Source organism: Erpetoichthys calabaricus, chromosome 10 (assembly GCF_900747795.2).
Source record: "Erpetoichthys calabaricus chromosome 10, fErpCal1.3, whole genome shotgun sequence".
Taxonomy (NCBI): Eukaryota; Metazoa; Chordata; class Cladistia; order Polypteriformes; family Polypteridae; genus Erpetoichthys; species Erpetoichthys calabaricus.
The window spans coordinates 33,572,803-33,644,891 of record NC_041403.2 but is presented as its reverse complement, the minus strand read 5'-3'; the positions used below and the strand labels follow the sequence as shown (position 1 = coordinate 33,644,891).

Here is a 72,089-nt window from a genome sequence, read left to right as displayed (position 1 = left end):
GATGGTTCTTTGGGTGTGGATAAATCGCAATGCATGCTAGGACTTTTGTTCATTTTACCAGTAATTGCTCAGCATGCCGCAAACTGTAATCCTGCCCTGTCCGTGAGGCATTACTGAGAGTTGCAGGTACCAGGGTTTTAGCCACTTCTCTGATTTTCACACGTGTTCTTAGAATGATAGGAATTGGAACAGTCGATTTTCTCCTTTGCACACATTTTAGTACAATGAAACTGTGGTCAAATACGGTGATACCGGTTCCCACGAGAAAATCTTGGGGGTGCCAACCCAGAGGTCTCAATTTATTAAAGTCACAAAAATGAAACAAAAAGGGGGCCACTATGACAAAAACAACAAGGCAAAATAAGCCACTTTCTTAGGATTCTTCATCAATTTTTGGGGCGCTGCACTCCACAGTGCAGTTGGTTCAGATCTGACCTCCTCCTTCTGGCTGTGGTGGGATTTAAAGGCAGGAGACAGGAAGGGGTGGAGTCAAGTGCCCTCACTGGGCTTCTTCTCAGTGCTATGGAGGGAAAAGAAGAGGAGAAGGTTAGCGCAGGTGCCCTCTCTCAACCCAGGGTGGTTATACCTGCATCAGATGAGCCTGGGGGGTGACTCACATATACACATTTGTGACAGAGATATACTTTAATCAGGGGCTAGGTAAAATATAATGGACAAATGATTAAGGGATTGCTGCAATAGATCATTTATATAATGGCCAAAAAGATCTGGGGCTAGGTACAATAAATTACCTCCTGGTGCCACTGCCCTGTCCCTGCTGTTAGCAGCCAGCATAGTCCTTCCAGTGGCTCTGACGTTCTGTTCACAGATCAAATTTCTAAAGTGGTCCAATGTTTATATCAGTTAGAGCAGTTGCACCTTTCCTGTGTACTTAATTAGTTTAAATACTGACTAACTGCAAGTTGATAATGTCAGTTCTTTATAATAATAAGAATTAATAGAATTAATTAGAGCAATTCAGTCTTAAAAGTACTAACATAATTCCTTTCCCTTTCATTTATTTATTTCAAGTATTTTTTAATTTTTTTGTACTGCCATGTTAACTTACCTGTAGCAGCAGGAGAAAGTGCTGCTGTGTGCACTGCTTGCATGCACGCAGTGTCCCTGGCATCTGACACACTTGCACTGGGCACCCTAGTGACTGTCAGACAAATAAATAAGGAAAGAACACAAAATATACAAGTTTACATAACCGCTCTCAAAGTAAAATTGAAACATCAAACTAATTCGTAGTTAAAGTCACACAAAATGTTTCCCTATTTTAAGACAGACAAGTTAGCAGATTCGCCAATGTTTTTCAAGGGGAGATTTCAAAATTTCAAATCTTCGTACAGTGTGATCTGTTTGAGATCTCTCAATGTAAAATGAACTATCTTGACAAACATTCTTGAAGAATAAGTATGTCACATTTCAACAAAAGCAGTCCATGGGGGGCCGAGTTGCATCCTTTGGAAAAACAGACAGATAGACAGTCATGGCTATCACAATGGGGCTTTCACACATTATATGCAAACAAACCTAAAAAAGAGACATGCCGTAATGGCTGCCCACAGTGTGCCAATGTGTATGTGTATTTGGCTACTGATATTATGATCTAGTGATCTGGTCTTATTAGTTCATTGTTTACAGTACATGCAGGAAACGTTGGATGCCCTGAGATAGTAGGGATTAAGAGAAGCAAAGAAAAAACAAAGCTTTTGGAATCAACATCCTCAGACATGGAACTATCAACACTAGAAGAGAGATGTTTGAAGATGTAAATGAATTAATTCACCTTGAAGTGTTATCGGTAAGTCACAGGTCAAAACTGAATGTGAATAGCCTAGTAGTCCTTTACTGCTCTTCGACCTGTTTGGAAACCGACCATCATATATTCACCAGAACTAAAATTAGACTGTTCAGCTCGGTAATAAAAATCTGTCCAATTATATGGCTCAGAGACATGGAGATCAAATCTTGTCAAGTTTCTCCAAAATTCAAACCTTTATTGAACACATATATTAGACAGATATTGCACCAGATGTGGTTTAATAAAGTTCCAAATGAAACCCTTTGCACATTAACAAAACAACAACCAATGAAGATCAAATAAGTACAGGAAATGGAGATGGATTGGACATACCTTAAGAAAAGACTATTCAAGCATTAAGAGGTAGGTACTTGACTGGAACTTCTCAGGACAAAGGAAGAGAGCACTCAGACCTGGAAATGCAGCAACATGCAGGAGCTGAAAGAGACACGACTAGATTTTGAGGTATCCAAACAAATTACTAAGGATCGAAGGAAGTGGGAGATGATGGTAGAAGCCTTGTGATTCAATAAGAGCTGAAAGGAGAGTGAGTAAGAGAGTGTTATGATTGGGCCCCTTTTGAAATTGTTTCTCAGTCTTTTTCTGAACCTTTTTCGAAACTTCTTTTTTTCCATAAAGGTTTTAACCAATGCTGAATATGATCCCTCAAAAAAAAATATTGTTCTTTATAAAATTTTCCATCTTTGTTCTTTATAAAATTTTCCATCTTATTTGATGCCATATTGTTTTACATCAAGCATCACAATGTAGTTCTTGTGTCTTTAGTATGGTTATTGATTGGGAGCACGCAGGTGTGCTTTGTCATGGCACGATAGTGTAAAACACCACCACCATGCCTTCCTGGGCCTTCTGAGATGGAATTGAGCTCACTTTAGTGCACTGTGTACTTTGTTTTATTTTTAACCTTTGATGTAAACACTTCTCATTTTGATTTTATTCCACACCAATGTTTGCTTTCTAATTTCGGTCATAGTAAAAGATAGGATTGACTCTTGTCTATGAATCTTAGCTCGGTCCCTGACTACTCTTCACCTCCAGATTCCAATTTAAACAAATTCTTCTGTCTTGCTTCTTTAAAGGTACAACGACAATCAGTAACAATGTGAGCCTTACACACATTTTTTATATGTTTAGTTACAGTATTTAAAGGTAGGGATAGCAAAATATTACCAATAAATGATAAGGTTAAATGCATAGTGGCAAAGTAAGAATGATTCTATAGTATTTACTCACCTCTAGAAACATGACAGTGAATATCCAGCATGCATTTAAGTTCCCCAATGCAATGGCTGCACAGGCATCTTCTTTAAAATCATGACTATCTTGTCTTTGATCACGTCTCTGCTCTGTCCTGCTGTTTTGCCTTTTTGTTACCATTAGAGAAATCTAAGAGGTACTTCGTTGAAAATGTCAGTGTTAGGACCTTTTGGCTGCTCTTACAACTGTGTCTTCTCCTGATGTTTTTATATCCTTTTGATTTCAGGTGTCTGCTTTCTTAGACAAAATAAGTAAGGAGTGCACAAGATAAGCTGATTTATATTTTCTATTATGGGAAATAAATGTATGTATTTTAATAATTTGTGTTTATCATGTAAAGTGGTGATGTGTTGCATGCTGGTGAAATAAGAATTTCACTTTACTCTGTACAGGTGATAGTATTGCTACCACTATTAGTGGTTTTTAACACTACAATCCCTGGAGCCTACGAAAAAAGTCGTAATGCTGGGCCACCTTAAATCCCTTTGCACCTTTTCATCAGCATCTTTGTTTTGCAAATGTGTCAATCAGCACAAGTAGCAAGCAGCCTGCTATGCCCCAGCCCCCAAACCCCCCCCCCCCCCCACCACCACCACCCTCCATAGACGCAGCTGAAGTAAGACAAAAACTTCTCCAGCTCAAGTCTGTTTATCTGGGTGTGAGGTAATTGCATCAGGTCAGGTTGGGGAGCATGCAGTGGTGTAGGATAAATAATATCTCATTATTTGGAATACATAAATTTCATGTGTATTCCACATCTACAACAATCTGGGTAAATATAGGATGGCAGGAAATGCAAGCCAAGAAATGTTGAACGCATAACTAAAACAGACACTTTTTATAACAAGTGTGCTTTTATTCAAGAATGTAATCAAAGAAAAGAAAATCATTCAATTTACATGTTGCTGTCAATGAATAAAAAGGCAAGCCCAAATATCAACCGACAGAGAGCCAACATGTCTGCTTAGCTGGTGTAGAGGTAAGAACTGCTGCCTTGTAATCAAGAGCTTGTGGATTCGAGCCCTGGTTCTCCCCGTTTTGAGTAGTGAGTTGCTATTATTATTGCTAGTGCACTTGTTTTGTTATACCTTTTGCGAAAGTGTTTATTTTACTTCAGCATTTTGTCACTATAACATGAAAAAAGTTTCTGTTTTAGTTATGTGTTCAACATTTCTTGCCTCGCATTTCCTGTCATCCTACACTTACATGGATTGTTGTAGACATGGAACACACATGAAATGAATGTATTCCAATTAACAATATATTATTCACCCCATACAATTCCAGGAACCTCACACCCAGATAAACAGACTTGAGCTGGAAGAACTTAAGCTGCATTGGTGGGAGATCAGATAGCAGGCTGCCTGCTGCTTGTGCTGATTGACATATTTGGAAAATGAAGGTGCTGATGAAGAGATGTGAGGGAATTTAAGGTGGCCCGGAATTACAACTATTTTTGTAGGCTTCAGGGATTCTAGTGTTAAGCATGTTGTGTTTTTGGACCACACATGATTTCCACATTTTGCTTGATTTTGAACATACATAATAGTAACAGAAGCATCATCCTAGAAACAACAAGTAGACACTTTAGTGAATTTCATGCAGACTACAACAGAAAATTCTCAAGTCAATGCCAAATGTGACCAAAGCTGAGTCATGAAACCAAGCAATTTTCTAGTTAAGACCTTGTATAGTTCATAAATTGCTACATCAACACTAAAACATTTGTTGAGAAAAGAAAATGTTAATGGCATCCTCACAAAAGTTACCTTGATGCCCATGTAAGTAAACAAATCATTAAAAGTTCGGCACACATCTTTTGAACTCTTCCATTAGTTTGACTGTTTGGCATACATTTATTTGTTTTCTGTAGTTTGCTATTTAAAACTGCCTGGACAAAGAATCTAAAATTAGTGAGCTTCTCTTCATTCAAGCCAAGGAGGAAATTACTGGTTAGCACTAAACATGGCCATGTAATGTCTACTTCAGAGTTGGCATTTTTCACCAGTAAAGCAATTGTGACAAGAGCAAACTGGTGCAATTCAAAAATGATCAAAAAGGAGATAAAAAAAACCCCAAAAAACTGCCCCTTTCAGTCAAGTGGCACCAAATGTGACAGATGGAAATGCAGTATGTATATAATTTGCACATAGAACCTGCTGAAGGTGACATACGCTTGAGAAGCCCCAATCTGCTGACTGGAGATGAATGTTTATGTAAGATTATTTTCTGACTGATGAGAAGAATTAATAATTAATAAATGTATCCAAGTATAAAACGTTAACATACAAGTTTTACCTCCTGGTTTGCTGAGTGCCCCCCAACAGCTTTAATACATTATCTTCATCTCATCATTTTCTCATGTTTTATTTTATTGTGTTTCTTCAGCTTCTAATCTTATTCTTGTCAGTTGTTTTCCAACATGATGGTCTCCAGTTAGTGTCTCAATTTTATTCTTCGTATGATTCCCCTGTGTTGTTGACTTTTTATTATTTACAGAACAAGTCACAATTACTTGGGTATAGCTCAGATAAGTCAAAAACACAATCAATACTGTGATATACGTATTGTGATGCAAAAACAAAAAAATCCATCAAATCGAGCCCTGAAATCCTTCTCTACCCAGCTAAAGGCCATGTCACATTGCCTGACTTTTCCTGTGATTTTCAGTCTTAGGCGAGTCGACAGCAGTTGCAGCAGTCCTAAGACTACTAGATGTGTAGTGTGACGTACCCAATGACTCAGTGCAACTAGTCTGTGACTTGACCCAACAAAATCAAATGGATTTCACTTTATCTTAAGTCGTAAGGGTGGGTTCTGTGTTTATGAGAGCTGACAACCAATGAATTCTCATCTGGAAGTGCAGGAGGTTTCCTCATTTAATGAGGTTACACCTGACCTGGAAGTGCTTCATGGATGCAATGTGGTAGAGCCGGAAGTACTTCCAGGTCCAGTATAAAGGTTTGCCACTCCTCCTCACACTGGGAGTCAGAGTCAAGGGGAAGAGGACAGAGCACACTGGGGAGGAATGGAGAAATAGAAAGAAAGAAAGAAAGAAAGAAAGAAAGAAAGAAAGAAAGAAAGAAAGAAAGAAAGAAAGAAAGAAAGAAAGATTTATTGTATGGTAGTGGACAGAGAAACCTCTATTAGAAAGGTATTCATGCAATACATAATTTGTTTGTACCCAGTACTTGTGTTTATATTGTTGTGACTGGGGTTTGGAGTGCTGGTAGGCCCCTACTGGTCACAACAGTCACACATAAAGAGTGACCAGGCACTGGATTTAAGGTGCACTAAGCCATGCACTGACATGCTGCCTAATAGAAACTAAATGAAATTAAGTTAGGACTTTTTATGCGTTATTCCACAGGTTCTAAATTTATGTTGATATTGCTGATGTAACCAACAGAAGTTAAAATCATTGATAAATGATTTATTCCGATTCCATGGGACACTCTATATTTACAGCTAGGGCCTTTACTGCTATTATATCCTGGAGGCAGGAAAACCTCAAAGAAGAAGTTATTTTTTACACGATTGTCTTCTCTCCAGTGCTTAATAAATAAATAAATAGATTTATTGTGCCTACATACAGAAGGCTTTAGACACAGGACTGGAGAAAATAAAGAAACAAAATAGGAAGCACACTGCTGTCTGTTGTGTGACCTCTGCTCTTATTGCATGGGGTTAGGCAGGGTGGTAGGCATTATTTGACAAGGCTGAACAAACCAGGACACAGAGGGCAGCTTGCTGTATTAAATGCTCTCTGATTTCACAGCTTTTTCATGCATTTTCTTTTCCTTCAATTTTTCAGAAGGAGCTTAGAAAATTGGTGCCTATCCTGGCATCTGGTGGCACAAAACAGAAGGCAACTGTACACATTGTGCCAATTCACTGCAGAGTACCTGTACACAAACACTCGATAACACGCACTCATACCAGGCCAATTTTGTTCAAATTCAGGTTTACTGCCAGATGTAAAGAATATAACGGTAGGAATTCTCAAAATCTGCATGTCTGACAAACATGCAACACATTCACAATCTTTAGGGTCCTGATCAGAAAGTACTACTAGTCAAATGTCAGCTTTATTTTGAAACCTCTGGTGTGTCCGAGGTACCAATTATTGTAAACTACATGTTTTTGGACAAGTGAAAATTAAACTGGAATACCTGGAGAAAAAAACTGGAGTCCCAGACAGTGACTAAGCCAGGAGACACACCCAGTCTCTTGAAGCTATGAAGCACAAATGCTAGTAACTCTGCCGATATTATTCAATAAGAGCAACAACAATAATCATAATGATAATAGGACAGCACAGTGCTTTGCGCTGCTGCCTCACAGATCAAGTTTCCTGGTTCTGAATCTTTGTTCATGTGGACTTTGCTGTTCTCTTCATGTCTTGCATAGGGGTTTTCTCCCAGACCTCCAAAAACTTTCAGGTTATGGTAACAGGTGTCAGTGTGAATGTACAGTATGCATGAGTGGACCCTCTGATGGACTGGGTCAGGATTGTTTCCTGCCATGATTACAATATATGATGCTCTTGACCTTGTATAATAGCATATACAGTGGGTTAAGGAAGTGTTTAGACCCTTTAACTTTCTACACACATTATTGTGTTGCAGATTTAATTTTAAATGAATACATTTGCCATTTATGTCCATTAATCTACACTCAGTAATCAATAATATTGATGAAGTGATGAACTGGCACCCTGTCCTGGGCTGGTTCCTGCCCCGATTACAATATATGATGCTGTTGACTTTGTATATTAGTGGGCTATTAAGTGTGTCCAATGTGTTAAGCCACTTTAGTAGAATAGTTATATGTATCATTCATAAACTAGTTTCACATTCCCAGCTCTGTTACTGTTTAAAATACACAACTATTACACATCATCGTCTATTACCAATCTCCGAAAGGGTAGGCAGTGAGCAGGACATGCCTCCATTTGTTGTGTTGTCACCTCCAAGTTCTTCCCAGGTATGTGATACCACCCCGTGCCAAGATGGGGCGCTGCAGCTAACTGTCTTGTCTTTTTCTTCCTCCACAGTACTGAGAAACTGCCCAGTGAGGGCAACCGACTCCACCCTTTCTAGCTCCTGGGCTATAAAAATGCGACCATCCAGAAGGAGGCGTCACTTCTACCCAAAACGTCAAGGGCTAAAGTACAGTATATTCCAAGACAAACCAAAGAGCCAGAGCCACTTTATTTGTGTGGCGATTATTTTGTTTCCTTTTTATACCATCATGCATTTGTTTTGTTTTCAGTTAGAAGTAAAAAGGGACGGATAGGTTGTCACTGCAAAAATTCTCTTTTTTCTACCACAGTGTCCAATCTCTGATATCATCTATCCACCTCTGCCTCTGTCTTCCCCTACTTCTCCCCCTCTGTATAGCCCTGAATAATGTCTGGCTCTAAACATAATACTCTACTTTTAAATTCTATACCTTAAGCAGCAGCTGTCTTCCCTGTTATACTTGGTGTAAAACCCACTTACTGGTTTTATGTTCCATCAACCCTAAACAATCTCCAACAGCACCAAATCTCAAAAGCTTCTAACTGCCATTGGTCATCCTTTCTTAACGTTCTCCCTTCACATCCATATGTTGCGATCAGCCATATTAAAGTTTATGATAGTCTAACCTTCAAAGCCACTGTGATGTCCCTGCTTATCCAAATGTTTCTAAACTTCTGAACTGCATTTCTAGTCATAGACAATCTCATTCTATATCTGCAGCACACTTACCAATTTCTGTATTATCAAGCCCAATTAAACAAAAGACTCCAACAGCTCCAGTACTTGCTATTTTCATTGAACTATGCTCCTTCGCTGACACCATTATATTTGAGACACTGATCTTTACTCCTGCTTCTTCACTACCTTGATTCAGTCTGTCTACTAGTTCTTATAAATCAGATTCTGAGGCAGCTATCAACACAATGTCATCCACATTTCTCCAAGTTGTTAATGAGGCGTTCTCTGATTTTAAAGCCTTTCTCATGTCCCTCTGTGGCCTCTCTCATTTTCATTTCTGCATATAGATTAAAAAGGTAAGCGGAGATGATTGACCCCTGTCTCACACCTCTAAACCAGCTGGTTTCTCCCACTAACAACCTGATCGTTGCCTGTCATCTTTGGAATAACTGAGAAATCAGTTTAATTATCTGTGCAGAAAATCCCATCAGAGTTGACTGTGTGGAGTATTGAATTCTCTTGCTTTCTCTGCTATTATTCATATATTTACTATTTGGTTTCTCATTCCCTGTTTGGATTGAAAACCTCTGAAATCTCAACCTCCGTTATAGTCTTTATCCTGCCCATAACCACCTGAGAGAGGCATGTGAAACCAGTGAAATCATTCTATGATTGTGGTAGTATGACAATTATTAAATCCTTTTGCAGCATTAGCACAGTGCTGCCAGGAGAGGCTCCAACCCTCAATCAGATATAAGAAAGTTATCTTATTTTGCCCAATCACGTGTCATATGGAAGCCAGGCACTAATATAATATCTTCTTCCTGTGTATTTTTCAGGCGGTGCTATTAAGGTGCTTAATCATTAATGAACTTGGGGTGGATTTTTCCCTTCACTGCAGTAAAGTCCAAATATTGTGTCCATTAAGGACAACTTAGGAATGAATGCACACCAATCTTACGTTACTTTCAACACATTACCCTTCAACAAGAAAACCCAGTACCTGATTTAATTAATTTTAAATAGAGTAATGGCAAAATATTACAAATTAACATTACAGTAATCCCTCCTCCATCGTGGGGGTTGCGTTCCAGAGCCACCCGCGAAATAACAAAATCCGTGAAGTAGAAACTATATGTTTATATGGTTATTTTTATATTGTCATGCTTGGGTCACAGATTTGCGCAGAAACACAGGTTGTAGAGAGACAGGAATGTTATTCAAACACTGCAAACAAACATTTGTCTCTTTTTCAAAAGTTTAAACTGTGCTCCATGACAAGACAGAGATGACAGTTCCGTCTCACAATTAAAAGAATGCAAACATATCTTCCTCTTCAAAGGAGTGTGCGTCAGGAGCAGATCATGTTACAGAGATAGAGAAAAGCAAACAAATCAATTGGGCTGTTTGGCTTTATGTATGTGAAGCACCGCGGCACAAAGCTGTTGAAGGCGGCAGCTCACACCCCCTCCGTCAGGAGCAGGGAGAGAGAGAGAGATAGAGAGAGACAGAGTTTGTTTTTCAAACAAAAATCAATACGTGCCCTTCGAACTTTTAAGTATGCGAAGCACCGTGCAGCATGTCGTTTCAGGAAGCAGCTGCACAAAAGATAGCCAAGTGAAGATAATCTTTCAGCATTTTTAGACGAGCATCCATATCGTCTAGGTGTGTGAAAAGCCCCCCTGCTCAATCCCCCTACGTCAGGATCAGAGAAAGTCAGCGCAAGACAGAGAGAAAAGTAAGCTGGGTAGCCTCTCAGCCATCTGCCAATAGCGTCCCTTGTATGAAATCAACTGGGCAAACCAACTGAGGAAGCATGTACCAGAAATTAAAAGACCCATTGTCCGCAGAAATCCGCGAACCAGCAAAAAATCCGCGATATATATTTAAATATGCTTACATATAAAATCCGCGATATATATTTAAAAATGCTTACATATAAAATCCGCGATGGAGTGAAGCCGCGAAAGGCGAAGCGCGATATAGCGAGGGATTACTGTATTATTAATCAAACTTCTGTCAGCTATGTTGTTTGCAAACCATGACAATCATCCGACATGTGCAATGATTTCAATAAATTCATATTTTGCGTTGATAGTGCAACATGGTGGCTCACTGGTTAGTACTGTTACCTCATTTTTCCAGAATTCTGGGTTCAAATCTTGTAATTAGTCACTGTTTAGGCAGTTTGTATAATCTCCTTTTATCAATGTGGGGTTTCTTCCAGATATCCTCCTAATATCTCAAAAACTTGAATGGTAAATTAATTGTTGTTTTTCCAACAAAATGCCCCAGTGTGAGTCTGTGTGTGTGCATGAGTGTGCCCTGTAAAGGGTTGGCACTCTGTCCGAGGCTGGATTCTGTCTTGTACTCAGACCCTGCTGGGATTAACACTTCCCCTTTATGACATTGAAAGGGAACAGTTGCTTAAATAATGGATGGATATACTGTATAGTATAAGTACATACTTCAAATTTCACAATAGGAAAGCTGACAAGCTTCCTCAAGGGATGAATTTTGTTTATCGTCTGCTTTCACTGTACTGAAACAATGGTCACTTCCCTTTATGTATATTTTGACATCTGCAGGACTGTTATGTTATATTTATGCTGCAGGACTAAATTAGGAGGCTGCCTGACAGCTCAAAAGGCCTCATTTTCAAACTGACCTGGTGACTACCTGCTCCCATGTCTGTGTGAGTTTTTCTGTGGTTGGTCTATCCAAATACATTAGCTTAAACGGCAACTGCTAATAATATCCATCCATCCATCCATTATCCAACCCGCTATATCCTAACTACAGGGTCACGGGGGTCTTCTGGAGCCAATCCCAGCCAACACAGGCCATAAGGCAGGAAACAAACCCCAGGCAGGGCGGCAGCCCAACGCAGCTGCTAATAATAATAATCATAATAATAAAGTTCTACATAGAACTTTTTATGCATTTAAAATAAGTCACAAAGTGCTTCACAAACATATAAAATCAAAAACAAGAATAAAAACAAATAGTAAAAGCAAATAAATATAAGAATAAATACAGTAATTAGGGCGGCACGGTGGCACAGTGGGTAGCGCTGCTGCCTCGCAATCGGGAGATTTGGGGACCTGGATTGGCGATTCTAAATTGGCCCAAGTGTGTGCTTGGTGTGTGGGGGTGTGTGTGTGTGTCCTGCGGTGGGTTGGCACCCTGCCCGGGATTGGTTCCTGCCTTGTGCCCTGTGTTGGCTGGGATTGGCTCCAGCAGACCCCTGTGACCCTGTGTTCGGATTCAGCGGGTTGGAAAATGGATGGATGGATACAGTAATTACATATATCAGAAAGAAAAAAAGTAAAATTAATAACATACTAAATTAAAAAGTTTGTTTTAAGCTTGTTTTTACAAGCAGATGATGCCTGCCTTATGTCAAGCAGTAATGTTTTCCTGATCTTTGGAGCAGAAAAATTAAAGGCTGCTTCACTACTTCTCTTGAATTTAACTCTGGGAACAACCAGAACACTGGGCCTTGATCGTATATCTCTATATGTGACATATTCAGTTAAGGATTCCGAGATGCATGACGGTTCTAAACCATTAAGTGCCTTAAAAACAGTAAAGCAATTTTAAAATCAACTCTGAATGAATCGGGCAACCAGTGTAAAGATGCTAGAACAGGGGTTAATATGTCCCCTCTTTCTAGTATATGTCAGTACTATTGTTGCTGTATTCAGAAGCAGCTGTTGCCTTTCTATGACTTATTTAGGTACTTCAGTAAACAAGGCATTACAGTAGTCTGGCCATGAAAAAACAAATGCATTAGTAAGCTTTTTAAGATCTTGAAATGCAATTTAAATTCTAACTCGTGTAATGTTCCTTAGATGAAAAAAGATCTTTTTTCTATATTGTCAATGTGGGGTCTGAATGTTAATTCGGCATCTAGAATCACTCCAAGATTTTTAACTTTGTCTTAAGACTGTTTTGCCAGATTTCATAGTCAGCTTACTACCTTGTATCTATTTTGTTCACTATCAATAATGAGGATTTTTTGCTTATTCTTCGTTTACCTTTTAAAAATTCATATTCATCCAGTTTAACTGACTATTAATAAAGTGTTGAGGTGCGTTTAAGACTTCCATGTTTTAGCTGGCACTGTTGGTATAATGCATAAAAAGTGTCTCTTCTCAGCCATGCCAGCAGATATTTCATAACATACAGTTTTGTCAATGTAACATCCATCTAGCTATGATGTCCCTTCAGTCCCACAATAGAATTAAACATGCTGTCTCCTAGTAGCTTAATCAATCTTTATTTATTCATCATATTTTTCTTTAGACAAATGCTGTCCAGGCTTTACTTGCAGGTTGTAAGGAAGTGTTGTAGAAAAAAATGTGGTCTGTGTGTTCTCATACAAAGTCACATTTTAAGAACTAAAATTACAATAAAATTTACATTAACAACAATGTGGATCTCAATTTCAGTTCAAGGATTGTTTTTTTTTAACTGTCTACACAACAGGGGGAAAGAAACACTCCTTAGGAGATACCAAAGGGAATTAGACTGGAAAACTTCTCTAAAACAACTCAGTGTATTTACTGCAAATTTGTGTCAGTTTCATCATTCCAACCTTGGTTTATTGCACTCCATTACCCTATCCATCAATCATTTTCTTTACATTATTTAATCCAGACTCAAAGTTGCAGTGGCCGTATCCCAGTGTACTTAAAGTCCTTAGTCTACATATAGTCATACTGTACATACAAAATAAATAAATAAATAATAATAATCCTTTAGCTCCCCATGTCTGCGTGGGTTTCCTCCGGGCTCTCCGGTTTCCTCCCACAGTCCAAAGACATGCAGGTTAGGTGGATTGGCGATTCTAAATTGGCCCTAGTGTGTGCTTGGTGTGTGGGTGTGTTTGTGTGTGTCCTGCGGTGGGTTGGCACCCTGCCCGGGATTGGTTCCTGCCTTGTGCCCTGTGTTGGCAGGGATTGGCTCCAGCAGACCCCCGTGACCCTGTGTTCGGATTCAGCGGGTTGGAAAATGGATGGATGGATGGAATCCTTCGGCTTTGGGATCAAGGTTACCCAAATTTGCTCAATCCCCCTACAAACCTGAAAAGGATTAATCAGGTTTGATAAAATTATGATAAAATGTTATAATAATAAAAATAATATACAGTATCTGTAATGACAATCTCTGAATGCACCAGATAAGCCAGCAGCCAATCATTTCAATCCTTATTAAGCCAGCAGTTAAAAATGTTATGCTGTGTCACAACCGGCTAAAACATTTGAAGTGACAGCTAAAGAACACGGTAGAAACCTCCCAAATTTGGCAAAAAATAAGTCTATATTACATGAGACACAAATGAATGTACTCAGCAATACACACACAATCATGAATCCTTAGGCTGCCCCCAATTTGCCTTTAATAAGGTAATTTTCATCCATTTTCAGGTTGATTTCAGTGTTGTATAAGAGGAAAGATGAACGTGATTCTTTCAGGGAATGTATCTGCCACAATTTTTACCATAATTTTTCCTGCAGTATTTAATTGCTAAAAGTAAAATGAGCAACATTATGGATGACAGCTGGCAGCTTATACACTCCAAGACATGTCTGTTCTCTAGTATACTTTAATCATTTGGTTGCTTTTTTCTCAGTTTTATTATTATAAACCTTATATTGCTGTGGTCCATGAAAAAAAAAACTCTTTCTCCTCATTTACTCACAGGGTGCAAACATTAATTTCATACACTTTCCCAAAAGCCTCAGGTACCATAAGAAACCAGCTAGTTTACTTCTTTCTCTTTTTAGTAGCTGAATTGTTTTCATATGGAGGGCAACACTTCCTACAAGCAAGTGTCCATCCATTCATCCATTTTCTGATACCATTGCTTCCAGTTCACACTTCCAGGAACCACGGCTCTATCTAGGCAAAATATGGACTGTGAGAAGACACTGTTATACACATTTATTGCAGGCTTGCTTAGAGATGCCATTCAATCTGACAGAATACCTAATGAGGTAATTCATGTGAAGACAGACAGAACACACAAACTACATATAGAAGGCCCAAACTTTGGGTCAGGAAGTTTGAGTCAGCAGCTCTACTACCTGTGCTAAATACCAACATACAGCAAACATTTAGAAACAAATATACTAACTCAATAACAAAATAAGTAATTGGATATCTGCAGCCATGATGACTCAGTTACCAGTCCAGTAGAATACTACACGTTGTGTGCTTGTCTATGAATGTTGTTCTCTTCTCTGTTCTTTGTTAACATTCTGTTTTGTAATTATTCACATGTACTGTATGATTTGCTTTTGTAAGGGGACTTGGACGATGATGTCTGATAAAAATATACAATAATAATAATAATAATAATTCTTCTTTCAGCTGCTCCCGTTAGGGGTTGCCACAGCGGATCATCTTCTTCCATATCTTTCTGTCCTCTGCATCTTGTTCTGTTACACCCATCACCTGCCTGTCCTCTCTCACTACATCCATAAACCTTCGCTTAGGCCTTCCTCTTTTTCTCTTGCCTGGCAGCTCTATCCTTAGCATCCTTCTCCCAATATACTTAGCATCTCTCCTCTGCACATGTCCAAACCAACGCAATCTCGCCTCTCTGACTTTGTCTCCCAACCGTCCAATCTGAGCTGACCCTCTAATGTACTCATTTCTAATCCTGTCCATCCTCATCACACCCAGTGCAAATCTTAGCATTTTTAACTCTGCCACCTCCAGCTCTGTCTCCTGCTTTCTGGTCAGTGCCACCGTCTCCAACCCATATAACATAGCTGGTCTCACTACCGTCCTGTAAACCTTCCCTTTCACTCTTGTTGATATCCGTCTGTCACAAATCACTGCTGTCACTATTCTCCTCCCATTCCACCCTGCAGGCACTTTCATTTTCACCTCTCTTCCACAATCCCCAATACTCTGTACTGTTGATCCCAAGTATTTAAACTCATCCACCTTCGTCAACTCTACTCCTTGCATCCTCACCATTCCACTGACCTCCCTCTCATTTACACACATGTATTCTGTCTTGTTCCTACTGACCTTCATTCCTCTCCTCTCCAGAGCATATCTCCACCTCTCCAGGGTCTCCTCAACCTGCTCCCTACTATCGCTACAGATCACAATGTCATCAGCAAACATCATAGTCCATGGGGACTCCTGTCTAATCTCATCTGTCAACCTGTTCATCACCATTGCAAATAAGAAAGGGCTCAGAGCTGATCCCTGATGTAATCCCACCTCCACGTTGAATGCATCTGTCACTCCTACCACAGACGTCACCACAGTCACACTTCCCTCATACATATCCTGTACAACTCTTACGTACTTCTCTGCCACTCCTGACTTCCTCATACAATACCACAGCTCCTCTCGAGGCACCCTGTCATATGCTTTCTCCAGGTCCACAAAGACATAATGTAACTCCTTCTGGCCTTCTCTATACTTCTCCATCAACATCCTCAGAGCAAACATTGCATCTGTGGTGCTCTTTCTTGGCATGAAACCATACTGCTGCTTACTAATCATCACCTCACTTCTTTTCCTAGCTTCCACTACTCTTTCCCATAACTTCATGCTGTGGCTCATCAATTTTATCCCACTGTAATTACTATAGTCCTGCACATCCCCCTTATTCTTAAATATCGGCACCAGTACACTTCTTCTCCACTCCTCAGGCATCCTCTCACTTTCCAAAATTCCATTAAACAATCTGGTTGAAAACTCCACTGCCATCTCTACTAAACACCTCCATGCTTCCACAGGTATGTCATCTGGACCAACGCCTTTTCCATTCTTCATCCTCTTCATAGCTGTCCTTACTTCCTCCTTGCTAATTCGTTGCACTTCCTGATTCATTATCTCCACATCATCCAACCTCTTCTCTCACTTGTTCTCTTCATTCATCAGCCTCTCAAAGTGCTCTTTCCATCTGCTCAACACGCTCTCCTTGCTTGTGAGTACTTTTCCATCTTTATCCTTTATTACACTAACCTGCTGCACATCTTTCCCAGCTCGGTCCCTCTGTCTAGCCAATCGGTACAGGTCCCTTTCTCCCTCCTTAGTGTCCAACCTCTCATACAACTCATCATATGCTTTTTAGCCTTCACCACCTCTCTCTTCACCTTGCGCCTTATCTCCATGTACTCTTGTCTACTTTCTGTATCTCTCTGACTATCCCACTTCTTCTTTGCTATCCTCTTCCTCTGTGTACTCTCCTGTACTTCCCCATTCTTCCACCAGGTTTCCTTTTCCTCCTTCCTCTGTCCAGATGTCACGCCAAGCACCCTTCTTGCTGTCACCCTTACTACATCTGCTGTAGTTTTCCAACTGTCTGCTAATTCTTCACTACCATCCAGTGCCTGTCTCACCTTCTCCCTAAACTCAACCTTGCAGTCTTTCTTTTTCAATTTCCACCATTTGATCCTTGGCTCTGCCCTCACTCTCTTCCTCTTCTTGATCTCCAACGTCATCCTACAGACCACCATCCTATGCTGCTTAACTACACTTTCCCCTGCCACCACTTTGCAGTCTTCAATCTCCTTCAGATTGACTCTTCTGCATAAGATGTAATCTACCTGTGTGCATCTTCCTCCACTCTTATGTGTTCCTTCCTCTTCTTAAAATATGTATTCACCACAGCCATGTCCATCCTTTTGGCAAAATCCACTATCCTCTGACCTTGTATACTAACCCTCACTTATTCTGTTTTTCTTCTCGGTACTCAAATGTGGCACTTGGTGCCATGGCCCACCTGCCAAGTTGTTTTGCCTGCCTAAGGAAAAGTCATCCCAGATGGAGGATCGCGGGAATCGTGGGAAAGAGGGGTCCTTTCATCGGATTGGCTGGCCCAGCACTGTTTCAGCCGTGGAATGGCCAAATGGGGGAGGCAGCTTGAAGGATGAGGTCTCCAGGACTCTATACAAATCCAAATCTTATTATGGGATATATCATCTACTGTTAAATTCTGCTCTGTACTTCTAAAATTTATATTTTTTATTTCTTACTATATTGAGAAATTGTTCTGTTCTGTGTACTGCATTGTATTGTATTGACCCCCTTCTTTTGACACCCACTGCACGCCCAACCTACCTGGAAAGGGGTCTCTCTTTGAACTGCCTTTCCCAAGGTTTCTTCCATTTTTCCCTACTAGGTTTTTTTGGGAGTTTTTCCTTGTCTTCTTAGAGAGTCAAGGCTGGGGGTCTGTCAAGAGGCAGGGCCTGTTAAAGCCCATTGCGGCACTTCCTGTGTGATTTTGGGCTATACAAAAATAAACTGTATTGTATTGTATTCTTCATTCCTCTCCTTGACACCATACCTACCCATCACCTCCTCGTCTCCTCCGTTCCCTTCACCAACATGTCCATTGAAATCCGCTCCAATTACCACTTTCTGTCCAACTCACTCCAAAAATCTTCTTTCTCATCCATTGCACACCTAACTTGCGGGGCATATGCACTAACAACATTCATCATCACACCTCCAATTTTCAACTTCATAATCATTACTCTGTCTGACACTCTTTTCACCTCCAAAACACTCTTGACATACTGTTCCTTCAGAATAACCCCTACTCCATTTCTCCTCCCATCCACACCATGATAGAACAATTTGAATCCACCTCCAATCCACCTGGCCTTACTCCCCTTCCATTTAGTCTCTTGCATGCACAATATATCAACCTTCCCTCTCTCCATCATATTGGCTAACTCTCTCCCCTTACCAGTCATACTGCCAACATTCAAAGTTCCTACCCTAAAGTTCCACTCTCTTTACCTTCCTCCTCTCCCCCTGCCTCTGGACACATCTCTCCCCTCTTCTTCTCCTTATTCTTCGGACAACAGTAGCCCAATTTCTGCCAGGACCCTGTTGACTAACAGTACTGTTGGCGGTCGTTGTTAACCCGAAGCTCGACTGATCTGATATGGAAATTTGTATTGTTGTCTGCATATTGATTTGGCAAAATTTTACACTGGATGCCATTCCTGACGTAACCCTCCCCATTTATCCGGGCTTGGGACCGGCATGAAGAAACACGCTGGTTTGTGCATCCCCTGTGACTGGGTTAATAATAATAATAATAACAATAATAGTAATAATGATGATAATGTTATATCTACCAACCAGTAACGGCGCACTGCACGAATACACTTGACTTGAACATTCCTAGTTTTCATACTCTCTCACGTGGCTGCCCTGCTGGCGGCTGCTGAGAGCTGATTCTACAATAAAATAAAATAAAAATAAAAAGAGGAATAACCTTCTATCATCAACCCGAAAGCAGATAGTAGATGTCACGTAGTATATGTATACCAAATTTCAGGTCAATAGTTCAAACGGTTTGTGAGCTACAGGTGATTTAAAATCCTGGACAGACAAACGGACAGCCACAGTACCGCATTATATAAGAAGAATAGAGAAGGGCAAGACAGGATATCAAGTCACTATACCATGAACCATACCCTGTATATCCAAACAAGACAGGATGAGGTTGTCTGCATGATCAGAATTCATGACTTTAAAAACTCTGACTGAGTAAACAGCAGGTAAACATATAAAGAAATCACAAAATCAACAATATGACCACAACTGGAAGAGGAAACCAGTGCACAAATATTTCTGAAATATGTTGAGAAGGCCCATGTTTAAGCCAGTGGTCATTTAGCTGGACGAAATAGCAGTCCATCACGGCACCATTTGAATCCAGTATTTTTCCTATCCAAGATCATGCAGTGACAACCAAGTATTACATAAAGCACCTCCTCCAAGAACCAGGAGAAGACATTTTGTGTTTGCCCATGTAAAAAATGTGATGAGACTTTCCATTACTTTGTCAGTGTTTGTGAAATACTGGCTAATGCTTCCTATGTGCGGTGTCACCATAATTTGGAAAAATATATTCACTGAATCCTAGCCAAGGACAAGAATTTCTAAATTCTAAAGTAATGATGGAGATGGAGCTTGGAAGAGCACAACACTCTGGAATATGCTTTATCCAAAATAACTTGAGAGCTCCTTGTGCAAACCAATGTGACAGTTAATGCCAATCAACCAGACATCACCTATATGTAACAATCCACTAATGAATCTTATGTAATAGATATCCCTGTGTTGTTAATCTATAATTTTGGTTCAAAAGAAAGGGACATATCTGTCTGGTGCTGCCCACCTTAAAAGGCCAACAAGGTCACACGACATTCCTTTTCATTGGTGACCATGTGCTGCCATCCAACAGTCTGGAGAATTATTACTGGCCTCTGGCCATACCTTGCTATAAAAGAACAACATAGTTCTGATTCTCCTGACCAAGGACCAGGTGCCCCGCCCACTGTCAAGTAATCATCCTGACCTCCAGCTAACCTTCCATGACCTCTGACCTCTTTCTCTCTTTAAGTATAGAGACAGTTGTCCCAAGCACCTGCTAGTTCACCTGCTCTCCTGCATCCCATGGCACTATTATATGGATTTTTTGAGGTTCCACATTATCTCCTCAGCTCAGGTACTCCTGTCTATCACCATCCCCGTGCATGTCATACATTTACAAGGCATACTGCAGGCAATGCTCTTCTTCCCACCCTGGCATACTGACTTCCATTCCTACTACCATTGTGTCTATGTCCTTCTCTTAGGGTTCGCTCAGCCGTGTCCATATACTATGCTGCCCTTATCTACCATCTTGATATAATTTATATACACACAGAAGTATGAGCGCATATTTGGGTTCACATCAACTAAGTCTTACAGCCTGCAAGTAAACTAAAAGTCAAAAATTGCAGTCCAACACAGATTGTGTATCTGGATACTTTTAATGTTCTGTAGCACAATACCTAACTATTAATCAGGAATGGATTGTGGTTTAAATTTTAATTAATTTTTAATGTTGCTTTAGGTACTATACAAAATCCAACAGTTAAAGGAGAAACAACTTGCCAAATACATAATATTGTCAATTTGCAGTACTTATTTAAACAACAAGCATTTATCTGCTAAAGTCATAAATGTGAATATAATTTTCATTTTTAATGTGCACGTATGACTTGTTAAAATTCTAATTTCTTAGATACCGATACATGACTGGTGATTTACTGTTACTTGTTATCTGTTTATAATTCTGTGAAATAAAATGCAGCCACAATTCTTTAAGACAGTTGATTTAATTTAATATAAATTATAATAAGAATCATCTTAAAATCGCTGGCATAATAACAGCCATAGAGGAAATGCACGATGTACATATGGAGTGCAAACTTAAATGCACACCACAGGATGAAATAAAGTGTGAAGTTCTTACTCAGAAATGCATCTTTATGCATATTTCTTTTGTTTGTAACATGAATTTCAAAAGTGTTATTTTCTTTTTATACAACTTTTTTTTTTAATAAGGGCCAAGTTATTCAAAGATGCAGTGAGTGGCAATCTGTTATAATGCATTAATGTAGTAGCCATTGTTGAGTCATTCCGATTTGTAGGTTAATGTGCATGTGCTAATTTTAATACTGTCATCTGCAAAGAGAGGACATGGCATAGGAAGTCTAAATAATTGCTTAGGGCCCTAAGTAGCATAACGGGGAAGACCCCAGTTCCCTTGTGGGTTATTTAATTTGTCTAAGAGGGGCATCCTCAAAAATATTGCATCTTGAAGTTCCCAGTACGATATAAGCAGTTGTGAAATTAGTTCTGTATGTTGAGCAGTGCAGTGAAGTACAGGGCTATACTGGATTGTTTAGAATATATTGCTGGCATCACATCATCTATTGATGAAGCATATGGAAAATGTACTATGGAGTATACAAGAAGCAGATTACTCAAAATGCACATTTTTTATATAAATATAAGAAACAAAAACAAGTCTGATAGTAGGTCAACTGTTTTAAATGTATAATATACAGTATACATAACTACTATGAAAAGAAACATAAAATACAATTTTAAAAACAATCCAAAATAATAAAAGTATCAAATAATAGAAGAATAAAAACCTACAAAACCTATTTATTGCCTTAATACACCTAATTCAAAACAGGATGGCAAGATGTCAGGGCCCATCCCAACAGCACTGGATACAAGGCAGAAATGAATCCTAAATGGGACCACTGGGTAACACTCATGCCCACACGTCCTGCCAGTTTAGGTACAGCAGTTAACCTAATCTGCATGTCTGCAATGACGCACAATAACATAGGGAGAGCCTACAAAATTCCAAAACTAGCACTCATGTAAATTACTATTGATAATAGCAATGAAATTACAATAATAATAATAATAATAATAATAATAATAATAATAATAATAAATACCTGCATAAGTAGATGAACACACACTACAATAACTGGCATTCAGAATAAGATTTTATGAAATAAGCAATTAAATGTATGGTAACCATGGTAATACTAAAGGGAACCACATAATTAAGAAATAACTAATACTCATTTTAGCAGCTCTTGGCCCAAATAATTAAAAGGAGATTACAAACATGGATTAATAATCTGATAAACTGCATCTAAAAAAATGTGTAAATGTCTTTTAGAATTAGTTAAAAGAATGCATACAATTTCAAATCAATCCAATTGTAATATCTGTGTACTAATTTTAGCAGCATGTGTAAATATTTTACTAGTATGTATAATAATAATGATGAACCATACATGATTAGACAGTGTATACTGGATTGAGGAACATTACTAACAATTGAAACTGACTGATGTTAAATATAAAATGTAAGACTTAGATAGTATAACATGTTGTAATAATAGTAAATTATTGTAAATCTGATGAACATTGTGGAATCAAATTAATATTAAAACATAACAGTTTATAGTATAGAAATAATAAACTATAACATTACAAATCACAAATATTGTATTGGTTATGATGGTAATAAAGTATATTATTATTATTATTAATAATAATAATAATAAACAGTAGTAGCAGTGGTAAAAAGGAATGACAATAAAATATTGTACCTGTGACAGTAAATAAAATATAAGCTGAAATAGTAATAGAAATTATCATAAAACGGCAAAATGCAGCCAGTAGCACAATAAAGATATTAACCGATTATTGTCAATATTTGCTATAATTAAAACGATATGCATGTTATATGTGGTAGACGTTTAAGTTTGATTATTAATAATAATGGATAAAAGTGTGTTATTGTGTTCTTTTTGTTACTGATATTATTATTATTATTAATAATAATAATAAGGCAGTTCCAATAAGCGAAAAGTATTGCAGTGTTAAATGTTTTGGAATTGAAAGTTACAGCAGTAAACTATAAAATTTTTCTGCATATTCAGTAATTTTGAAATACAGTTATTATGATTTTAGCTAAAAGAACTCTTTTTATTTTCTAACCTTTCCAGGATTATTTCAGCACTATAGTATTATTGCTTCATTTCATTTTAAATATGATACGGGCACGCTGGCTCCTTGCTGTAACACGGAACAGCTTTTTCCGAAGCTTTGTCGCAGTTCTCATGATTCTCCGCAGTGCTCAGGGTGGGAAATAAACCTTAAAAGATAATCGATATGTATGCCAGACAGTCGTTACATGTGTCGATATCCTGTTCTGCTATCCGTCTCCAACAATGCTCTTTGCCTTTTTTGTTCTTAAAAGCTTACATTCCGTACACAGGGAATAGAGAATAAAATATTAGTGCTCGCCTAGTAGCATCTTCTAAAAATAAGGTGTAAAGTTATGCAGCTCGCAGGAAGGATCCTATTCTTTAGTCCCCTCGCACTCTCCATCCTTTGGGATTAAAACGCTATTTTCGTCTCGGGAGCAAAGGTTATCCCCGCACTGAAGAGTAACAAAGCTGGAGAGGGCACCATCATTTTCGGAGCGGCTAAGCTTCTCACCCCTCCCTCTGACCCTAACCCCAGGATGACTTCAGTTCTTTTTTTTCGAGAGAGGGAGAAAAGAAATCCCCTATCATTCAGTCATTCTTACACACAAAGTCGCAGGGCTCTGCTAGGAGGAACCGCATCGACCCAATGGAGAGAAGACCAGCCTTACCAAAGGATGCCTCTTTAGCCAATAGACGCTCTCTCCGCATATCACGTGACTCACACCCCCCCTCCCTCCTGTCTTTTACTTAGACTGCCTAGACTTCAATTCGGAGCCACAGACCGAAGCTTTAAGTGTAGCAATGGGTTGTCAGGCGCCGAAAGAGGCGAGTTTCAAAACAAAACAAGACCAAAAATATGTAGACGCATCGAATTTAGATTCCTCAGCTCTTGTGCTTTTCTGAGTTCAGCATTGCTTCTCAGTGGACTTCACTGTGTCTTTGAACGCGTTTTGTGACAGAAGATGGTTTATTCCAGAAAAAAAAGCAGAAAAGTGCCGATGACAGCACAAACTGTAAGCATTATTTTCTAAGTGTATATTTATGTTTAAATATTTCATTTATGGCATTTTTTTTATTGGAGAATGTTTTCGACTGCTCGCCGCATGCACTGTTCTGACCGGCACGTGCAATTTATTAAAGTGGTGCAAAGTACAGAGCATGTCATAAATAAAACAGAAGGAAGAAAGCAAGAAGGGGTGAAAAGAGAGACTGAGTCGGCGATCCCTCCAGTAACGGCTGCTCTATGACGAATCGCGCGCCCCCACAACCTCCCGATCGACCGCGACTGCATCTAGAGATCTTTGTTCACGCGCACGAGCAGAGAGCAGAGGAGTGTGTGTGTGCGCGCGCGCCCTCTCTCTCTGTCTCGGCGTTTTATTGCGGTCACTGTCTGGTCAAGCTGGTCACGCTGCTGTAGTCTGGCAAGTGAATAAAATTGAGTGTGTTAGGCTGGAGGGAGAAAAAGGAGAAATGAGGGGGAGGGCGGGTGAGGTGTACCGTAGAAGTCCGCCAGCCGTAACAGTCCAGCCGGAAGAGCCGCCTAAAATTATTCTAAAGTCTGGTGACAAGAAGGCACGCACGACGAAAGAAGACAGGAGCCGAGGCCGTCGCGCTCGCCGTTCTGTCGGTTGTAATTTGGTGAGTTCGGGGCGAGCGGGATGCGGCCGGTCGGCTGGCTGTGTGAAGCGCAAAGGGGTAAGCGTTACACCTGACTTGTCATCTCGGAACTTTGGTATTAATTGATGGCAGTTTCTTTTTTGGCGCTGACAATTACTCAACTTTGAACCTAACTTTAAGGTTTTTTTTTTCTGAGCGAGAATGGGGCACGACGGTTGCTTGACAGAAACTGCGAGATGTGTGGTTATGTTACATATATGGATGTTATCCTTTTAAAATTAAATTTAACCAGCGTGATGCTTAATACAAAGGAAGCAGTTATCTAGACGTGTTTAAAGTGTGTATGACTTACTATTTTGTGTTAGGACCAAGTATTTGTGCGTACTATTAAATCTCTTTCTCTCCGTGTATGTATTTCTACGTGATGTTAATATGGAATATATTATATATATTTCCATGTTAATACTGGGTCTGTTTCTTTGTCTGGCCCCTGTGCTATCTACACCTCCCCCAACCGCCGCCCACTGTGAGCTGAGACACCTGAAGGCTAGACATAATGATCAACAGAGCTCAAGCCTGTCTGGAGTGCAGCCAGATTTTTTTCCCACTCTACAATCAAGAAGCCTGCACGCAATGCACGCCAAGCCTGTTCCGCTGCTATGTAGGGATCAGGGATGGAAGTCTTACATACTGCGGAAAGATTAAAGACAGCAGTATCCCATTTTCCCCCCTCTGGCCAGATGTGGTTCTATTTTAAGCCTCTTGTGCATGTCTGGCATACATTTATTAATAAAAAATGTATATATGCATACAGTATAATCTGCACTTCCATAAATGCACATGCTTGCAATATATTCCACAAAATTGCCATTGGAACAGTGCTTTGAAATTGATTTTACTGCGAGGCTAAGATTTTATTTTCCCTGGGATTCTAGAGGCGTCGGGCGGAGTTTTAATATGCTTTATGAGTATGTGACTAGAAATTTGTAAATTATTCTATTTCATGTCTTTGTTTAAAATGTTTTCCAAAGCTACCGTAAATCAATCACATTTATTATTAGTTATTCAAATTATAATATGATTTATTTTTATATGGTGATCTGTGTGAGCTTTGTTCTATACTGAAAATTAGCCCTAGGTGCTTTACAGATGTAGAGCTGTAGTTTTTTTTTTAATTTAATTTGGAGTACAGGTAGGTTATGTGACATTCACAAAGTCACACACTGTGTGATACCGAACTAGCGACCTTGTGCTTTTATTATGTCCATTGCTTTAACTAAGAGGGCACATAGCTAGATACCATCATGGATATAACTGCTAAAAATGTGATAGAGAGATAGATGTAAAAGGTACTGTATAAGATAAATGCAGTGAATGATTTATTGCAATGTAAAAACTGCAGTGTTAACAGTAGCCATCCTGTATTAAACAGTACAGAACAATTACATGAATAAATACATACCTACATTTATACATTAATACCCCCACATTCTATTTAAAATGAATACATTAAAATTGTAGATAAACTTTGTCCAGCCAAAAGGTATACTATGAATGTAAAAGACACAGCAATGACTGAATTTTGGAAAAAATAGTAGCATAAAGGAGTAATGCCTATTTATGCATTTTGAATCTTCAGTTGTAATGCTACAACAGAGCTTACCATAAGAAGCTGATGACACAAAGCTAAATACACCCTGGGCAAAAAAGTGGTCGGCCACAGGCCCACAGACGTGCAATTCCGTCTTTGCACAAAACTGCATTGTTAAGACACCTGCACCATTGCAACTGAATGCAGACACTGCAGTATTGAATAGGTTACGTCGGATATCGATATTTTGTGCCAAACTTCATTATGCAGAATCTCTGGCTTGATAATTAAAATCAAGGTAGCTATTTCTAAATAATCATTTTAGTATCTGTTGTACCCCTTAGACAGTGTACATTATTACTTTTCGATTACCAAGATAGGTGTTACACAGCAATAAAAATATGTAGTGATAGTTACATATTTCAATATGTAATATACATTAATAGCCTTAGAAGCCCCTATAGTCAATTCCGCATATGTGTTTATGCTTTCCTCTTTTTTTTATGACACAGAGGTGTAACCGTCATGAGCCTTCCAATTTAAGGTAGAAATTTTATTGGTTAATGATATTATACAATACATTCACGGCACTGTACTACTGATCCAGTCTGGGTTAAGTTCTGTATGGTAGTGTAGAACCAGGTGGCCACGTGCCCTTTTCTTATTTAGATGAGAGTTTTCCCTTCAATAACATCTTTCTTCTTGGCCTGCTTAAAAATTCCAGCAAATGAAATCAGCCGAGGATTTTCAATTCTAATTTGCCATGTGTGCAGAATGGCTAGTACAGAAATCAGTAGAGCCATTGTAAGCCCCAATAAGCATCAATCTCGCCTTTGTCTTCTCCTGCAACAGTGAGAACTGAAATAAGGGATATTTAAATATTTATAATTTTTGTAAATATTTTTGTGTATACAGTATTTTAAGAAGGAAACTTTCTTCTATTATTGACAAAATTGGGACTAACCATCAAGATGTTTAAGAAATATCTGAAAAAAAAAGTGCAGTGTTTGCTCTTCTGAGAAGGTGCAGGCTGAAGTTCATATTGCATGCAAATTTGTTGGCTAAACCATAAATGAATTTTCATTGGTTTTACTGACTTCATAAATTTGCACAGATGAGTTTATTTGACATGATTGTTATTTATTTTCATTATTACATTTGACAAGTGTAAAATGGCAACAATGATTTACTTGTTTATACATGATACTGTGAAGTAAGTGTGTAATAGTAAATCTGTCAGATTTGTAGGGCTCTCTAAAAGTCTAGCACTATAAACTAAATGGCACACATTGACTTTATAACTTAAAGTCAAAGAAAATACATCACTAGCACGTGTGCCGTAAATTCTCTGTCATTGTATGTAAAAACAAAACTGACAATTAGGAATGTAGTGGAACTTGGAATATTTTATTTTTTAAAATTATATATCATGATAGAAATAACTCAAGTTTCTTATTTTCTTATTAAATTTTAGGGTATGGCTTTATCCTTGAAGTAGGAAGTATAGACCTGTTGTTTAGCTGTGACTGGGTTTGGACATTAAGGAAACCGGAAGTTGAAGAAATGTGAAAGACGCACAGAGAAAAGGTACTCAAAGCACAGATAAGCCTCAGACTGGTTAATACTGGCAGATATGGGAGATTTTCAAAGTTTTTAACAGCATTTTTATTTAACAAAAGTCTTATAATGGATTTTTTTTTATTTTATGTTCATTTTGATTAATTTAAATATATTTCTGAAAGGAAAGAATTCAGTTTGAAAAAAGAAGAATGTAGTAACAATATTACAATCCTTTTAATTTAATATATGCATCTAGAAAGTTTTGTGGAATATGTAATATGAAACAATGTACATATATATTAACTAGAACCTCGTCCAGGGTTAGTCCCCATCTTGCACCCACTGCTTCTGTGAGAGGCGCCAGCTCTGTGATTCAAAGGTTAGAAAATGGATGATGAGTGAATGCATACATTATTTTTTCAGAAATATTAAACAGCTGCTTGACATACTGAAAAATCTCTTTATAGTGATTTGCTTTTTTGTATTTAGGTTTTATAGAGATTTTTCAATAATGTATTAGCAGAAGATAAAAAATATCTGGTTTCAGTGATTTAAAATAATCTGGTATGATGACTTATTTTATGTCGAGCTGGGTAGGGCTAAGTGTGACATTTTCAATCATAAAAAAACTCAACAGTGCCAGCAGTGTGCTGCTGAATTTCTCCTCATTAGATAATGTTGGTTTAATACCCGATTGAAAGGGTTTAAGTATTAGCCTCTTTATTTGTAAAGCAGAACCCCAGGTTAAGTTAAAGGAATACATTCATTTGAAACAATGCCAGATAGCATTAACCTGCTGTAATGTGTCATGGGTGGAAGATAAAGAGATTTAAATTGATGTGAGCAGATACAACATTTAAAAAGCAGTTTTTTTTTTAAGTACATGTGATGTATTTGACAAACACTTTTTCCATTTCATAAAGGAAATGTGCAGGGAGTATATCAAGACATACATAATTTTGAAATCCTCTACAAACATGACATACATGTCATGTAATGGAATTCAAATAACATTAAACATATTCAATTTGTAATGTATTACTTGCAACTTTTCATCATCTGGATTATTTCTACCTGTTCATTAATTTTGAATGCATTCAATTTCAGTTTATAGATGATATATCACAGGTGACTACTTTAATTTATCAATACGCCTATAGTAAGTAGCATCTTCTTAATCTGAAAATAACACAATATCCCTTTTTCCCAAAAATCAAGAAGATATTAGTTGATCATTCTCCTTAATCTTTTATAAGATAATGCAAGGCCCCGAAATGGTTAATTGTTTCCAAATCTTTATGTGAGTAGAGAAAATGGAAAACTGTAGGATAATTGTATGGCTGGTGATTTCAGTATATTTATGGATTACTGTGTCTAGAAAAGAAGAAAGCACATGTTCTGAGAGGACGCCGTAGGGGTTGTCTGGACTTTTCAGAGAGTGTAAAGTCTTGTTTAGTCAATGCCTCAGTGAGGGATGACCTTTGCTCCGTTGCTGCTCCTCCCTGCTCCAGGTGCAGACCCTCTTCAAATGAATAGAATGAATTTTCGGCTTTCTCACCTAAACCCTAGCTATTATGATAAAGCCAGTACCATGGAAGCAGATCAGAATTCACATGCTGGTAATAGCTATTTTTAATGATAATGTTGGTCATTCTGAAAAGTTTGATGCTTTTTTTTTAAATTAAAGGTTGCTAAGTTAAATAAGTAAACTCCATGATACAAAAAGAAAAGTTTGGCATAGAGATATGCATCATTTTACTTTGAGGTTGACTTATTCTGTTTTTTTGCCTTTGGAATGCTTGTAGTGTATTTTATGTTTGATGAGTTAAGATCATTTGCATAAATTCACATATTATCTGGGAAGGCATATTTTAAAGCATTTGAGTAAGGGTTTTGCAAACATATGCAGTTAAAAAATTATTGTTGGTGCAAATATAGAGGTTGCTTTAGAGTAAACTTATTTTTTAGGTATTGTACCTCAATGAAGGTAATTTTCTTTCTATTTAGCTTCAGTAGTCTCAGTGCTTATAATAACAACTAAACCATTAATGAAATACCATTAATGGTATTTTACATTTTTAACATTTTTAGTTAAATTCAGTTTTATTTTTGGAACTGATTTCAGGATTAAAATGAGATTTATTTTCAGCTTAGATTCACTTTTTTAATCATTGCATTCACTACAGCATTGCTTCCACTGCACTTGGGTAATTTTACCCCTGCCATTTATAAATCAGCAGGTTTAAGTCAATGAAATTTACCACAGACTAGATTACCAGCAGGTCCACTAATGTCTTTTCTCATCTCAGCTCTGTTACAAACAATTAATTTTAGCACTCAGTGTCCAGGAAAGACAAAGTGAGGCCTCCTGACAATCAATAATGGAGCACAGGGCTATTGAATTCTGGAAAGAAATGCATTTAAAAATCAAAAGGCCAGACATGCTCTGGGTCTCTTAAGCCTACTGGGAGTGCCACAGATAAACCAGTTCATGCTTTGCTGAAAAGCAGTCATTTTTATCTCCTTTTCTGCTGTTATAGAATACCACTATCTGAAGTATATCCTTCCGACTGACTTCTAGTAATAACATAGATTTAATCACTATATGAGAAAGGCCATTTATATTGTATGTGTTCTCACCCATGGATCAAATACAGTGCAATATGTGAACCTAACATGTCTGGAAGTGTAATGATTTAGGAGGGAGTGACTAGTCTAGACTGGATTTATTGACAGGGCTGCAGCAGATTAATGCAGTTTGTGTTTCAGTTGAAGATTTGAATTTCAATCTCGGTTCAAGTTTAACTCTGAAAGGAGACACCCATACAGTGAAACCTGAACATATTTCATAGATACTACTAGTCTCTATTTTCTATACATTCAGTGACAGAATATGAGTGTATACAAGTAAAACTTTTGAACTTTATTTTCCTATTTAGAGATTAAATAACTGATTAGCCCAAAACTGTACTTCATGTAGATACATTGGACAAAAGGCATTAACCAAGAGCATTAATCTGTGATTTTTAATGATAAAAGCATTATGTCAGAAGTTACGTCTAAGATACAAGAATAGTAAATCTGTGGTTTAGTCAGTTCATGACATGGTTATCTGTAAAATATATCTTGTGTGAATTTAGACATCACACACTTCTTTTTATTGTATAACCTGGATTTGAATACAGAAGTCCTTTATGATTTGTAGTCGTGACTTGAATATTTTGAAATGAATTGCTGTCTTAAGGGTCAAGAGGGTAGGAAAGATGACCTCTTTAGAGAGAGGCCACAAAAAATAAGGAGACACCTGTTTTGTTTCACAGTGAAGTTCACATTCTTAAGTATGACAAGTCCTTTTCTTGTGTGCTTATTTTTACCAGTACATAGGATACAGGAAAAGAAAAAAGCTGATGAGCTTTTTAAAAGAACTGGAAGCTGAATCATGGAAAATCATTTTCCTTTTGTTACTGTTGAAAAGAGGTCTAGTGTAAGATGTGCATTCATTCCCCATTTTCATTACTGATAGTTTCAGAAAAGCATATGATTATTTGTAGAATGTGATCTATATGAGATGTATGCATATCTAACAACAGCATTTTAAAGGCAGCATCTTTGCTTGAATATAGTTAATTAGGAATCATTTCTTTTGGTGCCTGCTCACACACTTTTTAGCGAAAGCGACATTTTCTTCTTTTCATATTCAACATAGGGCATAGTTGTTTTTTCTTTTTATATGCATTGACAGAAGTTTTTACCAGCTGTATTTATTCCAGTATTTTATAATGCAACAATCTTTCATATTTGTTCTTAAATGCCTACTATACATTCCAATGACAATTATTTTTTCGCAGTGTTTTAGAAGCCGTTTACACAGTTGTTTGGTATGTGTTTGGTATTATTGCATCCATTATCAAATCAGCTTGCTGCAGTTCATGGTCATATGGCGTTGGAGCCCATTCTGGGTGCAAGATAGGCCTATACTCAGGAATGGGTGTCAGTGAAACGTGAAAAGAGATTAATTTCAGAAGATACCTTGGTTGACGCAATTTGACAGTTTTCCAAAGGGTCATAATTTTTAAATTCTAACCTAAAGCTCAACTAAAGTCTTTGAACATGTGTAACATTCTTGATACCTATGGTTAGAGAAAACAGAAGGGGAAGACCTTTGCAGAATCTTACAAAGTTAATTGTGCTGAAAATTCTAATTGGTAAAGTTAATGAAATGGTGACATATGTGGTTTTAACACTATACAATAATATCTGAATTCTGAACATAGTAATTTTACACTATTTAAATTATGTGTAATAAGCATAGCTTAAATTTCAGCTGATGCCATTTGTTTCTAAATTTGTATTTCTTGGTGACTCTACCCTACATAGCGCATTGTACTTGACCCTCAGACATGGTGGAAACCTGTTCTGCAGTTTCAATTCCATGTTAGTTGATCTTTGTTGGTATTCCTGAAAGTGGAAATTGGCCCAATTTGGTATGGTTACATACACAAAACAAGTTATATTTTTATTGGATGGGGAAAATGTCTGTTTTTTGTGTCTTTTTTTGGGGGGGAAGTCTGTAGTTTCATTTTGTTTGGAGCTAAATGTCAGAACATTTAGAGGTGTTTTTTTATCTATGGATCTCTCCATCGTGCAGCCTGTGTGCATCATAATAATTACATATCATACTTTTGAAAAACGTTTTTGAAGTATAAAAAAATATATATCTCAAACCACATTATCCAGTGGGTAGGTCCATTCTTCTATATAGCCTAAGATTTCTGTGTTCAAAAGGAATAAATTTCTGGTTTAGACTTTTGCTAAGCCTTTGTTAAACGTTTTAGTTGATCAAAAATTTATATCTGAAAAAAGTAGCATTGTTCATTTAGGCAACGTGTAAACTGGGTTTATAATGTTTGACTGCATTATAGTACTTTTATTTTTGCTTTCAGTACTTTTTAACAGCTCCTTTAAATATCTCAGTTTTATCAACAATTTAATTGTCATATTATAATCTTAAATATTCCAAGTAAAACCATTTTATTTATTTAATTTGAGGAAATCAGTGTTCTATTTTTCCCATGTTATTTTTTTTTAATTTGTGGAGAGTATTTCAGAATAATGTTCTTGCATATGGTCTGTTTGGGCTCTTTGATCAATAAAAGTAGAAATAGTAATTGTAATTGATGTCTATTTCTAAGTGAAGGTTATCAGACAGACTTTTTTTTTTTTTTTTTTTTTTTTTTTTGAGAAGAAGAACGTTTGGTAGGCAGTGGGGTGGGTTTTAGTCCATTTTCTGATTTCTTACAAACACTCCATCAGTTTACTTTCCTTTGCATTGGGTTTGTTTTTAAACTTTGGATTATTGGTAGAATTTGTTTTACTGTACGATTTGCATTGGTAAAATTCAGTAGCACGACCATTTATGTTGTTAAAAGTCGTCTGATTTGATTAATTTGTACCATTTCTCTATTTTTATTAGAAGGTCACAGCAGAAATTGTTTTGAATTTTAGGGTCAGAGAAAATAACCAAAACTTTCACAGATTGTGAACATAGTGCTATGGTGGTCACAAACATAGTTAACTTTTAAAATGAATATTGAGTGTTAGTACTATGTCCACAAGAAAATGTGAGGGAATAAGATTTGCCTTTAAGTTCATGACAAGGTGGGAATTACTAGATAATTAGTATTTTTAATTTGCTTGAAAATTATTCCCTGTAATTTATGTATTAAAACATTCTGTCTCAGTTCAAGATTTTAAAAATAGCACTGCTATTCAGTTTACGTTTATGATTTAGCACTGATTTGATCTGTGGAGGTTTCATAAGGTAAAAGTAAAATGTACCAATAGCATTTCTGTTACATACTATGGTCTGCAGCTATTATAAACAGTAAGAATCTTTCTTTCACTTTAACTTTGATAATGTTTCCTAGCTTTACAATACTAGAAGAAAATATTTGTTTCCTTTATTCCATTTCTGAAATGCCCATGTAAACAAATCATTCTCAATCAATTAATAGTATGTAAGAAATGCTATTTGTAAAGCAAATTTAATGCTCATGTTTTCTTAGTTGTTCAGATATGTTTTTGTTTCATTTGGTCATTACATTTTTTCCTATAACTTTTGAGGAAACATGTATACAGTTATAGGTTCTGTCCATTAAAACACAAACTGTTTTATAAGAAATGATTGAGGGACACATTTCACACATAATTGAAAAGTTTAAATTATGCATATGGTGCAGCACTTCATATTGGCAGTTATAGAAGAAACCCAAGAAGTAATATAGTACATAAGGTGACTTTGCGTTTCAAACTCACTGAGGCTAATTAATTAGCTTTCTCTAGTCAGGTTGTATTGCAGCTTTAAGTGAGATGTAGTCAAATTATGTTCTTTTCTGTGTATTTAATTATGCTAATTATGATAAAAAAATGACTTTTCAGTCCTTCTTGCATTTTTGCTTAGCTAATAGGTAAGTTGTCCTAATATTTCATCCACTTTTCATCTCCCTTTCAAAATTATGGCTAGATTGTTCAGAATTGCTAAGACTCTTTACATGAATACAGTCTTCCTGTTATTTTATTTTAAATTCACTTTCTGTTAATTAGTGACATAGTCCTCAAGTACTTGCTTCATCATTTAACTGAATGAACTGTTCTGGAGTAAATTTATAGATGAGTTTTTTTTAATCTGTGGATTAGGTCTCACAGTAAACTTCATTTGCTAAAAACTGAAGTGGTTCATTTCACTTAGCTTTTCAAAGCAGAACATGCCCATTGGACCAATGGTGCACTGGGCTTTTTTTCTTTACACAGCTTTTTGTAGTTGTTTGTGTCTTGTATTGTAGTGACCTAAAATGCACAGCGTTATCCAGTTGGGATCCCATTAGCACTGTGTTGAGTTTGAGCACATCATCATTTGATTTATGTTCATCTGTTTTTATTACATGAACTAATATTTTATTAACCTTTTTAAAAAAATTGGTTCAAGAATGAAAACATATTATCTGTGCTGTGGGCTAACCCTGGTTTGTTATTTCCCAACGAAAGTGCAAGTCACAGTGGGTGCTTTTGGCCTTTCAAATCCTAATACAAACGTGGAGGAAAGATCTTGTCAGACGTCTATGACCAGAACTGGTATGGAAGGTAGTCAGGTTGGCAAGAATATGTGTTATTTCCAAAGAGTAACCAATTATAGTAAATCAGTATAGTCATAACAATAACATTCCATGGCAAAACAAAACTGTATAATTTCACTAATATACAGTATTATATGAAAGCAACATAATTATTGGTGTCACATTTACAGTTTAACACCCTGTCCAAGCTGTCCAAGTTACTGCCTTCCGCCCAGTGCTAGCTGAGATAGGCTCTAGCCCACCCCACGGCCCTGGTCTGGTATTAAGCAGGTTAGAATATGACTTTCACAGTTGGTTGTCAGATGTAAAAGCATTCACAGTCATTGACCATATTCGATCCTTTACTCTGCGTTAGGTGATCACTGCCAGGTCATAATGATAAACATTTCAGTTTACAAATTTAGGTATCCAGATGTCATGGAACATTTATTTCACATAGGTTTTACTGTACAGCAGCTTCAGCTATAACTTTTCAGAGTGGTTGCATGTACAGATTTTGTGAGGTCATTGCTTACAATTTTACAGGCTTACTTGCTGTATCTGTATGAGGTTTTTTTTTTTTTTACAAACTTCAATGAAGCTAAATTTTCTTTGTGGAAAAGATTAGCAAATTTTAAAATGTTTGGCTGTTGAGCACTGTCACCCAGTCATCTTCACAATCATTCCAAGTTCACCAATACTGCAGCTGGTTAGAACAGTGTGGCTGAGTGTTTGAGGTGGGACATTGGTCAAACACAATGACAGTCTAAGTGATTGTCCTAGCTGATGCTGCGCTCAGAGATAGTCTTTGCAACAGCACAGTCTATGGGGGGGCATGGGGGCTAGATCCGCAAGTTGGAGAGAGGTGTAACATGGTGTGGTTCAGTCAGAATTCATGCTCCAAAATGGACTGCAAAACGCTAATGAAAGGTCCAAAACCCGTTGCATTGAAGGGAAAACTTGAAGTGATAAAATTCTGGTAAACTGCTTTTTTAATCTTATTATGGTTTATTTTTTGATAACTAATATTATTTAAACTAATTCTGTACATTTCCTTCTGCTTTTGTTTTTATTTGAGCAGCCATTTTGGGCTGGGAATGCCTAAAATATTTTCCACTTAAATTAATGGCAATGACGTGTTTGTGTCCCAAAAATTCAAGAGCTTCAGAAAAGGATTAGCTTTGTAAAGAGAATGAAGCCTGTGGTGCTTGTGAGTAGATAAACCATGTAGGTTGTAGCCCTTCACATGCTAGCAAAAGTAGTATTTGGTTAATTGTGGCACTTGTATACAGTGTTTATTACAGGTGACACAAATCTTTTTCTGATCCAACACTGCAAAAATGTGTAGACCTCTTTTTATTAAAAATTTCATTTAATAATATTAATATTTCATTTTTTCTTTTTCTTTGGTACTTTGATTTCACAATTTAGAATTCAAATCGTATGGTGCTGTTTAATTTATTAATAATTTGAAGTCATTGCTAGTGTTTTTAATGTATTCTTGTGTCATTATTGTACTTTGCCTGTTGTTGCTGGAAAGGGCATTAGTTCATCTCACTCTTGCTGAAAAAAATAGGCTCAGAAAAAAATGGATTGTTGTCTATGATTAATTAATGTAATCTAAGATCATAAACTCAAACCTGTGTAATTCAGCTCAGGGTGACAATGTACCAGAGTTTATCTCTGAAGCTCATGCAAGAGATAGGAAATAGACAAACCCAGTCCATCACATAATTCACTTACAGTTTACTTAACAGTCATGTTTTAGGCATATGGGAGGAAAACCAGCATACATGGAGATAATAGTTGTGAGATTCATGATGAACCACTGTGTTGCCTAACTTAGATTTACTTTATTTAAATATATGTAGAGGTATGTGACAGATTGTGAATCATAATTATTAACTCCCAGTTGTCCTCAAGCAGTTTCAAGTGACAGCATTTCTTACAGCATCCTGATGTTTGTTTTTGACTTCAGTAATGTGAATTATCTACTGGTTACTAACTAGATTTGGTGATTTGGAAATAGTGTGATTACAACTGACTGGGTTGCCAATTATAGAAATCAACATAATTTGTTCCCACTTGTTTTTAATGGAGTTAAGAGAGAAATTAAAGGTTGTCCCAAGATGGCCCTTTAGTTCATACACTTGCTCAATAAAATGCAGAGGATCTTTGACAGAGGGGTTCTTGAATGGTCTCAAGAGGCCTGTAAACTGATTACTGAGTTAGCAGCCTTCCTCCGGACTAGGACTGTCACCTTTTGAAATTCCTGCTGCATAGCTTTGTTTAACAAAAGTGTCTCCTAGAGATAGATGATCTTTTTTATGTCAATGAGGAATAAGGCATGGAGTTGGAATGGAGCTCTGGCATGGTAAAATTACCTTGTGATAGGTGTTTATTGTTTTTTTTCTTTTAGTTAAACATTGTGCAGTAACATTTAATTAACCCAGATGTACCACTTATTATCAATTTCAAACATTTATTACGTAGAATATCTACATAACAAATGTGTCAAATCTAGATATTCAATTAATGCTGTTGATTAGCACTTAGAAAATGTGTTTAATGTACAGAGTGTAACTCATTAATTATTGAATTATTTACTGATTTTGGCTTCTATACACCCTGGGCATGATAACACGTATGTGTGCGTGTGTGTGTGTGTGTGTGTGTGTGTGTGTATACATATAATGGGAGTTATAAATGAATATAGGTGATAAAATGAAAAAAGACAGATGAGGATCCATTGCGTAACAAATCTCCAGTAATTCTGCAAGCAGGTCCTCCAGCTTCCTGGAGGTTGGTGGTAGGATTGGCACTCCAGCCACTGTAAAAAAAAATTCACCCTGTTCCAGTGTGGTGCTGAGGTGTCACCCACTGCACTTGGGACCCAATCCAGGTGGTTTGTTGGGTGTGGTAATGTGCTATCACATTATGCTCCTAACCTCCTCCTCTTCCATATTGTAAATGCATGTTTTAAACTATCAAGTCATGCATATTATATGCTTTTGTTACCTTTAATAGTAAATAAGTATTAAACCTTGTTTTTCTTTTATATACACTATATACTGCTTTTCTGTTATAAACTAGAGGATATTGCTTTTTAAAATCTAAAAAAATGTTCCATTAAAAGTAACAGGGGGGAAGCACCAATAGAATACATATTTATATGTGTAGCAAACTGCTAGATTCTGATCAGGGTGCATAGTTTTAACATTTTTATTTAGCAATACATATTTTTTTCTTTACAAACCTCTGGATTGGTAACTTAATATTACAGATTTTTTATGAAGTTATGGAACCAACAAGTGAAGTTATAGTTCTTGGCTTGGTGAGGAGATCAGCATATCTAGCAGAAGACACACTTGACACACAAACAAAAAGGATGATCATTACCACGTATCATAATGACTGCACAAACCCGTCAGAATTACACAAATGTTTATGTATTGGTACATTGTATAATTTATTTTCAATTCACAGTATATATTGTTCATAGTGTAATATTCTGTGAGTGGTTCATCCAGCAGATACAGCAGATTTTTATATGTGTCATTATATTATATTCTGTGTCATTTCAGTTTCTCTAATAAAATTATTACTGATAGTACATACTAATTTAGAACTGATAGCAGACTGAAACCCTGAAATGGCAATAGTTGCAAATTGATTTAAACATAAGTCCTTTGTTCTAAAATGAAAGTTTCTTGTGCACGTGGGAAAACCAGGAAATTGCACACATTCTTTTCTTGAAAATTCAAAAATAAACCTAAATCCATATTTCCTGCTTGTGAAAAAAAGATTTCTAAGCAACATGGAAGACTTGCTTGCAGATTACTTACTTTTTTGCCAGAATTAATAATCAAAACCACCTGTTCCTTTTATGGTAAAGCGAATCATCAACTAAAAATGTACTAAAAGGTACTGTTAATTAAATCAAAAGGTTATATTGGCGTGAGAAAGCACAGCTCAGTAGTTTGACACACTTGGTAATCTTTTGTCAAAAATGACCTAAATTTGTTTTTGTGCAATATATTTTTTATGGTTTATTCTTTTAAAATTATAAAATATATTTTTAACCCTTGTATGAAAAGATCTCTGATGATAGATGCTGAACACAGTTTGAAATACTGTCGGATTGGCAAGGCAGTTTTGTGTTTCTCCTTATATTGTTGTAGAAAGATTAACCAAACCTTGTCTAGATAAAGGAGGTACAGCATAGAAAGCATACAGCATTCTGAGGAGCTTTAGAAAAAGAAAATTCAAGAGGAGTTTACAAATTCTTTGCAGTGTCTGCAGGCACTTCTGTTCAGGCATTTTTTAAGGATTCCAGACACTTTTTAAGGATCCCAAAACTTCACTTTAAGGAAAGTAATCCATATAATCCCAAGCATGAAAATATATGTGACCAAGGTATTTGTTCTTTGAAAAGTGTTATATCTTACTTGTTGCCTGTGAAAACATAACAGCTCTGCCTCATTGCGTCCAGGAAAGGCACAGTAGCTTATGCTCAATATGACATTGTCCTCCCTGGGAAAAAGCTGCTGCATATGTTAAGCAGAAATAAAATCTTTGTACCCAGTCCATGCTGTACCACTGCAGCTTGTCAAGCTAACATTTTCCTTCATAGCGGGACACTTTCTTCATCTGTCATATTGATTAATTAACAGATCCCAGTTTGATCACCATATGACTACATGCCTCGAACGGTGCCAGCACAGTGTGATCAAGGCTGTAAGGCTCTTATTAGCATTAGACTTTAGAGAAAACAGTAATGAGGTTTGAGGCTTACACCAAAATTATAATTTGGAAATTTAATGTTTATTAATTAGTTTTATCTTCTCATATATTTGAGGAAGTATGAAAAAAACCTGTGGGATGGTGTAGGGTTCAAGTGAGACTTTGAATTATGAATATGTTTACTTTATTAACCAATGTTAAAGTCCTGATAGACACAAAGGGCTCTTTTAATTAAGTTACTTGAAAGTGTAGATAAGCAGGCATTATGTAATTTTTTTAAGTTTTCATATGTAATTAAAATATCTCCCTATGGCACCATTTTAGTTATTGGTCATATTTGAAAAAAACATTTAAAGATTACAGATTTGTTTGATCAAATGTTGGTTCTTCATCATTTAAATTGTTTTAGATTTAAGCAAAACCTCTACCTCATACAAGTTCAAAATTGCTTGGTTTACTAGGGTGGAGATGAATGAGTGCATTTGTGGCCACAGTAGTCAAAAAAATGTGTGGAGGCAGCGACAGTTGGTGATCTGCTGTGCACCCCCATCCCCCCCAACCCCCCCCCCACCCCATCCCCTTCCCCTTTTCGAGGCCTCTCTGGTACTGCTGAGTTGACAGAAAACTGCAGACATGGGAGAACCAGAAAAATGAAGGCAAGGCTCCTCCCCCTCATGCTTTCCCAGTCAGCTTTGGCTGTCGAGACATGCCTCATACCTAACAGAGAGAGACGGGGAGGGGGTTAGAGACAAAGGCTCCCTGTCACCGTTTATTTACTGAGAATTAAATATGTAAAAGGCTATTGAGAGTGATAAAAAGGATAACCTGTGAGCAGTTACACACAGCCTTATTCATGACTCGTAAACTGAATAGCAGGAAGTTTTCAGATTACTATTTATTGTGCAATATTTGCTTAACCCTTTTCTTTCTTCAGGCGGCAGAAGCTAATAGGCACCATCGAGCACCCCCTCCCAGTACAGCTGTTTACAGTTGCATAAGTGAATCCAGTGGTGCCAGGAGAAACATTCCACAAAGGTTATATCTGTCAAGTTGCCAGCAGATGTTCCTGCATACATTATACAGTATGAAACGTGGGGAATGGCACCCTTTTTGTGAAAGATGCACTTACACTTGGCTCTGTTAAAATGATGCTGCTTGATTGTTTGAACAATTGCATAATATTTGTAGCAATAAAGGAATTTGCCCCAGTTTGTCAAACGTCATGGTTCAAACTGGAAATCTGTGATTTCTGAACAACATGCTGTTCAGTTACACCTGACAGAATATTATTTATATTTTATCAAAACATAGTTCAGTAGGTTTGTTATCCCAAATAGGTGAAAAATAACAAAACTCAGCAGTTTAATACTTAAAGCTCCTTTTTGTATTATTAAATTTAAGATGAGGTTCCTGCTGAATATAAAACAAAATTCTTAAAGTTTTACAGTGTTCAATTAAAAGACACACATTTTGTTAATATGGTTGGAACTTGATGTCTTCTTTTATAGCTTTTGGTCAGTATTATATGAGCACTGGATTACATTTTATATTCTGGTTGATTGTCAGATCTTTATTATTTAGTGGCTTTAATAACATTCTTATTTAAACCATGCTATCTGATGTACCTAGAGGAGTTTAAACTCGGCAGATTCATTATGGAATAAGTGTAAATTGGCCCTATTATGTTATGGTTGACTACCTTTTCCATCCGTTTTCTGTAACCAGTGTTTTAGCATCATAATACATTACGTGGAGAAAGACCCCTTGACTGCCCTGAGAACATTATAGGTTCCACACTGGAGGCATCTCAACACAGAATCAAAATAGGGAAAAATCCGATAACATTTGAGGAGTTACTTTTGGGACAACCATCATGTTTTGAGTTTATTTAAAAACAGGCTGTTTATATTTAGAGACAGTGAAGTCAGGCTTAGAATTCAATTACTATATTTAATGGTTAAATAATTTTTTCAAATTATTTCTTCCATCTTTTTATCTTTTCTTTTCAGGAAAGTCTAAAATCTTTAGGTGTGAATTTGTTTCAGAATAGGAAAATAATTGTGATCCACTGAAAATGACAGATTAATACACACATCACATCTTTACTGTTGTTTTGAGTTTTAAATTGTTTTTAATTGTGCAAAGCCAAATGTAATCCTTAATCTACTGTACACTTCTGTCTTACAGATATCTAAAGGAAAATGGCAGACAATGATTTGGAATCTTCAAGCAGAGAATGATTGATAAATGATGCAATGTAAAGGAGAACACATAGCAGGAAAGAAGAAACAGCAGATCTTACTTAGGTAAGCAGTTTCTCATGACCTCTTCAAACATCTTTTCTATACACTAGAGTATTTTAAGGAAGGGCACCACATCATTAGCACGCACCTGTATGTAAATGTTTATTAATATTTTGTATGGAAGAAACACATGCCACACATCTGCAGACACACTTGCTCACTCCTACAGTCATATTTACAGGCTGCAAGGTATATTATGATTTCTGTTTAGTATAATATTTTCTTAAGCCTTTTTTAGACACCTTTGTGCATTACAAATAAAAGAAAGGATATCTCCTGTCATTAGTATTCACTTGGAATAGATAGATGAGATGCAGTTATTCTGCAGTCAACATTTTGCACATTTCAGTAATATTACTATTATAATATATATGAACTATATTAATTATATACTGTTTGCCTTGCAACTTTTTAAGGTCTGATAAGATCAAAGTCAAATATCTGACAAAAGTCACATTACATGTATACTCTGTGTTTATGGGTACAAAGCCATCATGTCTTCCATTTTCTTTATCCTTGATCCTGTTTTATAATGGGAGGGAGGTCTCTGGTCCCTAGTGTATATCTACATAACATACTGTAACATCCTTGAACTGGCTTAGTCCAATTCATGGCCTTAGGCCTATATACAGTATGCATGAACACACAGAAGATTCTTTTCACCGTAATTGATCTAAAATGCTTTAGCAGATTTTTTGTAATATGTATATGTACTTATGTTATAATATTTGTGTTTGCAGCCTGTTTATTAAAACTTATTGTGTGATACAATAAGAGTTCAGACAATGGAATATAGCATTTATACCAGTTGGTTTGTGGGTTATGAGCCTAAACGCTTAGGATGTGATTAGGAAAATATTTAAAAAATACAAGAAAAACATGCTGCAGCAAACAGCTTATCTTTCACTCCCATTATCATTTATGGTATGCCTTCTTCCATTTCATCCACACTGTATAGTTTTCTTAGAAGTCATTTCTTAGCTAGGGGTCACTGAACCATTGTTATTTAGAAGTTAGGTTAGTACCTTCCTGGGACTATGTTGTTACTGTGTAAATGATTGGAGCTTACTGTGTTATCTTTATAAAAATACTTCCATTATTGACCAAAATGTCACGTTACCAGTTCTACAGAATTAAAAAAAAAAGAAGAGGAAGGGTTTGTACTTACTGAGTTTGGTATGAGTGGAACTTGTGATGGATTGGTGCTCCTTCCAGGGTTGATTCCTGCATGCCAGGATAGGCTCTAACCTCTCCTACCCTGAATTGGATTAAGCAGGATTGATAGTGTTACATAACAATTTTCAGAAGCTAGTATCTCCTCATAACCCGTACCTCAAAACATCTGCCCCTACCTCTGTGTATCTATGAGCATGTGCATGTTTGATTGTTATCGTTAAACGAAAATGTGCCTCTAGTTTGCATTACTTTAAACACAATAAATATAACTTTACTTTTTCTTTATACAAGAATGTGTTTTTGCCAGTTTTTCCCCCACAATATGATGCATTAAAGGAGTGGTTTTGGCAATTTTGATCAAACAGCCTAGAAATGAGGGTAATTTAAAGGGCACACATCACAAAAACATGGAAATTAGTGCTCAGTGCATTCTACTGCCATTTTGTATTCCCAAGATGACTCTAGAATCACTTAGTCTTTTTGCATACTTTATCCCTGGTAAAAGCAGCAGTAAATAATTTGCAGTCTGTCAAGTGGTCAGACAGGCTGGGGCTACAGGATTATAGGTAGCATGGATAAAAGTGGAGACCTAAAAGCTATAATTTCTCCTCTCCCTATCTGTCTCCCTACTCTTTATTTTCTTTCTTCTCTGCGGTAGCAACTGAAAGCAGCTGTCAGAGGGGCATATTAAAAGACACTGCAGTTTAAAGACTCCCTGTTTCAGCTATAGGCCTTTACAATAGTCTCAGAAACAAATGTCTTTTTTATTTAATAACTGCCCAGAAGCTACTTCATTTTACAAGCTTGAAACCTTCCAGCTGTTTTTGCTTCCTGTCTCTGCCCCTTCACTCAGGGATTCGATTCCCTCTCTTCCCTTCTTTTTTGTCCCACTGTGTTAACAGTAATTCTGCAGCCTTTGACTAGTCTTCCGAGATGGGTGTTTCCAATCTGAGGCAGACAAAGAAGTCCGTTTTAAGAAAAGGAACATGAAAGAGGGTTAGGGTGTATGAGTACCACTATTACAATGGGAGACCTCCTTAGCGAGTATGTTGAACAAATAGCATTTGAGTTTAAAAAAAAAAAGTTATCTTTTTTTTGTTTAGCAAGCCTTTAAAACAGGCTTCTATCCAAAGGTCTAGTGCTCTCTATTCTTCATCTCAGCTCAGCCTTCTGCATTGCAGCATGTTCAACCACTGTTTAAATTAATCCTCCACTATGGGTCACAGAATACCAACTAAAATGGGAGACCTTTCCTCACACTCGGCTGCAGCTAATTTAAATTGAACTCTTCATGCTGAGCAATTAAAAAAAGTGTTTACTGGTCACTGGATCAACCCAATGAGGTTTAGTGGACGTAATAATTTGTAATCTGTAGTGGCACACATAAATGACATATGTTTTTGGTCAAAGTGGTGTTTTTCATTAAACTTGAGTTTTTAGTCCAATATTCATTTAAGGAAAAAGTATTACAGCAGTTCACAATAAAGTTGGTAATGTAATATATTCATATATAATATTAGACATTTAAATATAGCACAGTGCAGTAAGACCTTCATTTAGCAGGCTTTCAACTTTATTTAATTACTGTGACTTCTTGTCTGCAATTACTGACACCTCTGTTTTTGTCAAGCCTGAACCACAAAATCTTACAGCTCACATAAAAAAGAGGAATTACATCATCTAAAATAATTACATAAAAATGAATATCAGTGTTTGGCCTGCAAATGAATTTAAAACTCTTACTGCTTAGGTTACCAAATAAAAAAAAAAAAATCTTTGTGATAAGCCAAAAGATTAATTTGTTTTTCAAAACGATCTGTTCCAACACAGGGTTACAGGGAACATCTGACAAAGGATAGGGTCTAAGCCTTGAACAGAGCACTCATCTGTCATGCACTGCATTCACTCTTACTCATGCAGAGCCAGTCTAGTGACAGCCTAAACCTCTCACCTTTGGGATGTGCAATTAAAAAAGAGTAGCAAGATGAAAACACATAAAGATCAGGAGAAACATGCAGACTCCACACATACAGTATGTTAGATGGGGTTTGAACCCAGGACTGTTAAGCTATATGTTATCAGTTCTACTTGCTATGTCAGAATGCTGACCACAAAATCAAAATAAAATACTTAACTGTGGGAATCATGTTGTCTCAAACATTGTAGGAAAACAGCAAATAGCTGTATTACTATTTTAGAGTTTGATATATTCACATGTACTGTTTATATACTTTTAACTTGTGTTTCTGTCAACATGTATTTATAAAAGGAATGCTTCTGTGTGAGGTAACTTCCCAACTGCAGGGTACAGTGCTATTATATTTGCAGGTTAAATGACTTCTTGTTGTCATAAAGTGAACAGAAAGTTAATAGACACAGATTGAATAAACAGCCTCATTTGCAATGTTAAAGTCTATAGAAGCTAGGCTACCATGCTGTCACCATACACCATGCCAAAAGTGCATAGTTACTAACATAATGTGTAGGTTTTGTTTGCTGCACTAGTCATGAACATGCTTAAAACTATAGGGATCTTTTGTGTTGATTTGGTAAAGGATAAGGCACTCAACGTTCACTAATATCTTTTTCTAAAGGTATTGTGATAATGAAGCAGACCAGAACACTATTGCTTTATTTTTTAATAAAAGAGCTTGGTAGAACAAATCTAACTTGATTGGTTACTTATAGATTTACAATTTCTTTGTCAATTATATTTTTTCCTTCATATACTTGTCATGTTCAAATGGCTATCATATACCACTTTTATTACTTAAAAGTTATCAATATAGTGCCAGAACTTCATTTGTTTTAAGAAATTTACTTTTCTACACTAGTATTTCTTGGAAAATCTCTAATGAATGAAGAGACAGTTAAAAAAAATTTTTTTAAATAAAATGAAAAATGTGCTTTTTTTTTTTTTTTTTTTTTTTTTTTTTTTTTTTACTAATGGACTAAGTGGAATGTATAGTCTACTTGCTTCTTACATATCAACTTGATATCACAAATGTGTACCTGCCTTGGGCAGTGTTTTAGATTTGAGTGCAATCAGCAGGTGTTGTGCTTTAAAGGGGATTATCATAAAGATTTTCATTCTGTCAGTCAAGCAGGCTATAATTTATTTGAAAAGATCGCCATTAACTCTCCATTTTCTTTTAATCAGTTAGGCTTTGTATTAAATAAGTTTGTGGCAAAAAAAGCTGGTGTTTAGGCTTGTGTATATATATATATATATATATATATATATATATATATATATATATATATATATATTATATATATTATATATATATATATATATATATATATATAAATATATATAATTATGCTTTGATAAACAACTTTTTTCATGTAAATAATTCTGTGTCCTTTATGTTCTTTCAGATTGAAATTAAATACCTTAACAAACATGGAGGCAAGGCATGCTTGAGTTTCCATTTTAAAATAGTTGTGTCTATTTTTCTTACCATGGCGAAAAAGAATTCTAAATTTTAGCTTACTATGAAAAGCCACTTTTTTGTATTTTACACTGCTAAAGAAAGTATATATCTTTCAGAAAAGGCAGAACATAGTACTATTCCTAAACTGTTATTTATATCTACAGTATATTGGGGCATTCTGTCAGTTATCATACTATTTGTTAATCAAAAGCTGAATTATGAAAAGCAATGATTTATGGAATTCAGTGGTTAAATACCATATCAAAAAGGATTTTTTGGGGGAATAAATATTAGTTTTAGCAGTTCATTGTTAACATGGGTATGGCAGTCTTACTGTATCTTCCTAAAGCAGTTGGCATTTGATAAAAAAAAAAATGCACGTCAAATTGAACAGGATTTTATTGTGTCAGAAACTAGGCCATGTTGGTTACATTAAGGCCAGATTAATCCAAAATCCACCCTGTCACATAAGCTTTATTTTCTGCTATATACATAGTAACTTTGTATAACTATGTACCCAGCTGTCATGTTTTTAAAGATTTCTTTGATTCTCCTGAAATGATGCTTTGGATGGATGCATATACCATTTAAAGAAGGGTGAATTACTTCTTAACATGACCATATAATGCACTATTTTACTGCTTATTTGTGCTCATCAGCACTGTACACATTGGATATATTAGATTACTGACATCTTCTTGTACCACTGCCAGAAACAGCTTATATCAGTTCAGGGTCATTACCTACATTGCCTCTAATAAATGGTTTTTGATAACATCTGTGCTAAACTACAATGAAAAAAGGTTTAATCCCCCACTCATTTTTAGAGTTGCATTGCTGAGCAAAGGAAAATATTCTAGTTTTCAAAAATATTCTCCCACCTCTATGAAGCAGATTTTAACAAGATTTTTAAACATTTATTGTTATTTTGAATTAATACTGCTAATCTAATCTTATTTAAATATGCCAAGTTGTTGAGTATGACTGTCTTTTGAAGGACAAATATTTTAAAAGCTGAAAAATGCAGCATTCTCAGTCATGTACAGAACTCTGCAAGGTTAATTTTTACTGCACCCCTTGAATAGAACCAGATGAGTGTACTGCACAATTGATTGTTTTCAGCACAAGTATAATTTAGCATATGAAGTGAAAACCTGCTTAGTCAGTCAGTCAGTTCAGTGTGAAAGAATGTATCAGTCTTTTTTTTTTTAATGAATGTTACTTTACCGATTAAGAGCAGTGTCTAATTACTCTAGCTAAGGATCAAAGATGGCAATTCAGTAGATAAACCCTGTAAATTAACAAACCACAAGGCCCATATTCCTTTTTAAGTTTGATTTTCAGTGTAATGGTGTGTAAATTACAGACTTGGAAAAATCTCATAGTCAAAACAACACCTCCTTTGAGCAGACGTTTTTATTACAATGTTTCTGTCTCTAAAGATTAACAACCCTTTTTATCTTATGTTACATTTATTTTATATGTATGTATGTGTATATAAATATATATATATATATATATATATATATATATATATATATACACACACTGTATATATAGATATATATAAATATATGTATGTGTGTGTATTTACTTTTTATAGGCAACACACACAGAACGGATATAATATTGATAATCTGTGGATTTTGGCATTTTGATACTGAATTATGTAACTTTCCTTTTGTCAGACTTTGGTCAATTATTGAGGCCCTTTAATTCTTATATTCAGTTATCAGGAACATTTGTTTAAATTCATATGTTTATTTTTATAGAACTTTTTTTGCTCTACTTGAAAATCTTAATCTTCAAGGAAATCATTTAAGTATCATGATTTATACATTTTCATATTAATTATTACAAGTATCATATTCAAATTCCACATATTCTTGAGAAAAATCACCTGAGTTAACTTTTCAAAAGAGAGGATTGTTGATTGACATTAAGCACCTTACTTCACCTTGAAATGAAAATGAGAGAATTAGTATCAAGCCGTCCATTTATTGTCTAAACGCCTAAATCTGTGTTTTAGGGTCTCTGGGTATTGCTGTTTTTCACTGCAGTATTAAATGTGGAATCATTTATATCTATATTAAGTTCAGAGGGTTCAGAAAACCAGTGCTTGGATAGATGGATGACTATTAAAATATAATATACAGACCAAAGAAATCAAGTAAACTAAAATGAAATATTTTGAACTCTATTATAATAATCTAAAAGAAAAAATAGACAGTACTTTGTGTGGAACACAAAAAGTTGAAAGTTTTTAAACAGGTAAGAATATAACATTATATATATAGCATTCTCAGACTCATATAGTGCAGTTCAGAGTTGCAGGGGCCAGAACCTATCCTGAACAAGGAACCTGGGAATTAGCCCAAAATATTGTGACTCCTGCTAAATTTTGTTAAGAAAATATTTATGTGCTATGGGTTCTGGATCCTGGTGGTACTTAGTGTTATACAGAGCAAAGTCATCAAAATAATTAGTGAATTAATTTTCAAACCTACTTTACTCCTTGAGGGTTGCAAAAAACCTTGAATGAATCTTCGCAGGAATAGATTATTAGGCAACTTATAAACTAGGATGAAATACTAGTCCATAGTAGGAGGGTCCAGCATAATTACTTTTAACAAAATAGTTTGACCCTTACAAAGACTTATGTTTTCTGCTGCCTTGTATTATTCATTTTCCATACCAGCACAGGGAAGGAAATGTGGAAACAGTTTCAATAAAGGTCGCTTTATTTGTTTTAGCAGTTTTGTTTATTAGATTATGTTCTTTGTCCAGGGAACACTCACTTATTCCTGTGATTTAAGAATTATAACAGCTTTTGCAGCTAGATAATCCTGAAGTGATCATCAAGTGTTTGTATTTCAATTCTACTGTGATAATGTATATAAATATTGCAAATATCCAAGTTTTGCATCAAAATTGATTTGTAAGTTAGCACTACTGAACTGGTAAGGAAATCTGCCTGAACATGTTCAAATATTCTGTGTTCCATGTGGTTCCAAGAAAGCAATGATTTACATTGCTTTTGTGGCACAAGATAAAAATAAATCAGTCCAAAAAAAAGTGAACTGCATCCTACACAGAGCTTGTTCTGTTCGAATTAATTATATTTTAGAATCTATTTGGGGAAAGAGGACTGATTAATTTTACTAAAATTTGAGAGCAACCCCTTCATTAGCGATGGATGAATTACAAAGGAAAGTTGAGATAAAAACAGTAATTTGAACTCATATGTCCAATTTCTCGTTTTTGATCATTTCACACTGATGTGAGTCTAAAAAGTCTTGATTGCTACTATGCATGAAGAGTTTATGTTCATAGTATATGTCAAGATTTTAAGAATATTACTGCACATATCCTGAGATAAAGATGAGCTTCTCTGATCAGTTGAGTAAATTAATCCCTATAGATTTCATTGTGAAATTGCACTAATTCTAAGTAAGATAATTTATGACAAGTTAATTTTCTCAGCATCTAAAACTTTCCTGACCTCATCACCTTTATTTGTATGTTGACTTTAATGCATATATTCCTTTTTGTAATGTACTTCATTAATTTGATCCCAGATCTCCTAGAATAAGTCTATCCCCTATTACTGGACTTCATTGCTCTTTTGAAAGTGTTAATGCAGCACGGGTGAGAAGAGTTAATAATATTTTTTTAAGGGTTTAAATATTGTACATGAGGTTTAATTAATTTCCTCTTATCCTATGTGAGTGAATAGTCAGAAACTGGGGCATTAAAAATGTCCACAGCTAGTAAGCCCTATTTGGTGGTTACTTTTATTTTCTGGAAAGATATTCATTAAAAAGAAAAAAAGCAGGATAAATACAATGTGTGTATATAGCATAACAAAATATATAAGGCAAGGAAAAGCACTATGTTCATAATACAATGAAGGTAGGATCACAAACCCATGTAAAGAAAAAAGAGTTACCTGTACTGTGCAGTCAGTTGCAGCAAGTCTAAAAGGGGCATCTCTCCACATGTTGATATTACCTGTTGCACTCGGAGATTAACCTAAATATTCTTGATTTTAATAAGGGAATCAAAGGTATCTCATGTCAGGTTGTAATTAAGAATATTCAGGTTTTAGTAGATGCTGGCATAACTATTTGTATATGTTTTTAAACTGAAACATGATCTTTTCTTTCTGTGTAGTATGTGGGCTCACACCAAGAAACTTTCTTTTCTCATCTTTTCAGTTTTACTGGCTACGCAAATGTTACGGTAGCAGAGAACATGCTTATAAAGTATAGAGGAAAATGTTTAAACACATTTAATTTGCATATATTTAATCCCTGCATTTTCAGAGGAGATTACTTTTTATTATGTATATGTCTAGAGATCAACAATCTCACAATGTAAGCTATTCAAATGTAACATTAGTTTTGCTTATTTAGTATCCTGTAATGCTGTTGATTTTTTCCTGCTTCATAGAGTCTGTGCAAAACTCTTGTATGTATGGAGGACATGCTAAAGAGATTTGGGACTGGGTGAGTAGGATGGTCTGGCAGGGGAGTTGTGTTGTTGTATGACAGAGCTGACACAAAGCAGTGATACAGGTACAGTACAATAAATTGAATACGTTGAAAATATTTAATATGAATCAGCCCGAGCATTAAACAATCAATTCAAGATATTCAGTTTTGAATTCATATAGCATTTCTCACAGCATGTGCATTATTTATTCCACAGGATGTTTTTCACTGTATTAACATAGGAAGGTCATCATTCTGAAACAGCTGCTATACAATTTCTAACCAATGAGGTGGAAGGGATGTGTTTTTTTTTGGTTTTTTTGGAACATCACATGACTGTGCTGTTTGTGGACTCCATTTTTATAAACTTTAACAAGTGTGCACATTTTGTTTACCTTCGTGGACCTAAAGATGTATAACTTTAAATGCTATTATTGAAAGGTGGCATCAGTATGCATCTGCAAAAGGAAAACATCGTAAAAGCTTATTTCCATTCAAGAAGCAACAGAAAAAGTTATAGACGCAGTGCTTCTTATTAAAGGCTATATCGCCAAAATGGTATGTCTCTGACCATCATCAATAATAGTTTGAATGTACTTTATATGAATTAATTGAATTATATTGATTTTTAAGTTTTTGTAGCAGTAAATTAAATATATTATGAATTTCCTACTACGGTGGGCTTGCGCCCTGCCCGAAGTTTGTTTCCTGCCTTGTGCCCTGTGTTGGCTGGGATTGGCTCCAGCGGACCCCCGTGACCCTGTAGTTGGGATGTAGCTGGATGGATGAATTTCCTAACACAGTGGAGCAGTGGTTAGCACTGTCACCTCACAGTTTTTGAATCCCTATCAGTTCACCCTCCGTTTCTACATCCTCAACGTGTACTTGTTGGATTTACCCTGAGTGTTATGGCCTATAGTGGATTACTGCCATATCCAAAATCAGTTCCTGCTTTGTGCCTGTTACTGCTCTGTGATAAGCTGTGACCCCAGTTGGTCTAAGGTTGAGAGCATGCACTCATACAGCACATTGCTGTACCTACCACACGACGAACCACCTCAGGATCCCAAATAAGAGCCCGAGCACAGCCATACGACGAGTGAAGACTGGTCCAAGCAGGCTTGAAAATCAATCAATGAATGAATAGTTGGCAGTAAACATGATCATATTGCAGTAAGACCTGAGTGTTTAATACCTTAAAAATATTGAGTAGTATTTTTCTTTGGATTCTGACGTGTTCTATCTGAGAGATATTAAGGTTTAATATAAATGATTACATTTTTTTCACTTCTTTAGCTAGTTATTTTATTCAAAATGGTCTACAAATTACAAGTGCATTGTACTTTTGTTTTCCTATTTGTAAAATTTATGGAATGGCTTCTTCAATGCCATTGTGAGGCTCACATAGTAAAGGAGTGGTTCTACTCAAATTGGTACCTAAAGTCAAAGCCAGTAGACCAGGTTTTACTCAGTTTATAGTGTGAGAAGTAAAAGCAGTTTGTAGCATTTCCATTACCTTTCAATAAATATATGCAGACTGCCTTTGTCTTTGGCAAAGCTTCAAAAAGGAATTTTTTAACAGTAGCATATCATCCTACATTGTATTACACATTGCCAGTAAACCCCAAAAATTAAATAAATTCCCTGGTCACTTTGATCTATTTTTTTTTTCTTGAGCTTGATAAATATAAGCCACTGAAGGGCTTTTGGGTAACTTTGATCAATATTTTTGACTAGAATCCAGATAATTTAATCTATCAGTGCTTCATTGGCAAGATTCACTTCACACTTTCATTTATTCTTTTTAGTTAATGTTGACCTTCTTCTTGAAGACAGAATTAAGGTTTATGTTGGTTTTCCAGTCATAGGATTTCAGCTAATATACAAGCCCAGAAAGTCTATATCTGTACTGGGTTTGCCTACAACATTTTTCAGACTTCACTCAGTTACAGACATTTGATTGCTTCTTTCAGTTTTGTTTTTATCACTATGTGTTTTAGTACTTTCGTTTTGTTTTTGTTATTTTTGTGTTTTATTTTCTGGTAGTGATTAAGTTGTATAGTGGGAAAACAAGGTTTTCTCTTTAATTGTTGTGTATTTTTATTGGGTACCTTGTAATAATGCTATAGAAAATGAATATTGCTTGATTTATCAAACTGATTTAGTCAGTGAATCATCATTTTTTGACACTCTCAGTTTGGCAACATTGATCTCTGCTTGAGATCCTGAATTCTGGGCATAATTGAATCATTCATGAAACAGTCTGCTGAAGGTAAATAACAAGCTAGAAACTCTTTGTCTCTCTCCCCGTATGGAACTGCACACACCAAAATGTACATTTGCCCCATCACCGTTTACTTTGAATAGGATAGTCCATGGAATTTTCCCCAGAGTTTGATATGTGTATATGTACATCCAGAGGGAAAACCTCTACACTCAAGCAAGAAATGTTTTTATAAACTATATATTTATATTATTGCACAATCAAAGAGCAAGAATGTTAAAAGTATACTTTATACCCTAAAGCTGTAGAGAATGTGAATCCCAAGATGAGTCTGAAGGCTGTCTTTTGCTGCAATGTATTTTCTGTGTGCTCTACAAGTTATTACTAAAATTTTGTTTGCTTTTAAGGCCCTTTTATCTCTTGTTTATTTTGCTGTGATGTTTACAATATTTCATCAGACTTCGAAAGTCTCAGTTTCAAAATGTATCAGTACAGGTGATGCTACTTTTGTTCTTTAAATCTGCAATTTCTGGCGCATATATCAGTTTTTGAATAAGGAATACCATACTGTGTTTTCTTTCTTGTGCTGTTTTGACGTAAACTGTTCCAGATTTTAGGTGCATAACAGCAGAAGGCTGCTTCACCACCTCTTTTAAGTTTAGCTCTTGGAATTATAAGCAGACACTCATTCAAACATCTAAGGTTACGGCTTGGAGTTTAAGGTGACAGGCATTCCAAAATATTGGACGGAGCGAGATTATTTAAGGCTTAGTAAACCATTAGCAGTATTTTAAAGTCAATTCAGAGTGGCACGGGTAACCAATGTAAAGACATCAAAACTGGAGAGATGTGCTCAGATTTTTCTTTTTCTAGTTAAGATTCTGGCAGCTGCGTTCTGAACTCGTTGAAACCGATTGATGTTTTTCTTGGGTAGTCCTGAAAGAAGTGCATTAGAGTAGCATCTAGTTGATTCAAAACAAAAGCGTGAATTGTCTTTCAACATCTTGCAAAGTTATAAGGGATCTAACTTTTTCTATAATCCTTAAGTGAAAAATGCTATCCTGATAATCTGATTAGTTTGTGGTTTAAAATTTAGGTCGGAGTCAATAATTACTTATAAATTCTTTACCTCCGTCTTCACTTTCAAGCCTAATTGATCACAATAAGACATTGGGTCAGTGAACCAAGAGAGTCAGGTCATCAGGTGCTATTGATAAATGCAGTTTTGTATCATCAGCATAGCTGTGGTAGCACATGTTATGCCTTGAGATAATCTGACCCAATGGAAGCATGTAGATCTTAAAGAGCGGTTTACCCTGGATAGATCCTTGTGACACACCATATAGATTATCATGTGTCTTCAAAGTATAATTTCCACAACTAACAAAGAAGTTTCTACCTGTTAAGTAAGACTCAAACCAAAGGGAGAGGCCCATCCACTGACTTAAGAAAGGCAGGTTAGAAATAGAACTAAATTTGTCAACAACAGAAGAGTCTTTACAACAACAGTCTTAAGGCAGTTTAGGAAGATCCCCCCACCCCTATCTAATGATGAGTTTGCTATGTGAAGGACACTTTCAATTAGCATTTACTTCTTTGAAAAAGCTTGTTGGTATTCAGTCAAGGACACAAATGGAGGGCTTCAGTTGAGAAATTATTCTACATAGATTGGGTAAATCCATCCTGGTGAATGAATTTAATTCACTTAAAAAGGAATACCGGATTTAATAGGATCAGCTTTGTGGGGATGTACTACATTATTTCTAATACCATTAATTTTGTGTTTAAAAAATATAGCAAAAGCATCACAAGAGGCTTGTTTGTTTGTATTGGTATGTTTGGTTACTATTCCAGTCAGCATGAAAATTTGGATCAATAAGTGATCCTTTACTGAAGGATGAATACAGAGCAAATGATGACATTGCTTTTGTTGAAAAAATATATATTTGTTTTTATTTAAAAATCTTATGAATTATATTAATTGCAAAATGACTGACACCTAGAGTTTTCTATGCTTAGAAACTGTAAAACTCAAATTTTTTGTTTAACCATTTCAGTAAGCATAATAATGTAGGTCAACAGGACTTAAAATTTATGAAATCTTCTGGAACAAATACCTAGGTGCACAGACAGTGCAGAGAAGCATGTGATTTTTCTGTCCTTTCCACTGAAGGTAAAAATTCTTTAAAGCTCTGAACTATATATGACTGATTTCTATCTATCTATCTATCTATCTATCTATCTATCTATCTATCTATCTATCTATCTATCTATCTATCTATCTATCTATCTATCTATCTATCTATCTATCTATCTATCTATCTATCTATCTATCTATCTATCTATCTACACCCATTTGCTAAAAATTCCCTCTTACTCCGAAACCAACCTTGCCTTATGACATAGTGTGTTAACTTGGGTCTAGTGGGTCTCCCACTGAAGCGTGTTCTTATGTCAACACAGTGCTTCTCTGTTTCAATAAATTCTTTGCCAGAGACCTTGTTATATGGACTAATAGCCTGGTAAGTAATAATCTACAATTTGTTTTATTGGTATACTTCAAGGTTACTTGTCACTTTTGTGATGGTCAGCTTAGTTAGTCCTTTGACAGCAGTGCATGAGTGATACCCACACCTGAGCTGCTGGAGTTACAGCTGTTTTGAGAATCTTATGTACTTATGTGTGCCAACAGGCAAGCAACAGCTGTTTTCCTTTCTCAGCAAGGATAATAGAGAATCTGATTTTACTTTTGTTTCTTAACTCTTTTTAGCTGCCAATGCCACCATGCAATTTTACAGTAACCTAGGTACTGTGTCTGGTGTGACAGGTCCATTGCCCAAAACACCAGGCTATACCTTAAGTACAATGATTCATAATTATGCATCAAACAAAAAAACAGAAACTTTTTAAACACTTGAATCACATATTATTCCTCAACATCCATCTCTCATAAGAAGCACTAACATGCCAACAATTACTGGGAATACAGGCCACTACTAGAGTAACTGAGTAATCGCCTGTAATTTGTGTAGTGTTACACATTAAATTAGGGTTGGTATGTAAACTTAAGGCCTTTTACTTTCAGACTCACTGTGTGCCTGGATATGTTTACTGTGAGACTGAAAACTGCCTCTTATTTTTGCTTATTTATGTCCTAAAATGCTGTGCGTTGTTTGTTTTACTTGTTATGTGAGTAGTACTGTAAAGAGTCCTCATTTCTTAGTCCTGGACTTGTTGTGCTGCCTATAGTTACAATGAGAACGGTATTCTATTAAGGGGTACAGAAAGGGAGGGGATAGGTACTGTGATGGAATGGATGGCTTATGTTGTATTTTTTCAGAGATGAAATAATCTGTATTTATGTTCTTTCCTGAGTCAAGTGAGGATGTATTTATGGTGCGGTGGTGAGGTTATTTTGAATATGTTTTATGATTTAATGCTAGGTAAGAATTCATCTAAACTATTTGGTTTTGGGGATACCCTGAGCCAATATTTCAAGTACAGAAAGAAAGAAAACAATTTCAAAGGGAGGAAATCCTGTTACAATGGTAAGATTTTTTTCCATTCTTTGTTCTTTAGTGTAGTAGGCGGAGGGACACTGATTTATTCTGCTGGAACAATGCTAGCTATTTTACTGCATAAGAAAATATACAGCATGTGTACTACTAGTCATATTGCATGTTTGCTGCCCATGTACTTTTGTATCGTCTTTACTTCTGACAAATACTGAATTGAAAGGTGTCTAACCTGTTTATTTAATGTTAAATATAGTCAATAAAGTTCTGTAATTCTAGTTAGTTTACACTGTTCTTTTAGCATACTCTCTCTCTCTCTCTCTCTCTCTCTCTCTCTCTCTCTCTCTCTCTCTCTCTCTCTCTCTCTCTCTCTCTCTCACACTATATATATATAATATATATATATATATATGTATATATATATATACATAAAATATATATATATTTGTCGTAAAAGTTGAAAAACAGTTCCATTTGCTAGTGGCCCTATTCCTTTGGCCATGGTGTTTTACTGATCTTTTGCTGGTATTATTAAGGTAAATGGTTTTTACAAGGAGAAAAAAACCTGGCAGCATTTAAGATACTTGCACTTTATATAAATAAATCTGAAACTCATTAAGAAGTGTACATTTGGCACAGATTGCCTTGTTCTATGTATAGCAGACCACCCTTGATGTTTACGCAAGTGTGAGCGCCTGTTGATATAGACATTAAACATATGCAAAGTAAAGATAGTGTGGCTTCTTGTCTTTGGGTTCTTCAATTTTATTCTTATTTCAGGCTGTAAACGAAACTTAAATTTAAATAAAAAGGATGCTTTATACATATGTTCATTGAAAATCTTTTTATTTGACAATCCCACAAAGGAATTTCAAGTGCTGTGGAAACTTAGAAGTAACTGATTTGCAACTTGACATTTTTAAAGGAAAAAATATCTTCAAACTCCTGTATTTATTTTTAGAACCTGATGCATCAAAACTATGTATCTGTCTCACGTATGACTTCTCTAGTTTCTAAAATAACATTTTTGTTTTTCTTGGTATTTTGACATTTATTGATATTGTTAAATCACTTCAGTAATTTCGAGTGGCCTCCTTATTAGAGGCCTGATTGCGAGGTGTTCCACTTTTTGTCTTCTGAATTCATTTGGTATGAACTCAGAAAGATGACAAAAGTGTGACCCATTATTGTTCCACAGTTTGACTCATTTTGTCCCATAGTTGTTGCAAATTAACTAGAGATACATTTCTAATCTGAGTATATCATTCATTCTTATTCCTTCAAAGCTAAACTGTGTTGGAATCTTGGGTTACAGTATTAAGATGAGTTCATTGACTTGTTCCTGAAACAACTGTATGGTGTTTAGTGTGAAACGTTATTGTGATGAACAAGACAAGTACAAGTACTAAAGCCAATCACAAATAGGTATGTCAGTGGTATAATAATAATAATTCATTACATTTATATAGCGCTTTTGTCAGTACTCAAAGCGCTATCCACACAGGGAGGAACCAGGAAGCGAACCCACAATCTTCCACAGTCTCCTTACTGCAAAGCAGAAGCACTACCACTGCGCCACCTGTGAAGAAATGTACCTAATCAGAAGCAATGTGCTTTGTGAATTTCAGACATTGTTCTGCATGTATCAAGAGACTATGAAACGTTACTCTAAATCATTACATTGTCATGATCAGCCTGCTATTGTGGCACTTGACAGAATGTATCCATGGGTTTTGACAGTATTGTAGTCTTTAAAATAGCATGAATCGGCAGGAGCCAAGATTAATCATTCTAGCAAATGATTTTTCAACCTCTCCAGATCTTTTGTTCCATTGGTCACTGCATCTGCATCTTCTTATTTTAACATGGCAACAGTAAAACTCATTTTGATTGTCAATGTCTATGCTACATCAGTGGTAAGGTAGGATGAATAGTGCTTAGTGATATATCTCTTTCAGTACTATTGTTGGTTTTGGATATGAATTGTCTATAAACTCTACAGAAGTCTATGTCATCTCATTTCTTCACCTGTCAGTTTTCACCTTCAAGAACATTTTCAGATGGTGGCTTATTCTCCATGGTGCTGTGACACTGTTGTGGAGGAGGACAACTCACTTCAGTAGCACTGGTAGCCATTGTCTTGATGCATTCAAACCTTTATTTTATTTTTACCCATTCTTGATCTGAATGACATTCAGAATTTCTGCCTACCTGTATTAAATAACTGAGTGCTGTCACTAAATGGGCAGTCATATATGTGGAAATAGGAAGTGAACCTAACAAAAGTGCACTTGATTAATATACTTTAGATAAAATCTTTCAGTTGAAGTAACTGTTGTATCATAATGAGGAAACTCATGTTATTGTATGTTCCTTTTTACCTTTGGATATATGAGACTATTCTTACAAAATAAAGAAAATATGCAACCAAATTACATGACATTTTTCAACCACACCCTAATCAGTGTGGTTGATGTACTTTTTACACTAAGGCACATACAGATAACCACAAGATTTATTCTAGTTAAGAACCTAGGAAAGAGAAATACAGACTATGAACAATTTTATGTATTGATTCAGATTGAAGATTGATCACCAGAACATCAGAATATATTCCTTGTTATTTATGCCTGTTGTTTAAAAGCTCAATATACCTTAATAGGTAGATATACTGCTTATTTAGATGTACTCTGGTAGCACTGCTTCATGTTAGGGTCTTTTATTAAGAATATTTCATATCTTGTAAAAAATAGCAATATTTTCCTATAAATTTAGTTTTTTGCTACTTGGCTCATGTTCCTGGTTTATAAAATAGCTTTCTCATTACAGAGTGTGAAAACAGTAAACAGAATATATTGTGGCTTAAATATATTTTACTGGCATATACACTACCTTCAATAAGCACCTGCTATAAAATGTAGTATATATTAGGAGAGGGATTTTCAGAAATCAATAATCATACTATCAGACCACATTCATCTGTCTCATAAAACTGTCCTCACTGACATCTCATCTCGTTTTAAGCTTCACAGTATCCTTACAAATTTATCTAATGGAGTGCCTTTGATTTTCTGAATTGTTATGTAAATTGGAATAGTCGGATTAATTTAAAGCTAAATATAATATGTGCTTTGAAATTATTCCTCTTTAAGCATTGGTCTTCTGCCAAATCAGTTTTAGTTTTGTTGATTTTTTTTTTTTGCTTTGCTATTTATAAAATAGTTTCTTTATCAGAATCATCAATGATTTCTAAATAAAAAATTCACAACATTGTTTTTTTCTTTAAAATGCAGTAGTATAAAGGAAGCCATAGAAAACTAAGTATTTGTGGCAGACCAGAATAGTTGGTACAATTAACTGTTAAGCCTTTTTGAAGAACATTTAAGACCGTTTTAATCAATATCTCAGTAGCAGATGAGATTAATATATAGCCATTCTTTTTTTTGACTGGAATCAGCAGCTCACACTGTGCAGCAGCCCGCTTCTTGGCGCCTGTTGTTTAAAGTTGAAAAATTATGGCTGGTGGCCAAATAGAAATTGTTATGATCTCCCTCCACACAATGGAAATGTTCAGACTGGATGTGAGTTATACAGTATGCTTCCCACATTAGAAACTCTGAGTCAGGGGGATTAAGGAATGCCACTGTGAAACCAGGGTATCTGTAGAATATGTTGGGGTGGGGGAGGTGGTTTATTCCTTATTTTCTTCAACACCGTACTTCAAAATTGACCATTTACTTTGCAAAGAAGTTTAAAAGATTTGACCTATTTAAAAAATATTTTAAGAGGATCACAACTTTGTCCCTTTAAATTATCATTATAGATAGATAGCACTTTGTTTGTCCCCAGAGGGAAATTTGGCTTTTTACAAAAGCTCAATAAATAAATATATATTCTTAATTTTCTTTATCTCTGAGCCTATATTTTGAAATTTTCCTTTTTTCAAGTGTTACTAAAGCAAAGTTCCTGGATCCTGGTTCTTTTTCTGGATGGAGTGGATTCTGTGCAGATATTTTACATACTCTGTCCCTGCTTATTGGGGTTCATCTTGGTAGCATGTGTCTTTCCACGTTCCAAAGACGTTGGTGATTCTAATTTAACTTGGTGTTGATGTATGTAATAGGGTGTACTGCAGTCATTGTCAGTGTGCACTGCAGGCATGTCCTTCGGTGTCAGCTTGTGCTATGCACACATATTACAACCAAGAGTGTCTCTAAACTGCTTAAATATTGTACTGGTAAGGCAGTTTTAGAAAATTCAGTTGTTTTGCATAGATTTAATTCAGTCTTTACAGTGCTTGCTTGTGGAGTACAATTCAATATTTTATATTTTGATTACTGGAGACATTTATGATAAAGTTACTATAGCATCCAAACCACCCTGTTAGCTTTGATTCTGGAAAATAAAGAAAGATACCACTAAACTGATGAAAAATGTGGCTTACCTGAGACATTGTGCTCTGGAAATGAACAAAGAGGACATTGCTTATTTACACTTTCTAGGCTTTTCTGAGCCACTTTAAAATCTTACTGTTTTATGTAGTAATTGTCCGTTATCATGTTTATTTTTTCTTCAGAATGGATCATAAATGTTTTTGTTCCATGCCATATAGCAATATTAATAAATAGATAACTGAGAAAAATTATATGGGCAATGTTTAATGCTCAAATTCTATTATCCAGGCTTATTTAAATTACTGAGACACACATTTTGGTCAATAAATGTATGTCTGTAGCATTTTGATCAAAATTGCTAACTATGCATTGTTGTTTACAATTATTTGGAGATTTTCATAGTCTTAGAAAAGAATGACCTTTAATGAAAATATCAATGCAACATCTTATATATAATTCACCAGCCTACTCACTCACTCACTCACTCACGTCTGTCTGAAGCCGAATGCGCAGTTGCCTTCTGCGCAGCTGCCTGAAAAACCTTATGAGACCAACATCGCGGCAGGCGGCGGATTTACGGCCGCGAAAATTCAAAGAGAAAGGCGACTTCGACCGACATCCAACCCCAACATCGCGGCAGGCGGTGGATTTACAGCCGCAAAAATTCAAAGAGAAAGGCGACTTCGATTAAAGCTCTAGATGCCTGAAAGGCGATTTCGACTACAGCTCGAGGTCTAATTACGCATTCATTCAATACACCTATATCAGGTTTGTGGTGCTTATACTTATTACTATTCCACTCGTGCCTGTTTCATCTTACGTTGTTGAAACGGGCTCTTTCTCTAGTTCAATATAAATATGTATAAAATAATGGCTAAACATAGATGCATCTTTCTGTTAGCAACGTTAAGATTGTATCCAGTTCTTGTCATTTATTTTGAAATTAATAAACAGCAGCAGCATGCCCTGTCTAAATCTCACTCGTACCCGAATGTTTGTGATCTTGCAAGTGTGTTATAATGAAATGATCCTTTTATGCAGGTAAAAAAAAAAATATTTAAGTGACTATTTCACAGTGACTTCTATGCTGCCAACTCTGTACAGGAAACTGTGGTAATAAATAAACAAACATCTAAAATTCTTTAATATTTCTCAAGGTCATACCCAGTTGTAATCTCTTTCCTAGTCCTAATTTAACAACAGTTGCAGATAGCAAGATTATATTGTACTTTTGAAATACCTTACCAGAAAAAGAAAAAAAAAATGTTTTAATTTCAGTTTATTATACATTGGTGTTGGAATGTTGACATAAGTAATTTCCATAATCAATTACTTCACTGAGCAGTTAATCCCATGTCTCCTGTTATAAAATAATTGGTTGCAAATAACATCAATTAAAAATGATATAAATTCTAATAGCATAGATTAAAAGTATTAGAAGTTTCAAATCACATTGTCAATAATAATCCATGTGCAGTGGCTTCATGCCAGTGGTATTGTATAATGGGAAGTTTACACAGCATGTTTAGATCCATAGCAGAGAAATAGTCTCTTTAGTATGGAGGTTAATAAGCATTCCGTTTTTCATTTGTGTCTTTAAATAACTGCGTTATGCAACTTCTCAACAACACGGTGGGAATTTTAAGTTTAATACATAAATAAATAAACACTTTGCTACCTAAGTGCTAGCTGAGCAAAATGCTAACACAATATACAGTATATTCTCTCAGGTTATGCAGTTGACCCTGGAAAATTATGTTTAGTCTTTTTAGATTTTTAACATGTTGATATCATTCTTTCCTGTTGTTACATAAGGATAGTGCCTAGGTTACTTGTATATCAGATACTAGGAAAAAGGATCAAAGGGTGACTGTAAGAAGCACGATAAGTAATGTCCTGAGATGTATAGCATTCCATGTTCACCTTAGCATTTATTTAAATAGATAAGACACAACTTGGATTGAGCCTGATCCTTTTTATCTCTCTCCTGTGGCAGTCTTGCTCTGAAACTCAAACGGACAAGTTAGGTATTGGTCACTGGCAGATTATACACCTTACAGCTGCATGTGGGGGAATTTAGCCTTTCTCTTATGAGCATGGGCATTATTTTTTCATATTTCTATGACCTCTCTTGCTAGGCCAAATTTGCTGGCCTTTTAATATAGAGATAGGATATAAACATTCAGATCTTGTTACAAAAAGAACAAGGGCTGAATGCCTGTATAAAATAGTAGCTTTTACAAGACAAATAATTTACAGTATAAGGAAGGAACAACTTTTTATGCAACTCTTCAACTAGGAAAAAACTCATTCATATGTCCATTTTGTGCTTCACACCAATGAAAGCTTATTTCTTTCTGGAATTAATACATTTTCCAATTTGCAGATTTATTTGTGAGAAAGTTTTACAGAGGTCATGATTTGATTTTATTTTTTTAATTAAGGTAATATCAGCTGACAGCTCACGGAAAGATGAGATGTAACAAAATAAGTAATAATTAACCATACTTGGTATCTAATATATGCCACAGTTATATAGTTTCTGGTCATTATATGGTTGGACAACAAAACTTTTTATAGATTAAGAAATTAAAGTATTAATTTAATATGCAACAGCTAGTTTGTGACACACAGGACACACAGACAAATATGGGAAAAGAAAGATAACTAACTTAAGCTGTGTATGTTGCTAATTTCATACAGACAGAAGTTAACTTTGTAAATGTCAAAGCATGCTGTGCAGATCTTCAAATATTATTTGTGACAAGCAGTCTTTGAGCTTACTTAACATATTCTGAAAATTGTATACTATTTGTACTCCTGTAACTTTGTAATGAGCTACAGGATAAACAGTGATTAAAATAATGTTTACACTGAGTTTAAAATGTACAGAACAAAGCCAACTTTAATTTGATTGCATCAGTTAAAGACTCAACATACTGTGTGATGGCTGTCTATTTAATGCACTCTGCTGGCCTCATCATGTTAGATGATGACCTAGTAAACTGTTACTTAGCAGCACTGACTGTTGTCATTCTGTCAACTAAACCTTATTTTGAACTGATGTACAGTAAGTTTCCTTTGGAAAGGTTTTTATCCACTGGTAATGAAGAGTCATACTTAGGCACAAAACTCTTAATGGATAAGTTTGGAATTTTTCAAGTCAAAGTTATTTCTTCACAGTCTTTGAGTATATTAATATGCCATACAAAATTGCATTATAAAGTGAAGCGTTTTTTTTGTACATTTTATATATACCTTGTCTGTTCTTGCAGCTTACAGTGAGCTGTAGTGTACGAGTGTCCATAGGTGAATGAAAAAGCCTCATATTTGCCATATACAGTATGTACACTTTGAAGCAGCAAGGATTATGATTAAATAAAACATGCCTTCTGTCTTTATGAAGCATCCTTGTGATAACAAAAGGAAACTAGAAATAATTATTTTTTCATTGATTCTTGGAACTATTTTTGTTTTCCTGTTCGCTTATCTGTTCATAGCCTCTGATGTGGGTGGAGTTATGACATCCACAATAAGCCCCCAACTTCAAGCTATATTTTACTTACAATCCTCTCTGCAATTCTTGTTTTTCAACAGTTCTGTCATGGCTTGTAAGAACAGACATTCTGCATTGAAATTTTACCCAGCCTACAGTGTGAGATTCATTGCAAGTGACCGCCATGTAGTGAAAAGAACGCATAAGACTTTCTTTACACTCTATGACCATTAGCAAGTCACCTCACCAGATTGTGTTTCATTTGGAAAAACGCAAGAAATATAACTAATTGTATCTTTCAAATGTTGTAAGTCACCTCAGATAAAGGCATCAGCTAAATAAGTAAATAGTGATAACATTGTGCTTTGTGCAAATAACAGTAAGTCTGAAGTGAACTGATGACACTGCCTTTTGTTTTTAATAAAAGTCTTAGATTTTGAAAGAGCCAAGTCAACTGTATGTAACTTTTTTCATTGTGTGTTCAATGCATGCATGATACAAAAAAAAAATGAAAAAGGCAGAGTGTGCGATAGAGCAGACTGAAGAGCCACTTACCGATTATCAGTTTTTTTAATGCACGATTAGTCGTTCTTGCTGAGAGTATGATAGTAAAAGAACTGATTAAGTAAAATTCACTGACACTCATTCATACTAACCAATTCAATAAATGCTGTACATCCAAGGGGAGAACATGTAAAATTCTTGCAGTGAGTCAGGAATGACAGCTCTGTGCTACCTGGAGATGTTGAACACCAAGGTGGGAGGGGCATGCACGCACAACACTTAGAAAACACTTTCAATGCGTCTTCCAGCAGCTAGAGTCCATCAGCCCTAATGCATCGCCATTGGTAAGGAGCCAAGGGAAAGAGTGGCATGTGGGTTGCCTTTGACCCCAGAAGAGCAGAGTAAGATGGAGCCAGGTGACATGCTTGAAATAGGCAAAAAGTTGAAGCAACTTAGAGTATGTGGAACTAGCCACTGCAGAAACCAGAAAGTCCTTTTTAAGGCCACCACACCAGCAGTCCACATAAAGTGGCTAGTTCTGTGCCTCATCTTTCACAATCCAGCAGTCATTAAAAATATTCCCTTTCACTAAAACACACATGTGCGGTATCAGTCTAGCAGGCAGTAAAGAATATCTTTGTGAAAAATTAAACAAGGTAGTAAAAGAATATAAGTGATATTTAGTTTGACTTTTTTCAGTTATTATTATCTAGTTGTCTAGAGATCAGAGACAGCAATTCACATTTGGGCATCAGCACACCATATGAATAACAGCTCTTTCCGAGGTGAATCCATGCCTGGGCCTTGAAAGATGCTGTGCAGTAAAGTGCACAACTATTTTCATTTTAAATGGCTGAAAGTCAGAACAGTGTTTTGCTTTGTGCTTTTTGTCCTTCTTACAATGGCATGCATGTGCTGTTTTGCAGTGACACAAATCATTACTCTGTAACATTTTTGACTTGAAAAATAGACATGTGACGTTTTAAGGCTGTTCTTAATAATGGCACTCTGATACCTTTCACCTCCATTATAAAAGGTGAGGGTGCTAGATTTTTTTTTTAATTTATAAAATATGCTTTACTTTTGAATGCAATTTCATGTGGCAAGTTAATATATACCATGATTGTGAAGAAATAACTTAGAAAATACTGAACTTACACTATCTTTTAATACACTGTCAAATCTGAATATTTCACTGTCCTTTTCATGGACTGTGGCTTTTAACTGTCAGGACACGGTGGTGGATGTATTGGCCAAGTTTTGAGTAGATCATTGTCTCACTGCTTCATTTGACTGTTGCAATTGAAAATGTTTAAGTATTAGATGTTCTAGTGTACCTTGCAGCAAATTTGTGATTACTCGCCAAGAACACAACAAAGTGGTTTCAGTGACTTCATTAGAATACCTCCCTGGTACCATTTCTTGTCCACTTGATCCACTGAGTAGCAATCTACACAATAATACAAGGACGTTCTGCATATTTTTTTAGCTATTAGTCTGTGTAGGAACATCAAGGAATTCCCCAGTAAGTACGCAGATGATAAGAATATCAAATCTGCCTTCTTCTTTTCTCATCAAGCGAAGTAGAGTTCTTTAAATGAGGGACCGGCCAAATTTAGAAAATATGTTATATGTTGTACATGTGATTCCATTTCTGTTTAGTCATCATGAAACATTTAGCATGTTTTATTATTTATATCTTATCAAAAAAAGTGCAGATATTGGAAACTGTATGTTAGAAACGCAGTGTGCCATTACATGTATTTATTTCTGCAATTTAAGTCACAAAAACAAAAAAGATCAGCATATTAATCAGTTTGTGCATGTAATTATGTTAATACAGATTGCCACAGACTACAAGCCAAGCATGGGAACTTCATACTGGCAGTGATAATGCACATATTGTGTACAGATGGTAATATTGGACAGAGCTGAGGCCCCAGCACACGTACAGGCAAGTCCACTTGTCATCACATTAACACAGGGTGAGTAATGTATTTTATCTTCAGTTCTACTGTAACTGGGACTGTGCATTACTCTGATAACTGCTCCATTATCCTCAATTATGGTCTTTAATCAAAATCGGTCCTCAACAACACACTGTGTATCAGCCATGTAATACTGACTGACAGATTTAATTTTATCACCACACTCTGCGTTCAGCTCAAGAGTTTGCTGAAAAAAATCTTACAGCTGCAATTAGTATAATGTTCCAGATCAAAGGAAAGTGATGGCTTTTAAGGAGGGTGAGAGGAAGCCTAGGTTGTAGTTAATGATGGGTAGTAAATTCACCTTAGTCTTAAAAACTTAATCATGACTATTTCTGCTCCTTTAGTGTCAAACATTATTATGTTGTGAGAACAGTCAAGGCCCACTTTTCCCTAAGTGCAGTTTTCAGTAGAATGCTGGAAACCCAAAGCCTCCATTTTTTATCTTGTTGCCCATTTACTGCACAGTTCATATTGTATGCATGCTGAAGATCATATGAAAAGATAGAATGTCCTGCTTACTTATCCGAATGTAAATGTTATTTACATTACATTGTATGTTCTGGGTCATTTTTTAGAAAAATCATGTTGACAAGTGTTAAAAAATTCTAAGGAAGGGCTCTTCTACTTAAGCAGAAATTGTTTTTAGTTTTGAAAGTTTGGTTTCACATATTCAGTACACTAAATATGTAAAGTCATTTGCAGTTTAAAAAAAGTCAGCATTGGTAAATCATCTCCATTGCCAATTAATGTTTTTTCATGATTTTTGTCTCTCTTTAGTATTGATTAGGAATTGTTTTTATTACCTTTTTATTTATGTCTTGATAGGATTTTACATAATCTTGACATTTTTATTTTTTACACTACCTTATTTCTGAAGTTTCCTTTTTATTTCAATATGCCTTCCATCCATCCAATATCATAAATTCTATTCATATGATATTTAGGTCTAAATGTATTGGTAATTTGCAAATTCTTTACCAGACTATAATTATTTTTGTTGTTTAATTTACTGAATATTAACACAGACTAGTTGGTTTAATAATGTTATACTGATAACCATTAAATGAGCGTTTTGTGTTTGTGTTTAAATCTTAAAACATTAATGCAAAATATTCAGTTTTATAATACTGCACTGATGACCATTAAATGACAATGTGGTGAAGCTCTTGGTGCTTTTGTCGCACTGCTCTAGAGAAATACTGTATGTTTGATTCCTGACCGATTTATGGGATGTGGGCTTTTTTCCCCACAGCTGGATGTGTTGTTTCTGTGTTGTATGTATTGCAAATGGACAAGACTAAATTGACCTGGCCTAGAGAGTGTGTGCATTTTATTGAGCGCTCCTTATGATGGACTTGTGTCCCACCTAATGCCGATTCCTGCCTTGCATTGAGTACTATCTGGGATAGGCTCTGGTTCTCTGAGATCCTATAAAGGAAAATGTGAGTTCCAAAAGTACAGGGATTAATAGTTCACTAAAACCCATAAAATGTTATGTTTTTTACAACAAAAAGTATTGAGCACATGATTATTGTTTTGTAGACAATGTTTTAAAATTCTGCCAGGTCACAAGGTGAGCCTTAACTACATAGCATACCTTGTTTTTTTTATTTAAGTTAACATTTGCATTATCTGTGGGCTGTTGACTTTTGTTTAGTTGCATTTATGTTTGTTTACAGATGTCAACATTCAAGAATTAAAATTCACTTTTAACTGAAGTTCTTTAGTGTGTTGAAGTATTATTTTATACATTCTAATAGCCCAAGTACTACAAAAAAAAAAAAAACAGATTCAGAGTTAAATGCACACAGACCACAGAAATCATTTTGGTCAAATAGCCAGAACTGAAAGCTTACTGAAACTGCAGTCTTGAACTCATTTTACTTAAATGAAGGGCTTATCCAAATGCCTGGCATGAAAAGAAAATCATTAACTTGAAAATCATTTAATCTATGGAATTAAAGTTATCACACTAGCAAAGATTTAGAAGACAGAAACATTGTAATAAAATGTCACAGAATTTAGTGTCAAGTATTTGCATTAGCTGTAATTTGGTTTATGTAGCTTTGCATTATGTTGCTCCAGTGATTGTCATAAAATATAAATACATGTCTATATTCAATGCCCACCATTAAGAATTTCGTAAAACATTTGAGTAAGATAGTGCTGAGGCAGTTAAGAATAAAAAGAATCTGTCCAATATGTGGAACAGTGGGCCTCCATATTCAATTTAGGTCAGCTTGTCTGGAACAGGGAACACTCCAGGGTTGTGATGAAATGCTCTATTTCACACACTTGCCCTCTAGGGGGGCTGACAAGAGCAGTCACTTAAATTAAGGACAAGTCGTCAGGCAGGAGACCTGATCTGGTCCCAGGACAGATGACTTCAGCAGTTAGTCCCTGTGGCCTTTCCCTGTGACACAATAAACTTCTTCCTCATCCAGCTCTGTCACTTCTTATTAGTTGTCAAGTTTGAAAAAAATCCGCGTTTCATGTAAGCTGTGGCATTTCTTTTGCTTATAGCAAAGAAAGTGCTCTTGATTATTTATGACCCGCTAAATGTAAAAAGGAAATGGCAGGCCTAGAAATATTTTTTTTAGAACCAGGTCTGTTTTTTTTTTTTTTTTTTTTAACCCATTTGCCTGCCGTACAGGAAGACAGTTTTTTGACTAAAGGCTTTCATTCAAAGGTAATGCATTTCTACATTTAAAAGACTAAAAGTGTATGTTTTAAAATACAGTTTTAGGAACTGAAACTATTTTGTTGTTCACAATGTTACAAAATACATGACTGAGCAAACGACAGAACATTGCATAGAGAGCAATGCATAGTATGATACATAGATGTGCAGAGATGTCTTTGTGTCCAACCTGTAGTTTGATTTATTTTTTAGAGCTTCTGCAGTATTTCATAGAAAAATACTCAATTTTAAAGGAGGTTTTTGCAGACACGCTAATGCTGAGTGCACAGAGGTGACTCAGCATACAAGGGAAATGTTGCAGTGTTCTCAACTAGCTTAATCTGCAACTTCAAGCATATTTCCAAATGTTATTTTGATGTGATTCAACCTAAGTGTGTTCTTATATGCCACAGAGACCGCGTTGATAATCTTAGGGAAACAAAATTGCAGTTTTTCTTTTCCTTCATGTTAATGAGTCATAAGTTTCATGTTGACTGTTACCATATAACAAACAAAAATAATAAATACACTGCAAGAACACAGTGAATAAAATTACATACCCAAATCAAAATCAGTAATATGTGATAGATACAGTGCTAAAATATCATTTAAATTGTTCTGCAAAGTCTGATATATTATTAGGTCAGACATCTTTGCATCTATTTAGTTCTGATACCAATTTTTACAGCATTTTTATGATATGTACTGCATTACAGGCAGAAGTAGATGTAAAGTAGAATGTTGCAGAAGCACATCTCTTGAATAAAGTTAAGAAAACTGTGGTCAGCATGGGGATCAATTGATTTGTTTGCTGACGTGGAAACAAAATTAAAGGAAACTGAAGAGAAAGAATATTAGTTTAATGGAATAGATAGAATTAGTTGAGTTACTGATTGATTGAATTAGAGAAATCCTTATGTTGAACCTTCCTTGTATAAAAAGGAAAACTTCTGCTCTAGATTCCAATAGGAATTACATATATGTAACAAAATAATTTCATGGTGTTAAGAAACATGCTGCTTAGTGCATTTTGTTCAGTTTTTATCATCAGTTGAAATAAAGGAAAGTCAGTACATATCTTACAGCTATTTCCATTAATTAATTAGTGGCTGAAGATTTAGAGTTGCAGGCACATATCTTGCTAACGGCTCACTTCATCTTGGGAAAGTCACCAAACCCGTTTGTGCACATATTGAAAAAATTCCTACCTTTCCAGTTGTTTTCCAGTATTAGATGTGAAAGGTACATTAAGAAGAAATTATCACTTCCACATTTGTCTAATGTCTTGAAATTGAATAAGTAAGCAGTGTATTCGACTTCATATTGAAAATATATATTGATTTTACTCTACAGTTCTATTTAGCTGGCACTATGGCCAAATTTATCATTTACATCCCTCCGACATACAACAGCACACTAGAGGCATGCTTTTTGTATCATTGTGTGTATTTTTTATGCATTGTTTGAATTAGAGTAAATTCCAGTAAGTGTAAAGGAAAATATGAGATGACTGTGTAACTCATATTAACACTTAAAAGTTTTGGAATGTTTTAAATTCAGCCAAACTCATAGTTCTTATTTGAATTATATCTTTTCCTACACCTACATTGACATTTGCATTGCGTCGATCTTTTCTTGCTTTTCTGTGGCCAACCTGTGCCAAAATAGTCTAATTAAAAATGCTATTATTAACTTCTGTAGTCATGTTGTCAATTATCTATATATTCATTTTATAAACCCACTTTGTCCACTACAGGATGACAGAAAGCCAACATCACTCTTTTGAGCGCTGGGCAATAGACCAGAACTATCCTAGAGCGGAACTCCAGTCTGCCACAAGACCCAGTCACACTCACTCTTGGGAAGTTTACAGAGGAAAACAACACAAAAGTGGGAAGATCTCAACCACCTCAGCCAAGAATGAAATGTGGAGTTGAAGGAGTGAGAGGTAACTTCTCTATCTGGAGTATCTCCATGTTGCTGATTTTATGAATCAGGTAAATCATATGTATCAATAAATAATGATGATTAAGATCCGATTTTTATTACATGAAATATTTGAGCTGGAGGGTATGAACATAAAAATGAAGAACAACTGAGGTGCAGTGCCTT

General features: G+C 35.9%; 1 long non-coding RNA gene across 1 annotated transcript; it reads left to right on the top strand.

Annotated features, from left to right (window-relative positions):
• Positions 1-23,935: 23,935 nt before the first annotated feature.
• Positions 23,936-67,404, top strand: LOC114658512 (uncharacterized). The gene is made up of 4 exons (XR_007936110.1): positions 23,936-24,154; positions 27,824-27,936; positions 41,952-42,070; positions 67,150-67,404. It is a non-coding gene; the product is annotated as an uncharacterized LOC114658512 (long non-coding RNA).
• Positions 67,405-72,089: the final 4,685 nt, after the last annotated feature.